The sequence below is a fragment of the Notechis scutatus genome, chromosome 1 (genome assembly GCF_049901735.1).
Source record: "Notechis scutatus isolate UNSWTSFEM ecotype Mainland chromosome 1, rNotScu1.2, whole genome shotgun sequence".
NCBI lineage: Eukaryota > Metazoa > Chordata > Lepidosauria > Squamata > Elapidae > Notechis > Notechis scutatus.
The window spans coordinates 277,330,112-277,402,200 of NC_142009.1; the positions used below are offsets into that span (position 1 = coordinate 277,330,112).

General features: G+C 40.2%; 2 protein-coding genes across 2 annotated transcripts in view; both read right to left on the bottom strand.

Moving 5' to 3' along the window:
• Positions 1-15,384: 15,384 nt before the first annotated feature.
• Positions 15,385-19,561, bottom strand: CHAC1 (ChaC glutathione specific gamma-glutamylcyclotransferase 1). Its single transcript, XM_087951691.1, has 3 exons — positions 19,149-19,561; positions 18,119-18,154; positions 15,385-17,065 (listed from the first exon to the last, which is right to left on the bottom strand). Exons 1-3 carry the CDS (start codon positions 19,401-19,403, stop codon positions 16,664-16,666), a joined length of 693 nt encoding a protein of 230 aa, XP_087807817.1. The 5' UTR covers positions 19,404-19,561; the 3' UTR covers positions 15,385-16,663.
• Positions 19,562-63,915: 44,354 nt separating this feature from the next.
• DLL4 (delta like canonical Notch ligand 4) overlaps positions 63,916-72,089 on the bottom strand; it is a 16,762-nt gene continuing 8,588 nt past the window's right edge. Inside the window, exons 7-11 of the mRNA XM_026664587.2 lie at positions 71,387-71,556; positions 69,644-69,863; positions 68,075-68,795; positions 66,435-66,543; positions 63,916-65,770 (exon numbers count right to left, since the gene is read on the bottom strand). Coding sequence (XP_026520372.2) covers positions 65,765-65,770; positions 66,435-66,543; positions 68,075-68,795; positions 69,644-69,863; positions 71,387-71,556 — 1,226 coding nt within the window. The 3' untranslated portion in view covers positions 63,916-65,764. The remainder of the gene's footprint in view (positions 65,771-66,434; positions 66,544-68,074; positions 68,796-69,643; positions 69,864-71,386; positions 71,557-72,089) is intronic.

The following is a 72,089-nucleotide window of genomic DNA, read 5'->3' on the forward strand; positions in this document are numbered from 1 at the left end:
AGGTTCCCTCTGGCTTCTACTATTCCTAGATCTAGATTTCAGAAATTAAGATGTGTCCTCTCAGATTCCTCTTTCCTATTCTCAATTTTTTTAATGTAACGTCATGAGATTTCACAGAAGCTGTTGTCTTTCAGCCTGATAAAAGCCAGTTTCATTATTCTAAGGAAGAGGCCCTCTGTAAAATGAGAAGGTGTTGAAAAAGCACACAGGAGGTTGATTAGTCTTACGACATAAATAAAATGGTTGGGAAGTTAATAGCAAAACCACATCTATTCTGGTTAACTATGTGTTATTAGCTAAGCCTATTAGACAAATAGAGATTTTGCATCAATCATCCAAGTGCTAATACATGAAGTCTATGTTTCAGTGACCTGGAAAAATGTCTATCCTTGATCCTCAGTAAAAAAACACTCCCTGCCTGACTGAAATTGCCTTTGATATGATCTCAACTTTAATTCCATCATATTTGAAAAGCCTGTTGGATAGAATTTAGGAATGTAAATGCAAACATTAAAACAATTAACAAGAAATTATTTTCTGGGAGTGCAGTGAAATAATACAAAAAGCCCCTAAGAATAATAAATCTTCAAACTGGGATCAAAGTGAAGCAAACAATCCTGGAAGAATGTGTTATTAATTTCTGAATTACTTCGACCACAGTTCTAATGGATCCGTTTTTATACAACTTAGAAAAATTGGATGGAAGTTAATTTTTAAGTATTATAAAATACTGTGTAGAATCAACTTAACCATAGTAATCTAATTGCTAGAATGCTAATTTAGAAAAAGACAGCCCCAAATTAATGTCTACCTTCAACCACAGAAACTCATTGGGTGACTTGGAAACAGTCATTATTACTCAGCACAACCTTCATCACAAGGTTTTTCTGGGGATTATTTGGAAAAGGATATATTACAAACATTATATCTCCTTAGTATGAAAACATAGAACATAAGTATAGAACAAATTTTGAAGTTGAATATTGTTAGGGAACAATGTTCAAATAAGTTATTACAGATCTCACATCACTTATTAATACTTCATTATTTAATTTTGCCTGGATCATAGCCTTCCTGAAAAGATAATCTTTAAGTAAGCATCTAATGGCTCAAGTTATCCTAAAACTGCCTTTACAGAACATTCCACTATACTTGCATTCTTATCAAAAACAAATCATTAAAATGTTTGTGTATTGTTACCTTGTACATTGTCTGCTTTTTTCTTTCATTTGTCAACACACTCAACAGCCTAGATTTGCATTATTTCCTCATTCTAGTTGTCAGCTTCAACGCAACCACTTCATATTTATCATCACTGAAATTTATAGATCACATGACTTGTCATATGCTTCTATGGTGACATTTGACAAAGTGCCTTTATTGAGTCTGTATGACTAGCATGTGTTCTTGAAAATAAACATTTGTTCGAAAAATATTGTAATTGAAAAACGTATTTCTGGTGTTGGAAGAATCTTTTTATATACACGTAAAACTTATTTCTTTTGTGCAGTTTTTCACTAATGTTTGTTCCAGGCGCCAAGAAAGTTAAGCAGTTAGTGTGTTTCCTTTCCCATTATCCAGGTCCTCCTCTGCCTGTTCAGATATCTGTTCACTATACTCTTTTTTCTTTCATTCAATCATGTCTGATTCTCAGAGACGGCCTTTGACAAGTCTTTTCAGTTTTCTTGGCACGGTTATCAGAAGTGGTTTGTCATTGTCCTCTACCTGGGGCTGAGAGGAAGTGATTGACCCCAAGGTTACCCAGCTTTGAGCCTAAGGCAGGACTAGAACTCTTGGTTCCCTGATTTCTGAATAAAAAAGGGAGAGAAACGCTATTATACAGAATTATAACATCATTTAAAAGATAATCCTATTTTCTTCCTCTTATGATTTATTCAACTTTTCATTTTCCTGATAATGTGCACTCCTTGGCTTCTATTCCATATCATTAACCACTTCTGAAAAAGCAAGGAGAGACAAATTACAGTGATGTCAGAATTCAGGGAAATTGTATTAGGCATTACTGCAGGATTGGAGGGGCTTTGGGCCTTCCAGTTGTCACTAATAAAATACAAGCTGAATAGTCAAGACCTTGTTGATGATCCAAACTCTGTCAAGGACCTTGGAGTACTCATCTCTAATGATCTAAGTGCTAGAGCCCACTGTAACTACATAGCCAAAAAGGCATTAAGAGTTGTTAACCTAATCCTACGTAGTTTTTTCTCTGGTAATATCACACTACTAACTAGAGCATACAAAACATTTGCTAGACCAATACTTGAATACAGCTCATCAGTCTGGAAACCACATTACGTAACTGATATTAACACAGTTGAGAAAGTCCAGAAATATTTCACAAGAAGAGTTCTCCACTCCTCTACTCATTGCAGAATACCTTATGCCACCAGACTTGAAAATCTAGACCTAGAAAACCTAGAACTACGCTGCCTTTGGTCCAATCTAAGTATAGTGTATAAAATCATACATTGCAATGTCCTACCTGTCAATGAATACTTCAGCTTCAACCATAACAACACAAGAGCACACAATAAATACAAACTCAAGGTTAACTGCGCCAAACTTGATTGCAGGAAATACGACTTCAGCAACAGAGTAATCAATGTCTGGAATACTCTACCTGACTGGTTTCTTCCCCAAACCCCAAAAACTTTAACCTTAGACTGTCTACTATTGATCTCACCCCTTTCCTAAAAGGTCTGTAGGGGGCGTGCATAAGCGCACAACGTGCCTACCATCCCTGTCCTATTGTTTTTTTTATTTTTCTTATATGTATCCATTTCATGTATTCATAACTATGTTTATACTTATACCTATTATCTTGTAAGAGATTGACAAATGAAATAAATAAAATAAATAAAATCATCTTCTATTACTATTTTGGTTGCTAGAACAGGGGTGTCAAATTCAAGGCCCGGGGGCCGGATGCTATCCGTGGGGTGCTCAGATCTGGCCTGCAGAGCTGCCCTGGAAACTCTGGTGCCTCTTGCCAGTGAAAACTGAGGTTGGGAGGGCTGTACGTGGACCTCTCAGGCCCTGTTTTTGGCTATGATGGCCTCCTGTAGCCCTCTGCCAGCAAAAATGAAGCTCCATTTTTTTTCTGGCAGAGGGCTGCAGGAGGTCATAGCAGCCAAAAATGGCATCGGCCCACCCGAGCTCCATTTTTGCTGGCAGAGGGTTGCAGGAGGCCGTCACAGCTGAAAATGGAGCTCAGGAGCCCAGTTTTGCTGGCAGAGTGCTCAGGCTACCACAGGCACCTCTGACACAAGTAAAGACAAGCTGGCCAGGCCCATGTCAGATCCTGAGATCAAACACAACCCTGATGCAGCCCTCAATGAAATCAAGTTTGACACCCCTGTGCTAGAAGATGAACTTACTCAAGTTCTTCTGCCTTTCTTACCAAAGGGAGGATTCAAGGAAAGGTGCTGATTTCTGCAGCAAGTTTGGGTTCTTGAAGGTATAGCTTTAGTCTTGAATGCACTGTTTTTATGCTCAGAAATTAATTCTTGAAGATTAAAAATTACCCTGAGAGGATAAAGAGATACTTGGTTTATTCTAATGTGATTTAATTAAATATAGGCTGCAATTCACAGCATACTTCCTGGAAAGTAATTTGATTTAATTAGGACATCGAATAGACATGCTTTAAAATTGCACTGTTACTTTTAGTGGCTTGGTAAAATCTCTTTACACCAGACTAGTTCCGCCTGATGCTCACTTCAAAATACTGATGTTTAAAAGATCTGTTTCTCCCATCAGGTCTAATATAATTCTATTGAGGGGGTTCCACCCCATCCTCTGTAGCTGCTGTCTTTATCAAGAACACTTGTGAAATCTGTTTGTTGTTCATTTCCTTTGTTGTTGTTTTTAAGCATAACATTGATCAACAAAGATGAATTCATTGTGTGCATGGAAAGTACTGAATTCCTTTAAACAAGGACAGATAGCTAAATCAAAGAACAAGGGGAGAAGTGCCTTGTTTTGGTGTCCCCAGGAGAGGGTGAAAATCTCAAATGCTCAGTAAACATCTCCCTGTCGCTGAGTTTGTCTGATCTTTTATTTCAGTTCTCCAAAGGTCAAGGTACTGGCAGTACATTTTAGGAACTGCAGAGCATAAACATACATCCCAGCCATTCAGTTGGCAGCATGGATGAGCAACTGGAGAGATGACAAGGTAGTGAAAGAAAGTATCCCCTCCCAACCTCAACTCCAAATTTGGGAAGCATATGTGTGTGTGTGTGTGTGTGTGTGCGCTGATAAAGGCCGCCATGGCTCACGCAGGAAAATGCTCCTGAAATCTTGATTTCTGATATGGCTTTTGCCATTGCCAAAAACAGACCCAGCATTGTCTTGCTGCAGCAAATGCAAATATTTGGCCATGCTTTCTCCTGCAACATAATGCAGTGGTGCATGCCTCTAGATCCTTCACAATAAAAGGATTCATGGTAGCAATTGAAGGAAGATATCTATTCTAGGTTTAGAGGCTACAGCATTTAATTCATCTTTTGCTTCGAAATTACATTATTTTGTAGGGTATTATATGAAGTATTGCCTACCCAAGCTAAAATACAAAAGAAATCATCTATTTTAGGCATTCGTTGCTCACCTAAAACTGTATCTGCTGCTTTCCTCAGACAGCGAGAGAGAGAGAGAGAGATCCTCCTTAAGGCCAAGGATTTTTTTGAGTATAAATTAAGAGCTTTTTAACGTTTATTTTATTTCATTTATTTTAATAACTATCAACTGTTTTGAAGAAGAATGCTTAGTTGATGACACTTCCACACAAACTCTCTGCAATCTGACTGTTGGTTGTCAGGGAAATCAAGGTGACAGTGAAAGTGAGTCACACAGCACGAAAGTTTGGTTTTTCAGTGTCAGATCAGCTGCTGGTGAAAAACATCTGTTATACAGAGTTTATTCCTGGATGAAAGTGCTGACTTGGTGTGCATTACAGAGATCTGACTGAGAGGGGAGTATGTTGATGTGCCTTGTTCACCGCATCCTAGGACTGGCAGATGGAAAAAAATGGCATGCCATTTCACTAATCAAAAGTTTGAACTAATGATGTATTGATTTTAAATATTACTGTGGCTGGGACAAAATAAAGATTCCCTTCGTGTACAATTCACTCATTACACAATTATCTGTCTTCCTGAGCTAGTCAGAATGGTGATAGGTAGACTACCCAACCTTGTCCTTTTGGACTTAAAAGCTCATTCTGAGCTTGGCCAGTCAAGAGTGGTTTAAGATGTCACATTTCTCATAAGAATCATGGACTTGCACTGACTGGTATTTTGTCCCACACACAGCAAGGTGCATACCCTGCATTAGGTATTCTGTTTAGCTAGAGGGCAAGCTCTCTATAACTCTGGTATCATAAACATTTTCTAAGTCTTGGACTGGCATCTGTTATAAACCTCTGTAGGGTTGGTTAAAAGTCAAACCCGTGTGCCTGAAGGGTTTTCTACTGCATTTCAAAAATTTTCTGGTTCATCTATTCATGATGCTACGAAAGCCCTTGCCTCAGTGAATAATCTATGCTAGAAACCAGATAGAGAAAATGTAACCCTGTTAGTTCTTCGAAACCTCATGGTGGCTTTCAGTACTATCAGCCATGATGGCCTTTTATCAGCCATGGTATTCTTCTGGTTGTCTATCAGAGATGACCTTAGGTGAACTGTTTTGCTGTGGTTTCATTCCTTTCAGTTGGAATGTATCCAGAAGGTGATGCTGGAAAACTACTGTTTAATATCTAGGTTGTTCATCTATGGTGTCCCACAAGAATCTACCTGATCCTCAGTAGTGTTTAAGTCTACCTGAACCTGCTGGGGGAGGTCATTCAGAGATCTGAAATGGAATGCCATCAGTATGCTGATGTTCAATATCATAACCCTAAGGAAGCAATTAGTACCTATAAACATTGCTAAATAATGAGCTGAAGATGAAAAACAAGCTGAAGTTAAACCCAAAATAGACAGGTTATGTTGTTGTTGTTCAGTCATTAAGCTGCTTCCAAATCTTAGTGATCCAGTGGGATATTAATTCATTAGAATTGTCTGTCATAACCACTTCTTTGAGTTATGAAAAGCTCATGCTTGTGCCATTTATCTAATACTTTAGGTATTTTGTCTGTCAATCTTTTTCAAAATTGTCCTTGTTTTTCCAGGCACAATCTTCCCCAATGACTCTGCATTATGTATACAAAATATTTAAGCTTTAGCTGCTTTATTAGTGCTTCCAATGATCACCTTTTCAGTTTATTTCATCTAATATTAAATTATTTTTCTTCTTTTGATCCAAGTTATTGTGAGAAATTTTCTCCAGCACCATAATTCAAAGACAGTATTTTTTCTTCATTCAGTCTTTCTAATGTTCCAGCTTTCAGAGCCATATGTTACAGTTGGGAAAACTATATCATTGACAATTCATATCTTTCTTGTGAGTGGGATCTCTCTGTATTTTAATAGTTTGTCTGTGTCTCTCCTAATTTTTCTCCCAAGTAGCAGACAATTCTTTATTTTATATCTATTATCACTGTGTACATTTTGGAACCTAGAAAAACAAAGTTTGTCTTTTGACTTTCAACTATTTCAATTTCTTTAACTGTTTGCATTGGGTTGGCATTGCCTGTTGACATAATCTTACTTTTAGTCACAGACCATTTTTTTACACTGTCTCATCTTCTATAAGAGGTTTCTTAGACATTGTGAATGTCAAAACTTTTTATAAAGTACAAATTAAGAGAATTACAGATGAAAAAGGAGAATATTCAGACTATGTCCCTTCAATTTATGAGAAACGTTTTAAATGATACTGAGTGGGTCCTTTGGAACATATGTGTAGCGCTCCCTGGAGTGCTACCAAAGTTTAAAATATCTGGGATCTCTATATGCTAATGAAGACATTGGCTTTAGCTCATCTCTTCAGTTGTTGGACTAGGAAGTATCTGTGTATTGCTCTCCTTATTTTAATTGTTAATAATTGTTACAATTATTAATTGTGATAAAAGGCTTCAGGGAATAGAATGGAATAGAATAGAAATGGAACGGAACGGAACAGAACAGAACAGAATAGAATAGAATAGAACAGAAGAGTTGGAAGGGACCTTGGAGGTCTTCTAATCCAACCCCCTAGGCCAAGAAACCCTATACCATTTCAGACAAATGGTTGTCCAATCTCTTCTTTAAAACTTCCAGTGTTGGAGCATTTACAACTTCTGGAGGCAAGTTGTTCCACTGGTTAATTGTTCTAACTGTCAGGTAATTTCTCCTTAGTTCCATGTTGCTTCTCTCCTTGATTAGTTTCTGCACTGCTGACCACCAAACACTGATCAGCTAATCAACATTGCTACAACAGACTCCACACCTGCTGCTAGCAGCCTCCACACCTTCAGTGTCCCTCCCCTTATTGCTTCATTGGAGTGGACAACTCTCCCTCATAATTTTCAAAAGTATATGGAAAATGTGAACATATACTTTTTATATACTTTTATATTTTTATAAAAAAATTTATTTTATATTTTTATATACATATACTGATTAACTATTGCAATCTGTCAGTAATTGAAAAGTGGTATTTTCAAATAGGATTCCAAATAAATTCTGGAATTATTTATTTATTCATATTTCTTAATTACCCATTTCCCTATTAATGATAGTGTTGTGAAATATTTAATAGGACTTAAACAGACTTGGAACCATTTGTCTTCATATCTGCATATATTCTTTTCTCCTGCTGAGACTGTAAAAACATTTAAATTTTGTAAAACTCTGGCCTGACATAACTCAAGTTCTAGAGCATTGCCAGGATACGGCTCCTTATTTCCCCAGGCTGTTTATTCTTTTAATTGCTTAATCAGATTGTGGTTCTAGAGCATTTCCTGTTATCCTAGATATATCCCCTTCACCACAGTCTTGGGTTTGCTGCTTAATTGTGGTAAATATTTATTCCCATTTTTGTTTATAGCAATATCCTGTCATTGGGAAATTTGGCACTGTAAGTGTGTGTGGCATTCCTTCCTACTCTGATGCTTGGAACAAATATTGGTGCTGTCATGTTATACCAGGATTGATCATTGATCTCCCTGTTTTTTGGAATGTTACTTATACAGTTTGTGAGGGATTCTGCAGGATTTTGAGTATTGATTAAAGGATCTTGGAGGCAACTGGATAATGACACTTCAGAAGGAATTGGGCCATGACAGGTACAAGTCTTCTCTTGAAAAACACTAATATTAGAAGGAGAAGGAAAAGAAGAAAAATCAATTAGTAAAGATGACTATAAACAACCCTCATTCAAAGCTAATTCAAATTTTGATTTCAGGCTGTTTGCTTCTGATTTTGTTAGAATTAATTCACAGTAGTAATTGATTAATCCTACTTTTCATACTTTGTTTTATGAGTGATCTGGTAAAACCCCTAGCTGTTTTGCAACAATACAGGTAGTCTTTGACTTATAGCCATTTGTTTAGCCACATTCAAAGTTACAATGGCACTGAAAAAAATGAGTTACAACCAGTCCTTGCACTTAGCATCTCATAGCATCCACAGTCATGTGATCGAAATTTGGATGATCATTGATCATTGATCTCCCTGTTTTTTGGAATGTTACTTATACAGTTTGTGAGGGATTCTGCAGGATTTTGAGTATTGATTAAAGGATCTTGGAGGCAACTGGATAATGACACTTCAGAAGGAAATTCTGCTCCCAATTGTGGTAGTAAGTCAAGGAATTGCCTATACTAGAGATCAAACTGCCTTATTTTTATTTCTTGCAAAAATGATCCTACTGCAAAACATGAAATACACACATCTACAAATAAACTCACACGATTGGATTCAGAAAAGGACAGACAGATAGATTTAAAAAGGGGGCTGCCCACTGTTCAGCGAGCAGACTGCCAAATCTTTGAACTCAGAAATCATACAGACGAATTTAACACCATCCTTGTACTCAAGTCACCTGGGTATAAGAGATGCACGAGTGAATCTTCTGTTTTCCTTTTTTGTCCATCTTCAAAAGATGTAAATGGATCTATATTGTTTTAATTCATTTGGTTTAGAATGAAAGAATGCAGCTACTTCATTTTTCTAGCAATTTCTTTCAAAGAAAGGTTTTGGGAACTTCTGTTTTAAATTAAATCCACTCAAAAATACAAGCCTTTTTTATATTTTAGAGATAGACCTCTTCTTCACATTCATATCACATGAAGTGTATCTCTTGCCAGCAATATTTTATAGATAGCAAAGGATGCAATACTAGTAATAGTTATTGGAAAACAAATTCAAGAGTGGTAGCAAAAAACAATAATTCTGAGGTAATATGAATGAATTGTTCTTGGAAAGCACTAAAACCAAATGTACTCCAATGTTCCCGTTCCAAGACATAACAAGTTTTTCTTGGAACTAGTTCTGGCACAAACAAAGAATGGAAAGTGTCTGTTCAGCAGCAGCTCTATTAGTTAAAAATAATACTTTTCAGATGACAATTAGATGTAAAACCTACCCCAACCTCTTATGCCCAAAGACCTGGTATCCAAGGTACCGTTTTCCTTCTCTTCCCAAGTTTGTTACTGTAAATGGGTTGTCAAAAAAAAGAGACGGCTTTTTGGCCACTGGAAGAGCCTGAATCTTTCCTTAACAAAAAGTGAATGGCCTTGAAAACTAGAGGCCATGGACTGGTGGGTGGGTGGGTGTCACTTAGCTTTAAGTAACCAATAAGAGCAGGGTGAGTCCCCATCTTACTTACTTCACAACAATTCACTATAGACTGACTGTTTGGGACAATTTGTGCTGGCAGAAGCTGAAAAACTTTGCAGCAAGAAAAGATGGACAGAAAGTGCCTTCACTGTGGACTGGGATGGGTTGAAGATGAAATTGGGCACTCATATTCTCAACAAATGGATACTGGGGCATTTTTACACCAGAATAAGCAGGATATGTAGATGAGTTCTTGAACTAAAATATTACTATTACAGCCAAAGTCCAGCCTGATAAAATGCTTAATAATACTGAGCAAAAAAATATAAAAACTGTGAATCTCTTATTAAAGAATATACCACCACAATCTGTATATAACAAACATTTATAGGCTAAAAGCACTCTAAAACAGGATAAAAATTAGATTGTACTTGAACAGTCCACAGACAAATGGCTGGTTCAAAAAAGTGGTTTAGATATTCTTGAGCTGGTCTCTGCATACTATCACACTGTTCTGGTTCGCCGGCAGCCAGTGCGGACAGCAGAGGTATCGGACAGTGAGGACGAAAGGGAACCAGTCAGGGAGTCTGGCTGACGACTTGGACGGCGGTCCTGCATCTGATGCAGGGATGGGGCCAGGACTATCTGAGAGCGGGGTGCTGCCTTCAGAGCCATTGGAATCTGTCAGCAGCAAAGCAGAGGACCCCAGGGAGCCTGTTCCCAGTGTGCATGTGCGCAGGGCTGCTAGGAGAGAGCAGCTGAAGCAGCAGGAGCGACTTGGGAGTAAGGCTGGGAGGTGATTGCCTCTCCCATAAGGGATAAAAACCAGCCCTCGGGTATGTGCTCTTTGCAGGAAGCAAAGAAGTTCATTAGATTCTGATTCCTGATCGCAGCCCTGCGGACTCTGGTTTGTCTTTGCTGGAACTTCTGTTGGTTTATCTGCTAATTAAGGGAACGTCTGTTTCTTGGCAGCCTTTTACAACCCTGAAAGGCGTGCTCTTATCTCAGACAATTGTTTTTAATGAGTTTTGGCTGGGAATGCAAATAATTCCCAGCGTCGCATTTAAAAAGGTTTGCTTTTACACACAGCGTGCGTTTTCTTAATTTGAACGAAGCCTGGGTCAGAATACACACACCATTTTGTGACATTATATGTAATGAAGGACTTTTTGTCTGATAATCGTAGGGAATCCTAAAACTGATTGGCCTGGAAGAAAAGATGAAATGGGGAAAGATGGAAAAGGTGTAATGTACTTTAGGTGTGCTTGTAGTTTCTATAAAATATATAATAAAATAAAACATGAACATTTTCTAGCGTTCTTCATCCAGGGAGGTTGAACATGTACAGCTAGGTCTTGATTTACAACCACAATTGAGCCCAAAATTCTATTGTTAAGCGAGACATTCATTAAGCGAATTTTGTCCTATTTTATTATCTTTCTTGTTAAGTTAGTAACATAGTTGTTAGGTGACCTTGGCTTCCTCATTGATTTGGCTTGTAAAAAGGTGGCAAAAGGTGACCACATGAACACAGGGCACTGCAATCGCCATAAGTAGGGTCAATTGCCATATGTCTGAATTTTGATCACATGACTATGGGTATGCTGTAATGGTCATAAATATGAAAAACAGTCGTGTCACTTTTTTCAGTGCCATTGTAACTTTGAATGGTCATTAAATGAACCGTTGTAAGTCAAGGACTCCAAGGACTGTATGTTCCCTATATGGGATGACTCAGAGTCTGCTCTGCACATAAATCTTATTTTGGTCTTGAATGTTTAGGAAGAAGAAGAAATGAAACATAAAGTGGTTGACAGGTTTTCCTTAGAGATCTGCTAAACTGCTGACTTCCTCTGTGAGTCCAACTCTTGTTTATGACTCTCATCCTCAATTTGCTACCTTATTTGGCTGGGTTATGATGTAAGGAAATAAAAATCCTGGGAAGAAACCAAGGAAACATATCTTGAGGGGGATGGTTTCCTTCTGCCTCAAGGACGAACCCTTAATCTAATCAGTCACTGACCAGGTTATATTCCTGATCCTTTGGTTTGGCAACATACAATCATGTTAATAGATGAAGAGACACTGTCTGAGGGAAGACAGGCCCACTTTTGCCTCCCATGAGTCCTTGTACCAGTAGACCATTAGCAATGGCCTCTTCTCCATTGGGCAGGCAGGATGCTATGTGGGTAAGCAGGAGTGTGTTAGTCCTTGTCAATGAATCTGTAATACAAATCCTGCCTCTCTTTTTCTTGGAATAGTTATTGGGAAGGAAATTCAAGGGGAGGTATGGTGAATTGGAAATAAGGAGAAACTTTCTGACAGTGAGAACAATCAACCAATGGAACAGCTTGCCCTCGGAAGTTGTGGGAGCGCCATCACTTGAGACCTTCAAGAAGAGATTGGACTGCCATTTGTCAGAAATGGTTTAGGCCAGTCTCCCGCTTGGGCGGGGGGTTGGACTAGATGACCTACAAGGTCCCTTCCAACTCTATGTTATCTGAATTCAAGATGGCCCTGAAAGTAGAGTCAATGACCAAAGAAAAAGCAAGGAACTGCTGAGTAGAACTGTTCTTTGGAGAATCTCAGAATAAAGAGAGCACAGAAGATCACTCATGGGTGCTCCAGACGGTTGCTTCTCATGAGGAGACTGCAGGACAGTGGTTTCTGTGGGTTTGAGCATTGGGAAATGGCAGAATTAGCCATCCTGCTTATAACCATGATAGAGATATTTAAAAGATACTAAGTTTGCAAACCTCACTTTCTAATCACTCTAAAATTGCTCATTAGCTACTTCTATGCTATTAGAAACATTTGGTCTGATAAGTCTGAAAATGCCAAGTGAGTCTGTCATCAATCCTAGATGAAATAACATTTTAATCATAAGCCTAAGAATTATTTCATGAAATAACCAGCTAAAAGCTAAAGCAGATTTTGAGCTTATAAAGTTATCAACAGATTAAAGGTCCAGGTAAATTTGAAATATTGAAACTTTTACAGTATGATTTTGAAATTAATTACAAAGAATAAACAACTTCTTGTGGGAAATAGCTTCTGTTTTGGTATTTACAAGACAAAACAAAGATCAGACAATACTGAATGAACCAAAGTTAAAAGGTTTATGGTTAGAAGTAAAAAGAAATATAACTTTGTTTATGTGATCAAAATTAAAACAAAATATGTTATTTCCTCTGACAGCCCTATGCACTTTCTGCTCATATCAGATCTGAGAAGCTGATGTCTTATTAATTTGTTTACAAAAAGGAGATGGGATATGGGATAATCAGAAAAATGTAGCCTGAGAGAGTGAAGAGTCATTAAATTTGTTTGTAGTCGAGATAAGGTTGGAAGTCACTTCTTTATATATTTCTTTTCCGATGATATTCTTAGTTTTTCTTCTTCCTCCTTTTTCCTGCACTTTTTACTCTGTCCTCTTTTCTTTAAGTTTAGTTTGCATGTATATGGTTTATACACACACCCCAACATACACATATATACTCTGTGTGTGTGAGAGAGGGAGAGATCCTATTCCCCAGTTTGGCAATTTTTTTCTGCTCCAGCACCTTCATGGTAAGTATTTCTTAATAGGCTGGCTAGCTGTTCATATCAGTGCTGAAGCTTGTGAATTGGGTGCTTTTAACTCTTGAAAACTTTTAAGGACCCGTTTTCTGCCTATAGACTGTAAAACGAATACAGTAATGATTTTATAGGCAGTTTGTTCTACAGGGATTTCAGTTGCTGTTTGTGGGCCCACCATTTAGAGTTTGGGAAAACAGATGTATCACTTTTCACATAAGCAGGAAGATGCACGGCAAGGCACTTCCCTCCTCCCACCCTCGTTTCTTGGAAATTCCTCATCACCCTCCTGCAAACCTTCCTTGGCATCCTTGTCAGGATAAAAGTAAGTGTTTGAACTTGACCTCTGTCCTCAAATGACCGGCTCCTGAAAGCACTTGTTGGAATCCTGCATCAGACAGTTGAGAATGCAACTATGCTATGAGGGAGACGGGCAGTCTCTAAATGTGATACCTAAATTTAAAAAAAAAACCTATGGTTACATCTGCGCTATTTCATATGGAAAAGTAAACAAAATAATTAGGAAGTCACATAAGTTTCTCTGGGCAGAGGCTCAAAGAACGCAACCTTGTGATAATTCCATTGAATTATAATTGACACAAGCAATGTGGGGAGGTAGTTTTTAAATATTTTAAGGGGGAAGTATGAAATTGCACACCAATGACCTCCTTTCTTTTAATATAAGCCAGCCTGGTTGAAGCAGGTCTGCCTTAGGGCACTTAGGGACCAGAATGAGGTAGTGAGGCAGATCCCATTATTGTGATATGGGCCTCTGAAGCATGTGGCTTCTCTAAGTTCTAACTCTCAACCTGCAAAATGCTTAGGAAAAAAAGAGAGAGAGAAGCTCCTGTCCTTGCTTCCAACATTCAAAATGCTAAAAACACTGCAAAGAAACCGAACTCTTTATTAACGCTCTAAAAGGAGAGGAGAGTTTTTTTAAAAATAGAATAAAAACAGTTATTGATGGTTCTATTTTGGGCTCCATGCCACTTCCTGCTAGTGTCAGCTCCTTTGGGTAAGATGTCCCTGGGTGACCCGTTTGCTCTTTTCTTCCGGAAGACCTCAATTGAATTTGAGCAGTGTGCCTAACCTCAGTTCCACCCCAATGTTCCACCCCAACTTCCATCATCCCTAGCCAGCATGGCCACCCGTTACCATAGCATTAAGAATGCCATAGTAATTGGAAGCCCAAATGGTACTTCAGCCACATGAAGGAGGCAGCTTTGTCTCTACTGCTTGCACATTTGGAAAGGGCAGGTGATCAACCACCAGCAGCAGCAGCACAGCCAAGAGCTTGAGGATTAGCTACGGCTCCAAGATTGAATGGCAGTAGGTGTTACTGTTGTACAGCAGCAATGTGGTTGCTTTATCCAAAGGCGATAGTGCATGTACAGGGAGTCTGTTTTCATCACTAGTTCTGATCAGTCTTCCAGGTTTCAATTTAGAAAGCTTAGATGTAGTCTAAAACATCTGGAGAGCCTGAAGTTGGCATAAGCAAGAAGTATGCATGCTACAGCAGTGCAGGCTATTGCAACAAGAGCTACACAACTCTGGGGAAACATACAGCTGTTTTAAAGTTGCAAGAAGGAGCTACTTAAGCTTGCACCCTTCAAATAATCTTCAGAGCATTGCACAGCCCTAATAGACACATTAGTGACGATGCAGCTAGAAGCAAGTTTTTTTAAAAAGCATGCTGCTTTTCAAAACTAGAATCATTTAATGCAGGGGTGTCAAACTCCCAGCCCAGGATGCATCACGTGCTGGCCCCACCCCCATCGGTTTAGCAAAGGGGGGGGGAAGTCCCGTTACATCACATGACACTGCTGTGATGACGTGAGTTTGACACCCCTGATTTAGTGTGATTCAGTTACATCCTGTTCATAAAAACTATAGGAAGTTGTAGCTAACAGATTTTAAAGCTATGACTTGGGTACTCCTGAGGCAAAGCTTTGGAAATAGTTTCATAAACATTGACAGTTACTCACTATGAAGGTAATTGCAACACCTGTTGTTAAACTAATTTCAGTTTTCTACACATTTACACGAAATTCCACAATTTTAATAATTAAAATGCAAAACCAAAGGGGAAAAATTCTGTTCAAACAATATTTCAGACTCATTTATTTACAGATAAAAGATATACAGTTCCTTTTAACAGTAGTTGTCCATTTTGTTCTAAGAGCTGTTTACAAAGTAATTCCAGGATGAAGTCTCTCCCAAAGGCTGCATCAGAAAACAATCATTCCTTATTGGCTTTACTAAATTGTCTCTTTCAGACTACAATATTCAGCACAGTTCTTTCTTTCCATGAACACATTTAATATTCTCAGAAACTTTAATTTCTTGTGGTTTTCAGGGAACCAGATATTACATGCCCACTTCATTATTTGAAATGAACAATAACATGAACTTGAGCATGGTATGCCAAGAGATATACACCCTACAGATACATAAGCTGACACAAAAGATTACTGCAGTGTAAAAGCATCTATACTGTGTGTAAGTAGCACAACAGTTCTGTTTATCAAAAGCTGTCTCGAACAAGTAACCTTGTAAGCAGCTGCCCTGATCTAAAGCTCCCCTCTAAGAGAAAAAGAAATATCTAAAACCAGAAGACCCAATCTCCCCTGCCAACTTTCAAGCTAGCAATCTGCCCCGCTCTGCAGGACATTTGGACACTTCTCTCCATGAAATATACATCTTCATTACAATAAATACATTTCCAAGTTATAAAAAAATAGTACAATAAGGAGGTTTGGCCCCAACGAAGTCTAAAATCAAGTTCATTTTCCACTAAAAGCCCAGCCTATGAGGAAACACGAAGATACTATGACTAAGGCTGGAGGAACTTTTGAAAACCTTTACATGGGCAGCATCAACTTGTGAGGTAGAGCAAAGCTCATAGTATTGTAGTCATGGCCTCGCTTTGGATGAAACATGCAAAGAAAAACCTATTTTATCTTCATTTCCCTTCAACAATTCAAAGAACACTGTTAATTGGGCTAAAAGTGCAAATAGCAGCAGCCCCACTTGCCTAAACTCTAAAGTAAGCCCTATTAAATTTAGTAGGACTTAAATCTCTGGAGTGTACAAATGAGACTAGGAAATATTTTTCAACCAGCTTTGAATCGCCAGCAGGTGGTAGAATAGCAATGGGTCTCTCTCCAATTTCTACTCAAGGCTAGAAATGTGGCTGGAATCCAATGCTACTTAAACTGTAGTTATATTACCGTTGCTCCACTACTTTTCTCTCCCAAGGTCTACATCTACAGGTTTTTAAACCTGAATTCAGTTGCTCATGTAGTCATGCATGTCATCCTTGGTTAAAAAGTGTTCATCCAATTCATTTTTGGTGAATACTGTCAAATTCATTATTGCACCAAGGGTTCCTCAGCAGGATATATACAGGGCAGGATAGAGATCAGAGCTTCTTCAATCGAGAACAGATGTTCATCCTCTACTTGAGGGCAACGGTAGCGCATGAAGTCTGCCAGCCGCAGAAGGTACTCAATGTTGTGGCCGGCCCGCCCACTGGAGACAATGATTTGAGCAGCAATATCCTCTTCAGATGCCGGCCCCAAATAGGAAGGATTCTGGGGGGTTGCAATGTAAACAAGAGCTAGAACAGGTTCGTCTGCCTCTTCTTCCTGAGGATAAAACTTCACCAGCTTGGTGTCATAGCCTCCAAGCACGGCTTCCCGTATGTTCAAATACTTCAGGACAGCAGCAATTTGAAGCCCATGAAGTTCATAGCCAACACCCCACGTGCATCCCTGCAATCAGAAATCAAATTACAAGTTATTCACAAATGTCTGCGTCATTAAATAATTACTTATCTCCATAACCTATACAAATAAGCAAATGCAAAACTTAAAAAAAAATGTTTTCTGCCATGTTTCATCACATTTCTAAACAGTATCCGGTCAGTTAGGTTAAAGGTCAGGCTTGTGATGAGAAAGAGTTCTGAAATAGCTACTCGTTCCTTCCAAATGAGTTGTCCACACACGGAGCGATCGATACTGTTCACTTTTGCAAAAGGGCCAGCATGATCCACATCATAGCCACGTGCCAAATTCTTTTCAGCAGTTGCTACCTTAGCATCTCCAAAATTGTCAAGATCTGAGTTTTGTCATTTCAATTATATTCACAAATATTGGCTAGTCTCCTAGATAAGCACTGCTCTACTGACCAAATAACCACTCATCCAAATGATAATTGGATAATTACAATTGAATTGCAATTGCTGCAGGTCAAGTAACAGAACCTCTAGTTGCAACTATACAATTCACTCTCCATCTTTCCCCTACAGCTAAACAAGGTGGGTAGTTTAAAATAAAGGTAGTGCTCGGCTTACAACAGTTTGCTTAGTGACCGTTCAAAGTTACGACACTGAAAAAAGTGACTTATAACCATTTTTCACAGAACCATTGTAGCATCCCCATGGTCACATGATTTACACTTGGATACTTGACAACCGACTCACATTTATGACGGTTGCAGTGTCCAGGGGGTCTTTGCAACCTTCTGACAAATCAACTCAATGGGGAAACCAGATTCACTTAAGCGCCATATTACTAATTTATCAATTGCAGTGATTCACTTAACAAATGTGATAAAAAAGGTCATAAAATGGCGGCAAAACTGACAACACATTTCTCACTTAGCAACATAAATGTTTGGCTCAATTGTGGTCATAAATTGAGGACTCCCTGTAATTGCTTGGTTTTTTTAAGCCTTCTCCCCTCCCTCTAAAAAGGAACTTCGATTAGGCTTAGGCTATTGATATGCATGCCAACTGCTTAAGAATGCAGGCACAAAATACTCACATTATAATCTTCCTGAAGGGTGGCCACTCTTCCAGGCTAAGGGGAGGGAGAGAAAGAGGCAGTTTTAATATGTAATACTGTACTCTTTTGCAGACCAACATCAGAAGCACCAACTTCTACCATCTCAAGGAAGCAGCACTGGTGTGCACAGTCCAGAAGTTCCCTACGCCCTGGGCATTAAAAACTAATGTGGGAGGCTCTCCAAATTCTGCACAACAGTGTCAAGCCAAGGGTAATCAATAGACTCCACATCTGTGGAGCCACATCAGTTGAACCTACAATTTATTTTATTTTATTTTATTTTGTCAAGCAATTATAAGATAACAGGTATAAGTATAAACATGGTAATAAACACATGAAATGTATACAAACAAAAGAAACAATAGGACAGGTAGGCATGTTGGTGCGCTTATGCACTCCCCCTACAGACCTCTTAGGAAAGGGGTGAGGTCAATAGTAGACAGTCTAAGGTTAAAGGGTTTGGGGTAGAAACCACAGAGTCAGGTAGAGTATTCCAGACATTGACCACTCTGTTGCTGAAGTCGTATTTCCTGCAATCAAGTTTGGTGCGGTTAACCTTGAGTTTGTATCTATTGTGTGGTCTTGTGTTGTTATTGTTGCAGCTGAAGTATTCATTGACAGGTAGGACATTGCAATAGATAATTTTATGTACCATACTTACCAGGAACACAACAAATTCTTGGTTTCTCTGTTATTTTCCCCCGGCCCCACAGCCCATCCCACCATCCCTTTCCACTGGATGGAAGGGATCTCTCATCCCAGGAGAAGCATCTCATCTCTTAAAACAGGGGTCTCCACCTTGGCGACTTTAAGCCTGGAGGACTTCAACTCCCAGAATTCCCCAGCCTGCTGGCTGGGGAATTCTGGGAGTTGAAGTCCACCAGGCTTAAAGTCGCCAAGGTTGGAGACCCCTGTCTTAAAAGACACACATACATATAAAATCCCCTCAGGATCAGCCTCTGTCCTCAGCCCCACCCACTTCGTCCCACCTGGAAAGAAAAGCGCCTACCGTTTTCTCGTTACCCCGGTGGAAGGTGTCTCCTTGCCAGAAGCGTCGGCTGTAGCCCCGGATGTAGCCCACTTTGCGGGAAGTGAATTCGAAATCGGGTCTCCAAACCAGCGACCCGTAACCGAAGACCCAGAGGGGAGACTTGGGCGACCCTTCCTCTGTACCGGGGGGCTCCTCCTCTTCCTCGTCCTTCTGAAGCCTGGACGGATGCTCCGTTCCGCTGGAAAGGTGCCGAGGATGCGGATCCCCCTTCATGACTCCGCAGGAGGAGAGGTGCGCTGGTGGCTCTGATCTCCGGGAATGGGCTTGAACCGAAGGATAAAGCTCGGCTAGCCTGGGGTTTGGCACAAGAGACGGCCGGCCGACCCCTCCCACACAAAGCAGGACCAAAAACTGCACCGCTCCCGAGGTCTCCATCGTTTAAATACCAGCTTGCCGGTAAGACCCCGCCCAGTTGTCACGGTCTCTCGGTTCCCGCCGTCTCTTGTCCAATCAGCGCTTTCAGAAGCAAATAGTCCTGCCTGGAGAACAGCTTACCAAGACCGGATTGGCCAAGGCAGTCTGTCACATATGAGCAAAGCGCGCCCGCCGATTGGTTGTTACTCTTCTTCCACTGTCTCAAAACCAGATGATGCAACTCGCCTCGGAGCTTTCGAGGGAAACAGAGGGAGCGGATTGCGTCAGGCAGCTCTCGCTTCGGGCGCAGCTTGGTGGGGAAGAAGAGGGAAGGGTTCGGTTGGAGGAAACGGGCTTTGTGGGTCGGGCCTGCAAAGATGTTTATATTGGCTCCGTCGGGCATTTCGAGAGTTATGAGTTCCTTCAGCTTCCTAAAAGTGTGAATGCAAATAAGATATTACATGTCTTATATGTAATCTATGTGTGTAGTGTGCATGCTGAAGTGAATTCCTTCCTGATCATGAAAACAGGACTGGAGAAAGGAAAAAAACTCATATCAAAATATTCATTTAAAACCCCAGAGGTGAAAATGGGTCTTATCAATGAAGATAGAAATAATATGCTTGTGCAGGCAGCAATGGCCCCCACTATGTCTAAGGAGATTCTCAGTCATCCAGGTCATGGTTGTCCCAAAGATGCTTTTTCCAGAGGCAACTGGACTTTCTGGTTTTTCTTTGAAGACGTTTCACTTCTCATCCAAGAAGCTTCTTCAGCTCTGAAAAGTCCAGTTGCCTCTTGAAAAAGTACCTATGGGACAATGGTCCCTCTACCCACTTGTCCACATGCTTTTCTCAGACTTAGGCAAAAGATCTGGCCCATTTCATCAGGCCCCACCTGCCAAGACATTAAAGACAAATGAAGGGGTTAAAGGATCCTGAAGAAGTAGGTTCTACTTCCATCCATCCAGCCTGCCCACCAGGGGTGGGATTCAAATTTTTTAACAACCGGTTCTGTAGGTGTGGCTTAGCTGGTGGGCATGGCTTGGTGGTCATGCTTATTGGCTGGGAGTGGCCAACTCAATATCACTCACATTGAGGCACGCATCTCCTCGCCTGGCCTCATGACTGTGGGGATGCTGCAACAGTCGTAAGTGTGAAAAATGGTCATAAGTCACTTTTTTCAGTGCCATTGTAACTTTGAATGGTCACGCCACACAAGCAAAGTACCAGCAAAGGAGGGGGGAAAAACTCCAGAGAAGTTCCTGAGACAGGAAGTCTAGTCCTGCCAAGAATGTAATAAGGGTTAACGGAGAGGCAGTTTCTGTAAGCAACACCAGAATGTTTCCTTCCTGCCTTCGTTACAGGATTAGGCCAGTAATTTCTTCTAACAACTGGTTCTCCGAACTGCTTAGAATGTTAACAACCACTTCTAGCGAATAGGTGCGAACCTGTAGAATCCCACCCCTGCTGCCCACTAATGCGGTCAAGGAGATTGAACTAGAGGGAAAGAAACGAAGTATATCCATCATCAGCTATCATTTCTCTTTTCTTTCCCATATTTTTTTCTTCTATTGGTACACCACCCAGAGCATCTTGTCTGTCAAATGGGCATCCATATAAATATGACAAAATAAATAAATCCTGTCTCAGGATACCTTAGTGATGTGCTTAGGGCTTCTTGGGAATGGTGAGGTTAAAAAAATACTGTGTTTCTCATATAATAAGGCCGGGTCTTATTTTTTTTTGAGCCCTGAAAAAATGGCTAGGCTGTCTTTTCGGGGGTGACTTAATTCCCTCCCCCTTGCATCTTTGGGCGGGCGGGCAGTGACAGCTTGGATGTTGACCTCGGCGTTGGTGGGGCACTTTGTATCGGGGTCAATGCAGGCAGCACCATATCCGGCTGTGCAACAAAAGTACTTCCTAACAGCAAGCCCCCCAGCCATTTCCACCCCCATTTTGCATGTTTTAATATAGGCCTTAATTTGGGGGGAGGGGCTTAATTTCATTTCATGCCTATAAAACATGCTGAGACTTCCTATTGGGGGAGGCCGTATTGTTGGAGAAACAGGGTAGATGCCTAGGAGGAAGGGCCCTTTAGCCTAGAACCAGCCTATCCCTAAAGTATCAACTTCTGCCTTGTACCACCCTTCTTACTTTTCCATTTCAGCTTTACAAGGTGCAATTAGTAGGGTGCCAGTTTGGTGTTAGTGGTTAAGACACCAATCTAGAAACCAAGGACTAGTCCCTCTTTAGGCACATAGCAGCTGGGCTACCAATCGCTCTCTCTTCGCCCTAGGAAGGAGGTGCTGGTCAACCGCTTCTGAAAAACCTTGCCAAGAAAATTACATGGACTTGTCAAGGCAGTTGCAAGGAGTCAAAAACTGACCCGAACACATTAACAAAAAGTTGCATTGGTGAGAACTGTACAGTAATGTTAAATTCAATGTCAAGCTCTGATCCTGCTAGTAGTGGAATTTCTTGCATATTGCTATTGAGAGACACTTTTCTCACCTGGGGGGAAGGGTAGTGATCGGTGAAACTTGCTTGATGGATTGAACAAAATGTTTACAATAAACCATGCTTACAGACTGCTGCACTGTCAAAGAATTGATAAAGACCCATTGGCACACATTCAGCGTAGGAGTGCATTTAAATTTAGAAGGGACTGCTGGGGTCCACGCACCCAAATTCATCAAAAATTATAGTTCTGTACCAGAGTGAGATTAAATCATGGCAAGACTGGGATGTTTCATGCATAGTTCTTGACAAAGTTATTCAGGTAATCTTTGACTTATGACCACAGCTGAGTCCAAAATTTCTGTTGGTAAGCGTGACAGTTAATGGAGTTTTCCCCCATTTTACGACCTTTCTTGCCACAGTTGTTAGGTGACATCACTGTGGCTGTTAAGTGAATCAGGCTTCTCCATTAATTTTACTTATCAGAAGGTCACAAAAGGTGATCTACTTAATCCCAGAATGCTGCGACCATCATAAATACATGCCAGTTGCCAAGCGCCCAAATTTTGATGATAGGGATGCTACAGAGGTCATAAGTGGGGAAAAACGATCATGTAACTTTTCTCAGTGCAGTTGTAACTTTGAATGGTCAGTAAATGAATGATTGTAAGTCATGGATTATCTGTACTTCCCTCTATGGAGCCCATACAGTTGAAGCTTCTTCTGGACTCCCATCATTCCTGGTAGAGTCTATGGCCAAGAGAGTCTTTGATAGCTTTGGCCTTTCCTGGACCAGGAGGTGTTGACAACAGTGATTCATGCCTTTGTAATCACCCCCTGGCTAGACGACTGGAATTTAGTTATATGAAATTGCTCCTAGAGGTCATCTGAAAATTGCATCTGATGCAAAATACAACTGTCTACCTGTGGAAGATAGAATAACCTCTCCTGACCTGCCATTAGGCTTCTGGGTCCAATTTGAGGTGCTGGTTATCACTATGAAGACCTTTATGGCTCAGGTTGCCATTGTCTGAATGTTCATACCCAATACATATTACCTGAGAGGGAGGCAATACTGTAGATTAGCTTTGTTTCCACATGTATTTGGACTACAACTATCACAATCTCTTGTCACTGGTCATGCTATCTAACATTGATAGAAGTTACAATCTAAAATCTCAAGGGTACCAGTTTACCAACCCCTTTATTCAACTTTCCTAATCTAATTACTCAAAATGTTATCCTTAAGAATTGTATCTCAAGGAGCTCAAGCTTTGCTCACCAAAACAGATGTAACAAGGATGTCACATATGTTTCACATCATTTAGAGTCCATAAAATCAAATGAGTTCTGAATCATTTTTAAATGCGTCATTAAAAAAAAAAGTTATGAGCTTAATTTATGAGCCATTTAACCGTTGTTTAATTAAAATTACAACCAAGATGATTTCAGAAGTTATATTTCCCTTTCAAATTGGACTAAGTGTTTAATTTGGAAATTGCAGAGTTACTGGTATATACCCCAACGGTTCTAGCGTGGTTTGGGGAGAAATCACTCACTCTCTCTCTGTGATTAATTACCTTAGAGATGTTTACGAAGAACTAAAGTTGAATATGTAAAGTTCCTGAACCAATTAAGTAAAGAGGGAACCTTTAAGGCACATTAAAACTGTATCCTGGGCAGGTACCGTATATACTCGAGTATAAGTCGACCCGAATATAAGCCGAGGCACCTAATTTTACACAAAAAAACTGGGAAAACTTATTGACTCGAGTATAAGCCGAGGGTGGGAAATGCAGCAGCTACTGGTAAATTTCAAAAATAAAAATAATTAATTTGGGAAACGATCTCACTATCATGAAAGGTTTAATTGATTCACTAACCCAAAAGAAGAAGATGATGATGACAGTGGGAGGCAGGAGTCACTCTCTTCCCCTCCCTCGGAGGCCCCCTGAGTCAGGAGTCACTACCGCCAGCGCGGCCCCAGTCCCGCCGCCTCGGGAAGGAAAGGCAAAGCGCTTTTGCCTTTCCCTTCCCGGCTGGGGCTGTTGGGAGTCGCTGCCGCCGGAGGCCGCGACTCCACACCATTTTTTTCAGAGGGAATCTGACTCGAGTATAAGCCGAGGGGGTTTTTCAGCACAAAAATGGGCTGAAAAACTAGGCTTATACTCGAGTATATACAGTAATTAAAGGAGAGATATGGTCTCATTTGTTCCCTTTTCCCAGCTGTGATTGTCATGTGGAATTCAGCACATTGACTTCTTGTATCTCATCTGCTTATATCATGCAAGGTGGGCAGTTCTGGTGTGTTCCAAATTTTTGGTATGCTGAGAAGCACCAGCAGCACCTTCAGGCTCCTGCCAAGCTCTTCTGCCCAAATTGAAGACTAATTGAATAATTGAATAATAATAATTATTATTTCTCCTCCACCAACTTTCTTTAAGTTAAGCAGGCAAAATAGCTGTGAGGTGGAGCTGTATTCCTTGATTCTATTTGGGCTCAAAGACAGAATCACAAACGGCAGTGGAAAAAATCCTGTCAGAAAAGAGCTTCTGCAAGTCTATAGTGGGAATGGCTAAAACGCTCAGACATGTCAGCGATGTATTTTACCAGTCAACCTACAGCAGTTGTAGTATAAAACATATTGGTTTTCATACCACTTCGAGTTTTGTTTATTCTTCCCCCAAATCTGAAGCACTGCATGGGGGCAATCAGGGTGCAAGAAATTCCCTGGTCTCGCGCTGGACTAGGGTCTCCACATTTCTTCAGAAGAACTAATTATTTAACCAGCTTATTGTGTGTGGAATTATACTTTGTCATTTCTCTTCCATGACAAACTCTCTGTCCATCCTCAAAATACATCATGGAGAGTTAAGTGTTTTAGAATAAATGTGGAGGGAGAGCTTGTTAAGATGTAAAAGAGGACCAGAAATTCTTGTTCCATAAGCAGAAGTTTTTCCTTACACAGTTTGGTAGGTTCAAAATATTAATCTCTCTACCTCTCTTTCTGTTTCACTGAGCTTTGGAATGATAGAAACATCATTTTTACAGTTTTTCCATCCCACCTTTCCTATTACATCTGATTTAATTCATTTGAAGGTCAGACACTTAGAACGAAGGAGCTAAAGATTACAGGTAAAGGAGAGTAATACTTAAATTTGATTTCACTAATAACAGAATGGAGAAAAATATTTTAACATTGTACATAGATATTTTGGAACAATTAATACAAAAGTTAATTTTAAGAATGTGTTCCTCTATAGATAGACTATTTTAAAATGATATAGAAAAGGAAATTGTTTTACTGGACAAGATAAACTGGATTTAAAAATGACAAACTACAAGAATGATGTGAAAAGGATGCAAAACAGGTCATACAAAAGAAACCAGCTGATGTGTTAATAATTAAAAGGAGTATACAAACAACAAACCAAGACAACGGCCTGGAAATTTTTTCCTATATTGGATTTACGAAAGAGTCTTGTTAAAGCTTTGGAGAATTTTGTGAGAAGGGCAAAGAAAAACTGAAAGGAAATGAAGCTCTAGTCTAGAACATTATTTGAAGGGATTAAAAGATCAAGATTGTAGTAAAAAAGCAATATAAAGTAGGTTTATTTGATCAAGGTTGAAGTAGATATGTTGCTATTTTTGGTAACCCTTAATGAACTTTTGCTGATCAGGACACGGTTATCAACTTCCAGAATTTTCAACCACCATGATAGCTGGTGATTGGTGATAACCAACATCTTGAATTGGACCTGGAAGCCAAATGGTAACCAGTACAGCATGCATAGCAGTGGTGTCACGTGGGCAGAGTGTCCAACATTAGTTGTATCATTGCGTTCTGCACCAACAATAGCCTCCAAATGAGTACAAGAGTCCATCCTGAAGTGAGTAGGGCATGAGTGAGGTACCTTGTAAATAAGGGGCCACAGATTTGATTTCTTCCTCCTTGTCAACACCAACTGGAACCAGCTGAGAAGAAGGAAGGAAAATCACCACCAAACAATGCCTCCACTCCCAGTCCCCACAGCTGCTTTGGAAGGTTACCATGATCAATGGTATCCAAAGCTACCAAGACAGCAAGGAGCATGAGGTTGGCTAATCTTAGGCTGTTACATGCAAGTGTGTGCTATTAAGGCAGCCCTCTGAGACTGTAACCAAACAGCTATTTTTAAAACCAGAACGCTTCTTTAATACTTCAAATGGCAGGAGTGCATCTTTCATTTGCTGATATGTTCTCAGATCATCATCATATTCAGATTGGGGAAAATATTTTAAATTGAAATGGCTGTACAGTTACTGTTCTGTACAAGTCAATTAACATACTCGTAGCCCGCGTCGCGATTGGTTAAGGCGCGCGGCGACCGGGATTGGTCGAGCGAGCCGCACTGATTGGTCCGCTGCGAATCCCCGCGATTGGTGGAAACTAATCGCGGGAGATTCAGCGGTGTCATTAACCGACCGCCGCGCTCGAGAATAAAAAGCCGCAGTTTTTCCCTTCAAGCCTAAGCTGTATTCAGGAGCCAATAAAGAGCTGAAACCAAGTCACTGTCTCGAGCTTCCTTTCTCGCGGACACGACGACACTGGCGGCGAAGGTGGGATCAAAGAATAACCACCGAGCACGTGTCGAGGAAGACAAAGGACCGACGAGATGGCCAGCATGACCCCACCAGCACCCTTCAACCCCGCTACCGAGGACTGGGAATCGTACACGGATAGATTCCTGATGTTCCTCGAAAGTAGCAATTTGAAGGATGCGACGGGCAGAAGAAAAGGGCCGTCTTCCTCACACACTGCGGGCCCGCAGTGTTTAAGATGGCCAAAGCCCTCGCGAAGCCAGAGGGCGTGAAGGCGATGGACTGGGCCGATCTCGAGCCACTCCTTCGGGAACCACTACGCCCCGCTGTGCCCATTCTCATCCGGCGGGATGAGTTCTATCAGCGAAACCAGCGGCAAGGCGAAGCATTAGCGACTTTATAGCCGCCTTGCGAGACCTGGGGGGATGTGCGAGTTCAGGGACCTGGACGATGTCCTCCGAGACCGCGTGGTCCTAGGCCTCAGGGATCAGGCACTAAAAAGTCGACTGATGGCGGCAACATCGACCTCGGGACGCCCTGGCGAAGCTTCCGCGGCGAAGCCACCCGGAAGTCAGCAGCCAGACTTCGGAGGGCAGACAACGGGGACCACACTGAAACCCCGAGACAAGCCAACGAGAAACCACCACACACCACGGGGACCTGGACTCCGCCTCCGATACCATGGACGAGGAGGAAGACGTCCACCGACTACAAACAGGACGGGACCGGCGAGATCAACGGGTCGTAAGTCGGGAACCAGTGCGCCGGGTGCGGGGAAACCACTTTCGATCCGAGTGCCGTTTATCGACGCGATCTGCCGGCAGTGCAACAAGAAGGGCCACATCGCCCGAGTCTGCCGACTCAAAAAGACACACAGCCCCGCCGGCGAGAACCAAACAACCGGGACGAGGCGACACCCCCGAGAATCAGAGATCGCCAAGCCGACTATCGCTGGAACCGAGACAACCGAGGACGACGGAGCGGGAAGGCCGACAGAGAGAAGAAACCCACCAGACGGTCACCATCGGCCATGCCGAAACCACGGATGCCCGGAAGGTCTACGTGGAGGTGAGCATCGAGGGCGAACCATGCCGGATGGAGGTAGACTCCGGATCCTACCTCTCCATGGTCGCCTGGAAAGAACTCAAGCGCCTGGTGCCAAACATCCAGAAAAGAGGACTGGAGAACCAGAAACTGATCATCAAGGACTATCAGGGGAACCGCATCCCGTCATTGGGACCGGACAGTTCGTGGTGACTTTCAAAAACCGCACCGCGAAACTTCCCCTGACTATCGTGGACGGAACCGACCCAGCCTTTTAGGACTCCAATGGTTCGCGCCACTCGGGATCGAGGTCACGGGAGTAAACCACACCACAGAGGCCGACTGGGAGCAGCAGCTGGCGAGGACTTCCAAGAAGTATTCGACGGCACCCTAGGCAAGTACAAAGGGCCCCTATCTCTTTTAGCCTAGACCCAAATGTCGCCCCCATACGCCTAAAACCCAGACGGGTGCCTTTTGCACTCCGGAAGAAAATAGCGAGCAGATTGACAAACTCGTCAAACAGGGGGTTTTGCAGCCAATCGACCACGCCCGGTGGGAGACCCCTATAGTCACCCAGTCAAACCAGATGGGTCAGTAAGGATCTGCGGGGACTATAAGGCCACCCTCAATTGCGCCCTGCAACAAAGCGCCTACCCGTCCCAGTAGTGCAACACCTATTACACTCGCTGGGGGGCAAGGTCTTTGCGAAGCTCGACCTGGCGCAAGCCTATCAGCAACTGCCGGTCGATGAAGAAACCGCCGGCGCAAACAATAGTCACCCACCGGGAGCGTTTCGTTGTAACCGACTCCAGTTTGGAGTCAGCGTAGCCCCAGGAATCTTCCAGAGCCTCATGGAGAGACTGCTGCGAGGAATCAAGGGGTGGTTCCCTATTTTGACGATGTATTGGTGTCAGCAGCCAACCAGGAGGAACTAGAGGGTCGCCTAAGGGAGGTGCTAGAAAAATTCAAAGGGGCCGGGCTAAAGGTGAAGAAAGAGAAATGCCAGCTATACACAGAGCAAGTCGAGTTTCTGGGGTACCTCCTAGACCGACATGGCATCCACCCAACCGGAAGCAAGGTCAAAGCCATAAAGGAAGCCCCCACACCCAAGAACAAAACAGAGCTGCAGGCATTTCTGGGACTGCTAAATTTTTACAATGTGTTCTTGCCCCAAAGGCGACCGCGGCGGAGCCTTTGCATAGGCTCCTGGACAGGACGGCCAAATGGACCTGGGGGAAACGGGAGGACACCGCATTCAAGAATACCAAAGACCTGCTCACCTCGGATGCCGTTCTCATTCAGTATAATGAGACCCTACCCATCGCCGTCACATGCGACGCCTCACCATTTGGCGTCGGCGCTGTCCTCAGCCATACACTCCCAGACGGAAAAGAAGCACCCATCGCTTTCTTTTCAAGAACACTCAGCAAACCCGAAAGAAACTACAGCCAATTAGATAAGGAGGCACTGGCCATCGTCGCAGCAGTAAAAAAGTTCCACGAGTACCTCTACGGCCGCCGATTCACCCTCATCACGGACCACAAGCCGCTGCTAGGCATCCTGGCGGGGAACAAGGCCACCCCGAACATCCTATCCCCCAGGATGACAAGGTGGTCTGAGTTCCTCGCCGCCTACGACTACCGGCTCACACACAGACCGGGTAAGGCGATCTCCCATGCAGACGCGTTGAGCCGCTCGCCGCTTCCCGACCTAGACGACGATCCAGCTCCCACGACGACCACCCTCAGCATAGAGACATTGCCGGACCTACCCATAACCGCGTCAGACATTGCCCGAGAGACTAATAAAGACAAGCGTCTGGCGCGGGTATTACATTGGGTAGCAAAGGGATGGCCAGAGAAAGACAGCGATGATGCATTCAGGACATTCGAAACCGGCAAACAGAAATGTCACTACAGAAAGGTTGTTTGTTATGGGGGACAGGGTGGTCATACCGGAAAAACTGCAAGGGAAGGTATTACAATTATTACACGAAGGGCACCGGGGATTGTGAGGACTAAAGCTTTAGCCAGAAGCTATGCTTGGTGGCCAGGTATGGACAAGGAGATCGAGGCCTGGGTAGCCAAGTGCTCGCGCTGCCAAGAAACCAGACCAAATCCCCCGCAGCACCAATTTTAGAATGGGAAACGCCCAGGGGACCATGGTCGAGACTCCATATAGACTTTGCCGGGCCCACAAAAGGGAACACATTCCTCATCACGGTGGATGCTTACTCCAACTGGCTGGAGGTAAGCAACATGAAGACCACCACAACAGATGCAGTAACCAAGGTCTTAAACAAACTCTTCGCAACCCACGGTCTCCCGGATGTCATCGTGTCAGACAACGGACCCCAGTTCACCTCGCTGGAATTCGAAAGATTCCTAGCGGGCGAGGCATACGACACGCACTGACAGCGGCAGGCGCATCCGGCCAATGGTAGGGCAGAACGGATGGTTCAATTTACAAAAAGAACCCTCCAAAAGATCGAACAGGGGACATACAAGAAAAATAAATAAAATGCTCCTAATACAACATATCACCCCTAACACAACGACTAACAAAAGCCCGGCAGAATTACTAATGGGGAGAAAACTAAGGTCACCACTCGACAGACTACACCCCACATACAACCCGGAAAAACCCCCGGACTCATCTAGCAAGCACGGGTTTTGCACCAGGCGACGCAGTCTATGCAAAAAACCTTACCGGAGACCCACTATGGGTACCGGCAACTATAACCCAACTGACAGGACCCCACTCCTACCGGCTACAGACAACCGACGGACAAACATGGAAACGCCACATCGATCAAATAAGATCAAGAACAAAAACACAACCGACACGCAACCAAACACAGACGACACCGATAACACAAACCAAGAGGGAGGGAAGACACAGAGGATCAAATAGGAAATAACCAGCAATACTCACCAGTCAACAGCCAGCCCGAAGTCTCACCAGGAAGGAACAGCCAGGCCAGCTCAACCAGCCCGGAAAGACCAGGCAGGAGCGGCGAAAGTCGCAGCTCGACCAACCGGGTAGACCAGGAGGGAGCTGCAACAAGAGGCCCAGCGACACCTTCCAGGGGTTCCATCGACAGGGCCAAGAGAAACAGAAGTCCCGACCGAACCGGCGGGAGCAAACAACAACTAAGCTGCGCAAGTCAAGTAGACAAGTCTGACCCCGCCTACCTACGGGACTACGTTCGTGGACCGAACCAGAGGGGGTGTGTTCTGTACAAGTCAATTAACATACTCGTAGCCCGCGTCGCGATTGGTTTGCGGCGCGACGACCGGGATTGGTCGAGGCGAGCCGCACTGACAGTCCGCTGCGAAATCCCCGCGATTGGTGGAAACTAATCGCGGGAGATTCGAAAGCGGTGTCGTAACGCGACATGCCGGCTCGAGAACTAAAAGCCGCAGTTTTTCCCTTCAAGCCTAAGCTGTATTCAGGAGCCAATAAAGAGCTGAAACCAAGTCACTGTCTCCGAGCTTCCTTTCTCGACGGACACGACAGTTACAGTCTAGGCATCCTCAACAGGTGGGGATGACCAGCATCAGGGGACAGTACTGAGGTGTCACTGTAGTGTCACTAGCTTTTGTTTTTTAAGCAAAATGAGATTATCCATCCTAGTGCTCCTGCCCAGAATTCAGCTTTGCAACATTCAAACTATAAAATATGTCATAAATTTTTTTCTAAATGTAACATATTACAAGTTTCTGAAATAAAATGTATTATAGATAAAGAGCCTTGGAGGGAGGCATAAGAAAGAATGATTTTGTCTAGGCAGAAATTGTATGGACAAATAATGCCACCACACCTGCTTAGTAAACAAGTGATCCTTCCAGGGTGAATATATTGTCTGTTAGTCTCAGATGACCAGAGCATATGCACAGGTATGGTTTCTTTCAGTGATGAGTCACAGTCAAGCTAGAAGGTCAATTGCAAAGCAAAGGTGATACATAAGAACAGATTGTATTAAAGGCAATGATCTCATTTCAAATTCTGCTGTCTTGTTAACTATACAAGCTGGAAAAGATGTCTTCTGTCTTGGAAATTGCTGTAGCCAAAGGACTGTAGGGATAAAAATAAAATAAAATAAACAAAATCTCTGAAACAACACACCACATGCTGAATTCTCGGAAAGGTGCAGTGCCAGCTAAACTCAAAATGGCTTGCTTGTCTTGTACCAGTTTTCAGTGAGATGTTCAATCCTTTTTAAGAAACTATCCAGATAAATACTTTGCTTGAAAATTACTTTGCTAAAATTCCATTTTTTAGGTTGGTGTTGTTTGGACAATAGCATAAAACTTTCTGGAGCCAGTCTAAATGAAGTCCAGGAAGCCTCATTATTTCAGAAGTTGTTGTTGTGACAGCAGTGTTAGCAGTGTTTATAAAACTTCACTTCTGAGAACAGTGTGTGTATGCGTGTGTGTACGCACATGCTATTTGCAAGCTAGTCAGGATTATAGCAGGTTCACATAGGCCATTTTCATGGAAGGCTTCCACAGATGCCCAAAACATGCCCCCATCATGGATACTCCAAGGAATTATTGCAATTTGGAAAATTATCTCATACATTCAGACTCACTGGGGCTAGCTCTGATAACGTAGCAATGAGGCAAAATATTGTATCTCTCATCAGAGTTACTATCTTCCTCCGACATTAAAAACAGAGCTCTTGGACTGAATCCTGCCTCATATTAGTTTTTGTCCATACCTGTTAGGTTCTGCCATGAAGAATGAAAACTGTTTCCCCAGGAGCAACACTCATACATGCATTGCATTGTACCAACTAAGCAACGCAAAAGAGCTATTGGCGTCTCACATTTGCTTCAATTGTATCGCCTGAGTGACTCTATGTCTGTTGAACTGAATGACTAAAACATTTGCTGTTTGTTCGCTAATCTGCATATACAGGAACGAAGAAATCCCGTTGCAGATTTTGGAAAAAGACAAAGAAAAGGAGTATGATGAAAAGGCAAAGTTCAACAAGATTCATCTTGGAATGGTATATAATCTACTAAAACCTGGATGACCACAGTATGACTTTCTCTGTTTCTTTTCCTGCATCAAGAAGTCATTTGGTTGTTTTTTTTTTACAACTTAGATGTGGTAGACCTAAACTCAGGTTTGGCCAAATGTAAATTGTGATGGAAAAGAGTTTTTTTATTGCCTGAGTAAACATCATCATAATTAGAGTGATTAATGCAAACTCCTAAAATCTTTGTAGAAATTGTGCCTTTGACAAGGGTAAGATTGTCATATTTTCAATTTTTTTTTTTAAAAAAGGCAATGCTTTGGAGAAGGAGATGGATAATATACAGGTGAAACTCGAAAAATTAGAATATCGTGCAAAAGTTCATTTATTTCAGTAATGCAACTTAAAAGGTGAAACTAATATATGAGATAGACTCATTACATGCAAAGCAAGATAGTTCTTTGGCTTACAGCTCATGAAAACCCCAAATCCACAATCTCAGCAAATTAGAATATTGTGAAAAGGTTCAATATTCTAGGCTCAAAATGTCCCGCTCTAATCAGCTAATTAAGCCATAACACCTGCAAAGGGTTCCTGAGCCTTTAAATGGTCTCTCAGTCTGGTTCAGTAGGAATCACAATCATGGGAAAGACTGCTGACCTGACAGTTGTGCAGAAAACCATCATTGACACCCTCCATAAGGAGGGAAAGCCTCAAAAGGTAATTGCAAAAGAAGTTGGATGTTCCCAAAGTGCTGTATCAAAGCACATTAATAGAAAGTTATGTGGAAGGGAAAAGTGTGGAAGAAAAGGGTGCCGAAGCAGCAGGGGTGACCGCAGCCTGGAGAGGATTGTCAGGAAAAGGCCATTCAAAAGTGTTGGAGACTTTCACAAGGAGTGGACTGAGGCTGGAGTCTACATCAAGAGCCACCACACACAGACGGATCCTGGACATGGGCTTCAAATGTCGTATTCCTCTTGTCAAGCCGCTCCTGAATAACAAACGTCAGAAGTGTCTTTAACCTGGGCTAAAAAAAACCCAGAACTGGTCTGTTGCTCAGCGGTCCAAAGTCCTCTTTTCTGATGAGAGCAACTTTTGCATCTCATTTGGAAACCAAGGACCCAGAGTCTGGAGGAAGAATGGAGAGGCACACACTGCAAGATGCTTGAAGTCCAGTGTGAAGTTTCCACAGTCTGTGTTGATTTGGGGAGCCATGTCATCTGCTGGTGTTGGTCCACTGTGCTTCATTAAGTCCAGGGTCAATGCAGCCGTCTACCAGGTGATTTTGAAGCACTTCATGCTTCCTTCCACAGATGAGCTTTATGGGGATGCTGACTTCATTTTCCAGCAGGATTTGGCACCTGCCCACACTGCCAAAAGCACCAAAACCTGGTTCAATGACTGTGGGATTACTATGCTTGATTGGCCAGCAAACTCGCCTGACCTGAACCCCATAGAGAATCTATGGGGCATTGCCAAGAGAAAGATGAGAGACATGAGACCGAACAATGCAGAAGAGCTGAAGGCCGCTCTTGAAGCATCCTGGTCTTCCATAACACCTCAGCAGTGCCACAGGCTGATAGCTTCCATGTCATGCTGCATTAAGGCAGTAATTGCTGCAAAAGGGGTCCAAACTAAGTACTGAGTACATATGTATGGTTATACTTTTCAGAGGTCCAATATTGTTCTATGTACAATCCTTGTTTTATTGATTGCATGTAATATTCTAATTTTCAATGGATTTGGGGTTTTCATGAGCTGTAAGCCATAATCATCACAATTATGACAAATCACAGCTTGAACTATCTTGCTTTGCATGTAATGAGTCTATCTCATATATTAGTTTCACCTTTTAAGTTGCATTACTGAAATAAATGAACTTTTGCACGATATTCTAATTTTTCACCTGTATAGCTGAATCCTTCCTTTGAGGAAGAAGTCTCAAGAAAAAGGCACTGGAGGGGATTCTGGGAATGCTCTTTATTGTTGTAGAGTAAAATAATATCATCTTGAAAGCTTATCAGAGTTTCTCTCCGCCCCATCTGACTTACACTAAATCAAGTCAGTTCTCTTCCTTTAGGACTGAGTTTTCTTTCTCACAGTTTGTTCATTCCTTCCCCATTCCTGAGGTCACATCTACATTGCTTCACAATAACACACAAACATCATCTTCTATTTACTTTTGTCCCTTCCTGTTTCATGGAAACTGCAAATGACTGATTAATCTCTGGCAATTTAATCAGTCTTTGCAATGTCAAATCACTAATCTCTCTAAATGAAGCCTTTTTTTTGTGGTGTGAAATCACAAACTTCTTTCACTAAAGCAATAAGATTGGTACTTGAAATTATAACTCTGCTAGTTAAACAATGTCTGGCACTGAAACGAATATTTATCTCTCAAATAAAATAAGAAGCAGCGGCCATATATTACCCTAAATCTCAGATCATGCCTTCTGATTCCTACTGGCCAGCAGCAATTTATTCATGTGCTGACATGTCATTGATATGGTATTTTAGGGAAATTTTGCCCTGAAAGGAGATTTTTGAGACTCGGAAAAACTCTTCATCACTTTTTCATCAATTGGTTCAACTTTTGAATATTGTAGGGCTAAGCCGCGGTATTGTGAATAAAAATTTATTCATAATTTGTACTTGGCAATTATAATTTAATCATAATGTAATCAATTGTTAAATAAAACATATTTGTCTGGAATTGCACCTTGTGCTAAGGCTTTAGTTTATAGTTCACAGTGGCTGGGTTCAGACATTACTAAGACATTACTACATTCACTAAGCAAAAAAGCAAGCAACCATACTTTAGCTTAATGTGGTATATTAATGAGTTGCCTATAGTTGAGATGGGCAGCACATTAAATAAATAAAAACAAACAAACAAACAAACAAACAAATAAAAACTCTTTTTCTTTTGCCTTTGGAGACTGTACATTGTAAATATATTTGATTTGATTTGTTACAATATATAGTGGCATTATTTTCCTTTCAAAGAACCAGAATGTTACAGCTTGTTGCATTTTTTTCCTTTTGATGGTGTTTGTGGTATCCTGCCAGTTTGCCAACCATTTTCTGAACAGATGATTATTACTAGGATGAATCATATTTTCTAAGGCTGTCCTGTGGCATCTAAACCACAGTATTGGAAACAACAGAGCTTGCAATGAGAAACATTTCACTTCTCTGCAAAACACTGCAAATATTGGAACACATTCAGAACCTTTCCCTTGACGTCTAATTGATGGAAAGGATTCATTTTAAAGTCAAAGTTTGGGCTACATAATGGATCTGATAAATTTATGTGAAGCACTTGTAATATAAATTTCCAGGCATCTTCTCAATTTTTTTTTTAAAAATGTATCTATCGTGCCTTTATTGTTATGCTGTTAAATTTTAAAATGTAATACAAATGTAAGATTTGTTATTTTACCATTATTTTGTTGTCATTGTTATTTCTTGATCTATTTTTTCTTTAAAAATAATGGGATGATCTTGCATAGGCACAAAAGCATAGGCCATTGCATAACAAGAATGGGAGTTATTGTTCTGGCATGTCACGTGGCTCATTTTCATATGTGTCACAAGTAACATGAATGACTTAGAGGTTGCATCAGTCTGAAAAACATGGGCCCAGCTCTTAAACAGCGAGAGACGTTGGATTAAAGGCATAAAGTACAGCTGAACAAGCTCTGTTGGCATATACTCCTCTATGAGACAGGAGAACAGCATATCAAGGAAATACTACTTCCATTATGAGGAAATAGTTTTGAATGTATTGTTAACCGGAGGAGGCCAGAAAATTGGCTATATCTTCTGTTAAGGTCTGCTTACACCAGGAAAAGGCCTCCCCAATGTGGATGTGATATCACAAGAGATGGCCCACCAACTTGGATAGCTTTGAAAGAGCAAGTTCATGAGGAAGAAGGTTGGTGATAGTTCTAACCTTAGTGGTGCTACCAAACATAAGAAGCTGAGTCCTGTTCCTCAGCTTCTCATAAAGATCTGGTTGGCTTCTGATGTAAAAAATGGAGGCCAAGAAAAAAATCTTTGGCTGGATCCAGCGGGGCTGTTCTGATGTTCTCATGACAAGGATTGCAACAAACAACCAAATTCGAAGAACGCCAAAAACTCAACTGTTGGAAGAAAAAATAGTCAGCTCTTGCTAAGGCTCACTAATGTTGACATATTTTCTTTTTTATTAATTCAGTTTATGGTGAGCCTGTTTTCAGCCATAGCTTTCTGCTGGCTGTTCACATATTGATGCATCATGCAGACACCCAAACAAATCAGGTTGCCTTTGTTTTACTGATAAGAAATTGAGAGTAAGTGTTAGTCTAGAGCAGAGGTATCAAACTTCTTTGTAGGGCTGGATCTGCATTGCAGTTCTCTGCAGGTGGCCCGGGGGTGTGTGTGAAACAGGATGGACACCTCCTAGAGCACTTCGCCAGCCAAAATGGGGGGGTGGGATCGCACGTGCCCCCCTGAACCCCATTTTGGCTAGCAGATTGCTGCAGGAGGCTGTCCAGGCAAAAAACAGAGTATGGGGAGCCTGTGTGCCCCCCCTGTGCCCCATTTTGGCTGCTAGGGCACCGTGGGCCAGTCCTTTGCAGGCAGGCCTCATGGGCCAGATTTAAGCACCCCACGGGCCGGATGCAGCCTGCAGGCCTTGAGTTTGACACCCCTGGTCTAGCGACTCTGATAGGAAATGGTTCTCACAAAAGCAGTAGGGGACTGGAAATATCAAAAGGTTACCTGCCCACCAAGAAGGATTTTGGGAAGAAGCAGCATTGACAAAGAGATGATAAATAGTAGCTAACATGGCTTACATGTACTAATAAAGAAGAATAATTGTAGCTCAGGGTTGACATGAGGGGTCCTTGGTGCTCTCTGAGCCTGATTGTTTTCTTGCCGATGCTTCATTAATAGCACTAGCACCAGCATTGATGATGTTACCTAGTTTGGGTAATGAAATGTCTGCAAGAAAACAAGCAAACTCAGAGAGCACCAAGGATTGCTCTTGGCTTACATGTACTTGGCTTTAGTGGTTGTTGAAGGTGGACTAATGGTTTCGGTCCAGAGCAAGGATGGCTAGTCATTCTAATATGGGTTATGTAATGTTTGTGCTGCTAACGGCTGGTTAGTGGCCTGAAGTCTGCAAAGTATTCAAGGGCATTGTCTATGGGAAGAGTACTGAAAGGGAAGAGGATTGGGAAGGGCGGTACTGTTGTTTGCAGGAGCTTTCTGCTTTTATCAGAATGCTGGAAGCAGCATTGTGTAGTTAAATCACAAGCTCTGCCCCCTTTGTGCATGGGTGTTACTTTGCAAGACATAGAAATGGGGTCGCAACATTATGGTGCTGCTTTCACCAGGCTAACTTTCTTTCCTCTCTCTATGGAAACATGGAGTGGAACCTAAATTACTCATTGCAGAAAACGTCTGGTGGGGTTAACGATGGCGGAAGAGAGAAGAGAGGGGGGTTTTGCTGCTAAAATATCATCACTAAATCAATCTGGAAGTTCAGAAAATCTTGCAGTTAATTCATCCACCCCCTTCCTTAACTCTAGAATGAATATTCGGCTACAATTAGGCACAGATATGTTAACCTTCTATATACTGTAATTTTTATAACTATAATTTGCTAGAGTTGATTAAATCAACTCTAGTTGAAGTTCAGAAAAAAAAGTGCTCTCAATTTTACTTTAGAAATTTTACTTTAGGAGAGAGGCTTCTGCTTACCTGGGTACATGGAACAATTAGAAGTTGTAAATTGTACTTTCAGAGCTTTGCTGGAAATGAAATGTCTGCTATTAAGTCCGGAGTCTAAAATTGTCTAACTGGATGGCATCAGTGAATTCAGTGATTAATTGATTGATTATATGTCAGCAAGTAATTTTTATCCCTAGCAATCACATTGTTTTGTGGGGGGAAAAGAAAAGGAAGAAGGTGTCTTGGATATATTCTCTGGGGCTTGAGATATTTCTAAAAATAATAAAGGCAGGATACAAACAAACAAGTAAATATAGATTTTCTCCATAATGATCTATCCCTAACCTGCCTTTTTAGGATTCCCAATGGTGCACATAGCCACTGCAACCTGAGCCCATCCATCTTGCTGCTGGCTGTCCTCTTCTTTGCTTTCATCAGTGATATTACACCTGAAGTCCTGAAGCTAGTGTCCCTTGTATGCAGTGGATTATACTGTGGTTCACAATCCCCAGCCCAAACAGGCAGGGGGATTTGTTTCTACTAGGGATTATAGGCATCTTGGTAGTTTAAAAGAAGTAGATAGGAAAAGATTGCCTAAATGGTCACATATAATCTCTCCTTTGGGTGTTAAATTCTGCGAAGAGTTCTGAGATTCTCTCCTGTGTTTATAGAATAGTGTTCAATTCTAGACTGAGGATCAATGATCACTGCTTCTGCTTCTAAAAAGAAAGAGGGGAAAACACAAATCAATGAGATGAATAAAACAATAATAATAATACGCCATTTATGTTGGTATCGCCTAGTTACTTAGTTTACTTTATTGTCATTGCACCTCATACAACGAAATTAAATACCATCTTCATTATTACCTTTATTGTCAGAGTACAGCATGTGTACAATGAGATTGGCTGAGCCTCCCTCCATGTCCCCAGCCCCCCAATACAACTCACAGTGAGGACAGAAGTCCCTAACCCAGTCCCAATCTTATTACACTATGTCACCTTGTTGCACAATGCACCGGCTCTGCAAGTCTATCATACTATGTTGGCATCAAGTTATTTTCCGTTCAGAAGTCTGACAGCCTACGGGTAGAAACGGTTCTTCAGCCTATTGGTGCGGCTGGCTATGCTTCTATATCTCCTACCCAATGGTAGGAGAGTGAAGAAGCGCTGACTTCAGTGTACATTATGACTGAAAATAAACACAAACACACTTCCTTCACATTCTATACATTGAATTGAAAACCCCTGATATTGCTTTAATATTGCACTATGACCTGGGATAGAAGCTGTTTTTCAGCCTATTTGTCCTTGTTTTTATTATCCTGTACCGTCTGCCAGATGGTAATAGTTCAAAAAAGGGTGCCCAGGATGAGATGGATCTTTGAGAATGTTTTGAACTTTCTTAAGGCAGCTGGAGCTATAAAGCTCTTCCAAAGAGGGGAGAATGCAACCAATGATCTGGGCAATAACATTAATCCCCTTCTATATAATTCTATATAATAATCTATAATTCTTCAAAATTATAGAAGAAACGTGTTAGAAATGTGTTTCATCTCTGAGTGGCAGTGGAGGTATAGAGTGGGAGATAGAGTCAAGCTAAAGAAGGAGAAAGCCCAAAATTATTACAATCCAAGGAGTTGGAATCTTCATGTTTGACTGTGCTCACCTATAACAATCCAGAAATACTGTATATACATTCTGACCATCAGTGCACATTCCAGAATTATATAAAGTCCCAATTGTTTTAGTGTCATGGAGCCTTCTCTTAGCTAAAACTAGGCCATCTAATTTCTTTGTTCATTTACTGAAAGAGGAAACTCTTAGGGAGACACTACAGCTTTTGCTGTGCCATCTTCCCAACATTTACACATACACATATATACATACATTGAATTGTTGCCATAGTTAAAGTGCTGGGTGGGAAAGGTCAAATTGTGATTTCTCTCTACCTGTTCAGAGTACCTGTGGAATGATCCCAGGCTAATCTTACAGTGAGGTGTGAATTTAACATCTACAGCAAACTTAGATTAGACTTTAGCTTCAACCTAGAGCAAAAGATAAGCTCTGACATCCATCAAGCCATTTAAAGTTTTGTTAATGTTTGACTTGAGACCATGTGCTACTTATGCGTCATGAAAATTAACCCTCTTTTTCTTCTGGGATTACTCAAGAAAGTGGCCTCTGTGGTGGGAGTCTTAGTTTCCCAATTGCCTATATTTTCTCAGTGAATAAAACTGCATTTAAATAAATCAGAGCTATGTTTGTTCCTCTTTTCTTTCCAAGTGGTTGAGTGGGGCAACTAGAGCAATAAGAATAACTCAGATGTTTCATTCTTGGGTGGATGCTCCTCTATTTCGTTTCACCATATGATAAGATTGGACAGTAGCTCTGAAAAGTCTGAAGGCCCACTGTGCCAAGGTCCGCTTTAAGCTTGTTGACCTACTCTGCTGACAGTAAGAGAAATATTACAAAGGGTGTCCTGTTACTGAAAGACAGGCTTCCCTTCTATTTTAACTTCATCCTTAGCTGAACCACGGCCACTGCTTTCTAGGGAGACTAAGGCAAAAGTGAATGCAGTATTATAATATTACAAAGATTAGCATAGAAGGAAACCAAAGGATTAATGAAAAGATATACATACATGAAGTTTTGTTTTTCTGAATATCTCTTACCATGTAGCCCTTGGCTTTGAAGTCTGGGCATCATTCTTCAAATCCAGCGTCCTCAGCTTCGAATGACCTCTTGCCAAGGAATTCAGCTGACTGGGTTGTGTGCAGAAGAAAACAAGGGTCACAAAGTTAGTATGATGGGCTTTCTAAGCTTAGCAGGGTTGATCCAGGAGAAAAGAAGAATGTAGACATGATGCCAACTAGTTGTGTACAAAAGTGTAAAAAGATTGCATAGAATGCATGGCCTGTAAAAATACAGAATAAAGTATCTTGTATCATAGACTATCGTAGACCATCCTTGCCATTCCCTACTGTCACCCCAGCATTTTGTTAACTTGCATGCACTAGGACGGTGAAGTTTAGTTATATACAGAATAGTAAATAACGTAATATGGGAAGCAAGTTAGCAGGTATACAGTAGATCAGTTAGCTGTCCCACTTATTGGAAGAGCCTGTTTTGAATTTGAGGGCAGGTGGTGGTAAGCAGTAGCATTTTCTCTTGTAGTGGTAGGCAAAACACAAAGATTTAGCTCTATTTTGGAGGCAGGATGGTGAGGAATAAAAGTAAGCTGTGTAGCTTTTCAATTCTTACTAGCAAAGAAAACAAATATTGCCTAGGATGGGGGTCTTCATATTCTTCAGCTCTTTGACTCCCCTTTAGATATTTTCAGATAGTTCATCAACCCCCTCCCAACATTTATTATATGAAAATAATTTAATATTATTTTAAATAATTGTACAATGAATAAAATAATAACAACATTGACTCTTGGATAGTCCCACTGACCATTGGGGGGATCAATATTGATCATTTTGGAGAACCTTGGTCTAGAACAGACCTGAGCATTTTACAGCCCCAAACCACATCTGACCCTTGGATTGTCCAAGCATGCGTGAGGTCATTTGGAAATTAGAAATCAAATGTAAATAAGCACACCCCAGGGGGTGGGAGAAGCAGCCGAGTTGAGTCCAACTCTGCACTGGGGGCCACCAGCGGGCAAGGAGAGTAAGTTCTTTTCTGCACCTGTTCAGCGCCCACCTCTCACCTGGAGCAGCCTGAGGAGGTAGAAGTGGCTCTACGCTCCCTTCTCCCTCAACATGTCTTCACTGGTGGCCAATGAGACAAAGAAGGAGCTCAATTCCAACCACGACGGGGCTGAGATTTCTGACAAAAAGCAACAGGAAGCAGTTTAACATATTGATGAAGTATAGAATGAAATAAACAGACTGTTACTTTTTGTATAAAGTCAATTAATTGCTGGTCGTTAGCATACTGCAAAACATATACATTTTCAGAATTGTTTTTGTGAAGGTTAAAACTGTGTTAAAAATGAAATGAAACACTGATAGGATGATTGGCATTTTTACTATTTTTTTTATTGCTATGTTTGACCTTTTCCATATTGTCATAGTTATATTGTAAATAGGCATTCTTACCAGTAGCATATAATTCTTACCAAAAGCATATAATTTACTGGTTATTATAAAGTGATAAAATTAACATTGAGCAGAATTAAGTTCAACCTATTGGTTCGGCCCTCAACAACAGTCCCAGTTTCTTATGTGGCCTCTTGGGGAAATTAATTGCCCACCTCCCAGGGACAAAGATCGCCTCCCCTATTCCACAGCCAGTGAATGCATGGTGTTTTGGAAACACAGCTGGATTCCTGCCTGTCTCCTACATTCTACATTGTAAAAAAAAAAAAAAAACATCACTTGCGGTTTTGCATGTTAATGAACCTTTAAGAAACCAAATGTCATCTGTCCATCCTTATTTCTTTCCTTCCTTGCAATCTTACTGTTACTCCACCAACATTTTAGCAGGAAGATAATGATTTAAAGTGACAGGACACTTTAAACTTTGCATATGCTCATAATGGACTATCAGTCACAACACAAACAAACAGCAAGCATAGCATTACATAACAGCAATCTTGGAATGTGTTGCCTGAGCATATGGATGATTGTCCTGCTTGCTGGGCCCAGGTGACACAATAGAGTCAGAATTGCATCATGTTATGATCCTAGATAGTCTCCCAAAGGTACCTTAGCCTGGGGCAAGCATTGAATCCAGCTGAGGTAATCTTTTGCTCGAGAGTAGCTTTACTATATATGCACAGTTCTTCCAGGACTCAAATTTACAGGTCAGCAAAAAGAGATGTTCTCCTCTCAGTCTATTGGGAATCAATTCCAGCCTTCAATTATACCAAATGTAATCTTAACTTACTGAATCCTGTGGCAACTCAATACCTCATTTTAGTTTGATGAGGAATACTGATATGGACTAACTGAGTACAATTCCAAGCCAGCTATGTATGCATTGTAAGAGGACATCCATGTTAATGTATGGTAGACAGCGCATCTGATGAAATGAACTGTAGCTTGCAAAAGTGATGTCTTTAAAAAAGAGTTATAAGTCAGAAAAAAGTGCTCATTCTGATTTTGGCTATGTGTCAATTTAATTGTTTAGCCACCCAAATCACAATGTTATGGAGGTATTTTGCCATTGCTATGCTGAAATCAAGATGTATTAGGTCCATGACATTTCTACGATCTACTTAAGGAAATTATATATTGAAAGAACGATAATCTCCAAGCTTGTTCTGCTGATATTTGAAATCTGTTATTTAATTTGAGGTGCGTTTACATTAATAACTCTAGAATTTCCCATGTATCAGGCTGATGGGGAAAAACTAATTTAGAACAATTCAGTGAAGTGATTAATACTCTCATTGTGAAATGACAGCAACAGTCGTGGGCAAGATAGTTTTTATGTTTATCTAACTTCAGGACCACCCAACTCCATGTTTTTCCTCATGACATGATTTAGACAATGTTGTTCTGCTCTTTTCCTCACCACAAAATACTAACCACCACAAAATTGCAGAGGACAGTGAAGGCAGTAAGGACAATTACACATTATGCTGGTAACCGAGATCCAAGTTCCTCTGAAGTTTGTTTCTGTGGAAAAGTTCAAGAGCTGAGACTGAGGCAGTTGAGATTTTCATGGCTATGATTATATTTTAATTAATGCTTCTATCTTCCTGCAGCTGCTTCTTCTAAATATTCTACAAGTTCTGAGTTACAATTACAGCTCCCAGAAGTTTACAGGTGCTTTCCAGGGGTGGGATTCAAATTTTTTAACAACCTGTTCTGTGGGCGTGGCTTAGCTGATGGGTGTGGCTTGGTGGTCATGTGACTGGGTGGATGTGGCTTGGTGGTCATGTTATTGGCTGGGCGTGGCCAACTCAATATCACTCACATTGAGGCACGCAGCTCCTCGCCTGGCCTCTCATGACTGTGGGGATGTTGCAACAGTCATAAGTGTGAAAAATGGTCATAAGTCACTTTTTTCAGTGCCATTGTAACTTTGAATGGTCACTCCGCACAAGCAAAGTACCAGCAAAGGAGGGGGGAAAAACTCCAGAGAGGTTCCTGAGACAGGAAGTCTAGTCCTGCCAAGAATGTAATAAGGGTTAATGGAGAGGCAGTTTCTGTAAGCAACACCAGAATGTTTCCTTCCTGCCTTCCTTACAGGATTGGGCCAGTAATTTCTTCTAACAACTGGTTCTCCGAACTGCTTAGAATGTTAATAACCGGTTCTAGCGAATAGGTATGAACAGGTAGAATCCCACCCCTGGTGCTTTCCTTCCCTTTTAATTTCAGCACTTAAAGTCTGAATGTGTATTAGGACAGCGGTTGCCAACTAGTGGGCCGTGGTCCACTGGTGGGCCTTGAGAAAATTTTGGTGGAAGTGTGTTCCAACTTTTTTACTGCATTTTTGTGTTCATCTAGGCGGGTACTTATTCTTCTATTGGTCTGTCCAATGTATGTGGCAGGGCATGATGCACAGACCAATAGAAGAATAAGTACCCACCTGGATGAACACAAAAATGCAGTAAAAAAGCTGGAACACACTTCCTCACTAGTCCAACACATGAAAGCCACAGGTCATAGCATCGACTTCAATGGCACCAAAACCCTAGCCACTATAGAAAACCCCAGCTACAGAAATATCAGAGAAGCCATAGAGATTGAAAAAAGACCTGAAAGCATGAATAGAAGAGATGATTCCACCAGACTGTCAATTATCTGGAAGCCTGCATTCACAAACAAAAAAAATCTCCACACCACAAGCCAGCCAAACACCTGGGCACAAACAGATCTCCCCTCATACCTCCAGCTCAAACACACCCCAACCAGGCACCCAGATGAAACCTAGCTTCCTAATAAATGATAGCCGTCCATTTACTCGGAGCCAAGCTGCACTAAAAGCCTCCAATACAGGAAACACAATGTTGCCAGCCAATCAAGACAAAAAAAGCCACAAAACAGACAGAAGATATTAGAAACACCAATCAAGCAGAACACAGCAAACTCCAAGACCAATAAACACAGACCAAGACTCCCAACCAATCAGGATGATGAAAAAACCATTCTGGCACAGCAGTAGGCTAGCCCCAAATTTAAAACTGAAATGGCTGTGAAAGTCTGACTCACAGACGAACACAATACAGAAGCGTGATGATGGCAGATGAGATTCTGCCGAAACGTCACTACAACTTTAAAAGCACAACTATAATGACGTGGGAAAATACCCAAACAAAGCTGAATACCATACATGTAAGTACCCGCGAAAACTTAAGAAAACAAATATTTATAATGTTTACATACAAGCCATGCCAGCCAGTCACATTACCACCAAGCCACACCCACAAATTAGGCCATGCCCACAGAACCGGTTAGTGGTCCCTGGGATCTAAAATTAGGAGATTGGTGGTCCCTGAGGTCCAAAAGGTTGGCGACCCCTGTATTAGGATCTTCTAAGTCAGTGGGCCAACGGTTGGTGACCGCTGTTCTAAGTAATTGTCTGATTTATGCATTGTCAGATTTTGAGCAAGATGCTGTTTTATTACCAAGAATGCATGAATTTTCTTCACAGTATTGATAGACTCAACCCTCTACTGAATACATTCAGCTGTACTCTCTGTTCTCAGAGCTGGTATTATGCCTGCTGACACCTTTCTTAGGGCATCAAATTCCCCCATCCATATTGATCAGATTCTTCTATCTGAAGCACGAATGTGAAGTTAGCTAATTGGAAAGCAAAGTATTTGCCTTGGCATAATCTCCATTTGCAGCAATGCCCCATGGTTCATACAGATTCCATAGCTATCCTTATTGTTCTTTGAAAATAAATGGTGGGTAGCCATAACTCAGGACTTTGTGTCTGAAACTGCTTAGAGAATAGAGAAGATGGGGAAAACTAAGAGGAGGCAGGGCACAAGATAAGTAGCTCCTTTGCTATTTGTCCTTCCCATCATTTCATATGTGAATGTGACCATAGTTTGATCGAAATGCCCAATATGCCTACTGACCCACGAACTATGATATTAACATACAAAAAGGGCACACTGGAAATGGTTTCAGCCAATTGAGAGCCTATATTAGTATGGTTTTAGCAGTCAAGGTTAAAACTCAGAAGTAGCTGCTCTGAAAGAAAAATGAGAGCTCGTGTTCTGAATTTGGAATATTTCTCCTTATTATATGATATATTGCCTGAGAAAAAGGGGGAATTTTTTTTTATGATCACCTCAGAAACAGGCTCCCCTTTAACATCTACTGCAGGGGTGTCAAACTTTCATCGTCACGTTGTCGCCACGTGACATATTGTGATTTCCCTCCCCCTTAGCTAAACTGGGGGTGGGCGTGGCTAATACGTGACGCATCCGGCCTGTGGACTGTGAGTTTGACACCCCACCCTGGTCTACCGACAAGTAAGCTCCATGGAGTTCCTACTGCTTACTACAAAGAAAGTAGATTCAAGATTATCATGTCGATTTCATTAGGAGAAACTTTATAATAATAAGAGCAGTTGAAGCATCATTTTTCAACTGGAAGAGAAACAGCAGTTATGAACACAATCATTTTGGCAAAGTAATGCATGGCAGGGTGTTTTCAGGAGCAAAGCAAAACATTATTCCCTTGGACAAGTCCATGAGTTATTGTTCCATAGGATATTTTAACTTTGGATGTCAAACATCAGTTTCACATCAGCAAACTTATGCAATGTAAGTTTATGTACTCACAAATAAACCTCCTTGTGTTCAGTAAAGTTTAATAAGGAATATGTATCCCTTCAAGAGGGAGGACAACTATGAGAAGCTATCAAAAGATTCAGCAATGTCTGAAGAACTAACTACTCTAACAGAAGAAGAAAAATATCATTTTTCTTTGCAGCCACAGAAAGCAGAATTAGATATAAAGGGCTTAAATGGCTAACAAGGTAATCCTATACACATCTACTGAGAAGTAAGCTCTGTGGAGTCCCTATTGGTTAGTGCAAAGAAGGTAGATACGAGATTATCATGTAGATTTCATTAGGAGAATCTTTTTGATAATAAGAGCAACTGAGTAATGCAACAGGATTACATTACTGGGACAGGTGACCTAAGAGGTGCATGAGATCTTGCTTGAGGTTTTCAGGGATTGATTGAATCATAGTTTGTTTTCGATTTCCTGGAGATTAAATCAAGGCTCCTCCAACTCTATGAGTCTAATGGCACATAAAACAGTGCAACCTTTTGAGATAAATCTCAGTTTATAAACAAGAGTTATGGAGAAGAAATCCTTAAAGTTTGTCCTTATTGTTTGACCTTACAAAAATTATCATGACTGAACTAAGACAGACTACATCTTTAGGGCAGTAATACTTTGGGGAAGTTTTCCAGCCAGAATGATGAGCCTAGGATCCTTCAAATATTATTTGTATAACTTCTGTTGGCCCTGATTGTTTTTCATGCTGACTAGGGCCGATGGGAGTTGAAGTTGAAGGAGCTTTATAGTGGATTATAGAAGGAACAGATCAGACATCCAGCCCTTGCTTATCAATGGAGACCGAGTGGAGCAAGTGGCCAGTTTTAAATTTCTGGCTGTTACCATAAAAGAGGACCTGACCTGGGGTGTCCACATTGCAGCCCTGGTCAAAAGGGCCCAACAGAGGTTATACTACTTGAGACTTCTAGAAAACAACAACTGAATGAAAAACTGCTGGTGACCTTCTACCGCTGCACCATAGAGAGCATTTTAACCTACTGCACCTCTGTATGGTTTGCCAATTGCACAGTGGCAGATAGGAAAGCACTCCAGGGGTTAATGTCATTGCCCAGAAGATCATTGGTTGCCCTCTCCCCTCTTTGGAAGAGCCATATAGCTTCTGCTGCCTTAAGAAAGTTCAAAACATTCTCAAAGATCCATCTCACCCTGGGAATCCTTTTTTTGAACTATTACCATCTGGCAGACGGTACAGAATAATAAAAACAAGGACAAACAGGCTGAAAAACAGCTTTTATCCCAGGGCAGTAGCTCTTTTGAATTCTGCTGTATAGTGCAGTATTGGTGCAGTGTTGGGGGTTTTCGGTTCAATGTGTGGAGGGTGAAGGATGTGTGTTTGTGTTTATTTTCATGGTCATGATGTGCACTGAAGATGGTGTTTGATTTCATTGTACGAGGTGCAGTGACAATAAAGTAAACTAAACTAAAGTTCAACAATATCTGAAGAATCTGGGATTCTGCAGGTGCTGCTTTAAGATACAAGTACAGTATCTCTACTCTTTGAGAAAGGGTCAGTAAAATGACTTTACAGTTTCTTGCTTAAATTAGCCCTCTCCAACCTTTGTCCATGTTCGCTGGGGAATTGTAGTCCAAAGACATCTGTAAGCCACCCGATTGGGAAAAGCTGGCTCAGTTTCAGATGTATCTGGCAGTAGTCCAGCGATTTATAACAACCTGCAATTAGAGCTAAAGCAATACTGATGGAAGGATAAGGCCTGGAGGATAGGGACAATAGGAAGCTGACAAATTAGGTCAAGTAATACCTTTTTTTGATTCTGGGGCTTGATTGCCTTTTGTTTGTGATGGAATGTGTTGAAGAAGCATCTGTGGCAGCCAACACAATTCTGCTTTGAGGGCTAGAAGAGTTTCTTCTCCCTTCTAAAAATAAGGACATGAATATAAACCGCTCTGCTAGTTGCAGGATGCTTTTTGGTAATGAAGAAAGAGGGAGGCCACTCAGCAGATTTGTCTGGATTTCTTACCTATCAAAGGCTCCCTTCAGGCCCAATCAGTTAGAGTACCTCATGATAGATTTTTTTATTTTTTTTTATTTTTGTCAAGTATGTATCAGATAGATATAATTAGAACATGATTATGATTATATAAAATGGGTACGAATAAAAGGGGACATTAGGACAGGGACAGTAGGCGTGCTGGTGTGCTTATGCACGCCCCTTACAGACCTCTTAGGAATGGGGTGAGATCAACAGTAGACAGTCTAAGGCAGGGGTCTCCAACCTTGGCAACTTTAAGCCTGGCGGACTTCAACTCCCAGAATTCCCCAGCCAGCTTTGCTGGCTGGGGAATTCTGGGAGTTGAAGTCCGCCAGGCTTAAAGTTGCCAAGGTTGGAGACCCCTGGTCTAAGGGGTTTGGGGAAGAAACCACAGAGTCAGGTAGTGCATTCCAGGCATTGACCACTCTGTTGCTGAAGTTGTATTTTCTGCAATCGAGTTTGGAGTGGTTTACCTTGAGTTTGTATCTATTGTGTGCTCCTGTATTGCTGAATACACAATGCGCTGAAGCAAAGGAATGGGAACGGCCACATCCAAATGTGAATGGGGACGCTTTTTAGTTCTATGAGCCCCCTTCATTTTCTCTTCCAACACGTCTTCTCAATTCCCGAAGCCACCAGCATGGAGAAAAGAATAGGAATCTGAACTGATCTCTTGCGGTCTGAGGGTAATGGGCAGCCATGGGCTCATTCATTTTTAGAATGATGGAGACAGAAAGGGAGGGAGGGACATGGTTTCTACTTGGATGCAGTACAGGACAGTAAAAATGCACTTTTTCCCCCTTTTCCATCCATTTTCTCTCTCTTGCCTGTTTCATAGTGTGTCAAGATAACCTTTGGGACAACCATGACCTGGATGACTGAAACTCTTCATAGACATCAAGGTAACTTAAGAGATTCCAGCCTATAAGAATGAACTGTATGTGAACCAAATGATTGATTATTATTATTGATTAATATAGAAAGAACCTAGTTGGAATCCAACTAGCTGTGGTATGCAAGAACCAATTAACTGTATTTGATAAAAACCCTGGGGACTGCGTTGTAGGGTAAGACAGAGAAGGTTTCCTCTTGCCCAAATTGGAAAATGCAAACAATTGGCATTATTAGTGCTTCATGAGTGCCACAAGTGGGTCTGGAGTGCCCTCTACTGGTTCAAGGTTGCAGTATAAGTTGCTTCTTGGGCCTGGAGAGACTGTAAGGTCAAACTAGATGTTGTTTGTGTGTTAGAAATCAAATCAACCTGGAGTCCAGCTTGAAATCCTATATCCTTCTAACCACAGGTCACCCTCCACATTCCTGGATATTTATGAAAACTGGCATGGCACAACTAAATATGTCAGAGGGTAAATGCAACAGTACAAATGAATATTTCCTGTGCTCTGCATAATGTTGCTTTGCCCCCAAAGTATATATAGGATTATTGATTAATATAGAAAGGCAATCAACAGCTGCAGTGAAGGTTTTTATTGGAATCCAACTAGCTGTGGTATGCAAGAACCAAATAGTTTTTCAGAGTTATTTTTTTTTTCAAAACAACCAAGTACCCTTTTCAAACTGGATGCAAACCACAACATTCAAGCAGAGATTTTTTTTCCATTTTGAGGGGAAAAAAGATGCAGGTACCCAGGTGACCTCATGTGTTCCCCCCCCCCAAAAAAATAGATTTAGGATATCAATTTCAGGATATCCTAAATGGAAAAGCACCTTACAACAATTCTAGCCCTCTTTTCAGCACTTGTCATCATTCAAAAAAAAAAAAATGTGGAACGTGGACCTTTTTTTTAAGTTGTTCTGCATATGGACGTGCATTCAGAAGACATATGGAAAGCTGGTATCATCAAATCAAAACATCAGTATGCCTAAATTTGTTTCTCCTTCAGCCTTGCTCATTTATTATGTTGATCTTGTCAATCTCGCATCACCTTTGTAGGAACGATGGTTCCTTGGTCTTTGCTCAATATGCTTTCATGGAGGCTCGTTCAGTTCACCATATCACCCGAGACGTCCCTTGAAATTAACTCTCTGTGTATTACAGGACCACTACTCTTTCATAAAAGCTAAAACCATCTTTGTTTAAGATGGACTAATTCTTCCAAAAATACCAGTCACACCTTATACAGGTAGGTGTGGTTGCGGAAGCCAGGAAATATTATCAGTAACATCATTGATAAAAGTATCCTAGATCCTGTTCACAACAAGACTTGTAGCTGGAGAACAGAATTTTTTTTTTTTTTTTTTGTAAATTTCATTTGAGTTTTCACAAAAAAAAATACGAATAAAACATCTTTTTTGAAAGTAGCGTAATCCCGGGTTACATTTCTTCGTACAGACACAAATTCAATTTCATGCTCATTTTTATGTTCTATTCCATATCTTATTACTGTTTTACATTTTCTGCATAGCTTCTCCCCTCTTTTAATTTTTTCAATTTTATTTTAATTATCTCGTCTCAATTCAAATCATTATATTTATACTTTTTGTCTGTCCTGTTTCAATTATCTATTATCTTTTCTCATTAAACAAAGTTTCTCCTGTAGTTACTGATTGGAGTATGACGCCTTTATATCTTTTAAGTTTATCCATTTGACTCTTATTTAGGCTTCAATATATACCCTAAAGTTATAACATTCAATATAATACATAACTTCCATTCGGATTCTGCTTGGTACATTCTTAAAATACACACTATATTCTTAAAAATAATAATAATAATAAATATATGTAATTAAAACAACACATTCCATTCCAATTCAATTCTATCATTAATATTAATATTCATTAAAATCTTAACTTCTTTAACATTACTTTTCAATTAAATATCATACTTCTATGGGAACAGTTATAAGCTTTCCATAATTAATCCCCCCCTTCACTTACATTTTATAAAACATTAACTAATTAAAATGTTCCCGTCCCTTCCTAATTCAATTTTCTCATTTTATTTCACTTATTTTATTAACAAACATTTCACTAAATTACACTAACTATTTTATCCCTCATTTTAATCATATATTGTTTCCAATTTTCTAAAGTTATTTCTATTACTAATATAACAATACAATCTTATGTACCTTTACAGAATCCCTTTTTCAGTTAAATTTTCACCCATTATCTCTAAATAGGTCCTGTTTCTCTATATCTTGTTCAGGTTCTTTGTAACTTCTTTTCCTTTCCTTTTTCCCTCTCTTCTTCTCTCCCCCTTTTACCCCCTTGTCTCTCAACCTCTATTTCTCTCTTCTGTATTCCTCACTTCTGTTGCTTTCCAGTATTATACTTATTTTTCGAATTATTTTTCTTTTCTTTGGTTGTTTTTTTAAGTCTTAAATTCTCCATTCTCTTTCCCCCCTTTCCTTTTTCTTCCCCACATAGAATTACTTGTTCATTAAAGATGGCTTCTTCTTTGTCCCAGTCTCCTTGTTTTGTAGACGTTTCTTGTTGTTTCTCATAGTTCCAAATCTCCATTTCTAAGAATTGAAAAATGAAGCCAAAAGAAGCCCTCCCTTCTTGTGCATCTTCTTTATACTTTTTAAGTTCCATTTTCAATTCATCCAGAAGTAGTGCCATTGTATAAATTTTTAAACAACCACCCGATTAATTTTAGTCATTCAAATGCAATAACCAAGAATCCAAAGATCACCAAGTAATCCAAATAACCGTAAGCTGTTTCTTTTTGCTCTTTTTTTTCACTTTCTCTTCCTGGGGTTCTACTGTTTAGTTACAAAGTTTCAGTTAAAATGTATCTTTTGGAAGTCTTGTTGAAGTTTTACTGTAGATTCTTTTTAATTCCAGGCAGTCTCCTCCCTCTTTCCAGATCCTGCTCTTTTATTCTTTTTCTCTCCCTTCCTGCTTATGAAAAAAATTGTCCAGTGTCCAGAAATCTTTATTATCCCTTTGACATTTTGTTTTATTTTCAGCTTGATTGCCTGTTGATGTCAAAGCAGATTTTTCCGATTTCTTATTTAAGTCTCTTAGTTGTCAATATAGGGAAAGGGAGAGAAGAAGAAAAAAAACCATACCTTTCCCTTTTCACTTTCCTTCGCTGCTTCCGACTCTTCTTTGGGAGCGATGTTATTTTTTTGTAAGTTTAAATTCCAGGGTACCTTAGTTGTTGCTTTTGCAATTTAACCCGGTCAGCCAAAACTTTCACTTCTTATCTTCCTCCTGCACATTCTTTTCCAGTCGAGTTCTTCTTTGAGGTGGCCATTTCTGACCACCGCTGCAACCGCCTTTGGGAAAGGGAGTAATGGCCAGCTGAGGAGGAGAGATGCGGCTCTCCTCAACCCTGCTGGCAGTCTCCCCCCTCTTCACCACCTCTACGGGGTGGCTTGGCCCCTAAACCAGCCAGCTCGGGGCGCTCCAGCGGCGAGCCCGGACCAAAACCACGCACGATCACGGATTTCTGTCTGTTGCCGAAGGAACTCAAACCGGAAGAGAACAGAATTTTAAGGACTACAGTGGGTAGTTTTATAGTCCTTCCTAGATTGAGGGCTGCATAGAAAAACCTGGGGACTGCCTTAAAAAAAGTCTTAAGTTGCATGCTTTTGATATAGATCTTGCTGACAGTATCCTTTCTAGTTACATCCACAACTGGAAAGACATTTAAAAATACCCTATTGTACGAATATATCTATAAACCAAATTTCCAATTAAAGAAGCAATTTTTTAAAAAATATTACATTTTGTTTTCCTGTTCAGAATTTTAATTGAAATATGTTTTATAGCACGTTATGTTCACTAAAACATGTAATGAATAGGAAATAGTGTAACAATATTGAGTTAATGTTGGCAATTGAGTAGTTAATTGAGGAAGTTGCATTTTTCTTTTGTCAGAATCTCCAGCTACAAATATATTTATTATAGTATTTTTGTTTAACAAGTAAGGGGGAGGGAGAGTGGGAAGTTGGTTAATGCTTGAGAAAAACAGTTGGCAGGGATTTAATCAGACAGGAAACAGGAAATGATGTCATTAGGTAACAAACAGGAAACAATGATTATAACACAATGAGATCTCTTTGCTTTCAGTTGGAACTTAAAGGGAAAAAAATTATTCCTTACCATAAATACAGAAAGAGGGAGCAATATTTATTGCTTTCTGGAAAACAGATTTCAGTTTACTGTGGTATACTTGATTAAAGTGTATAACATAGGCTTGTTTGTTACAGAATATGAGCATGGCATGACATGGCATAGCATAGGCATGGCATGGCATAGCATAGGATGAGCCAGTAGTTAGGGTGCTAAATTAAACTTTTAGAGACTAAATTCTGTTCCTGATTTAAGTTTGGAAGCCCAATGTGTGACTTCATACCAGTCATGTCCTCCAAGCCCTGGAACAAGGAACTGCCAAAGCCATTCTTCATAGCAACAGCACAGATATATTGCATCACAGTGCTTTACAGCCGTCTCTAAGCAGTTTACAGAGTCAGCAAATTGCCCCCAACAATCTGGCTCCTCAGTTTACCGACCATAGAAGGATGGAAGGCTGAGTCAACCTTCAGCTGGTGAGAATCGAACTTCTGACAAGTGGCAATCAACAGAAGTAGCCTGAAGTACTGCATTCTAACCACTGCACCACCACAGCTCTTCAAATGTCACCAGAAGCACTGCAAAGATTTGCTGCTGTAGCCACCAGGACTTGGGATTACTAGGGAGGACAAAGGAGAGGGGGAAAATGTATTTGTAGGGGATTGTTCATGCATAATGACATTTTTTCAATAATTTACTGCACCTGCACATTAGCATTCTACACAAAGGTGGTATTCAGCAGGTTCTGACCAGTTCTGGAGAACCAGTAGTGGAAATTTCGAGTAGCTTGGAGAACTGGCAAATCCCACCTCTGACTGGCCCCACCCCCATCTATTCTGTCTCCCGAATCCCAGCTGATCGGCTGGGTCTTCTTTCGTTGCTGTGCACAGAGCAGGGGCAACAGAGGCCAACGGAGCTGGAAAGCAGTTTAATGGTGTGGGGAGGGAATGGGATTTTGCAGTAACCTTCCCCTGCCACGCCCACCATGCCACACCCATGAAGCCACACCCACAGAACTGGTAGTAAAAATGTTTGAATCACACCACTGATTCTACAGTATTATGAGTCGGAAAATGATGATATCGTGGTGCATTGCCAGAATTTTAAAGAGCAGTTTGCAAAGAATTTTTACAGTTTTGCTATAAAATTCTCAGAAACAAATTCCCAGATTTCAATATTGTTTCAGGTAGTCCTCAACTTGCAACAGTTAATTTAGTGATCATTTGAAGTTACAACGGTACTGAAATAAACATGACTTATGACCGTTTTTCACACTTACAACCATTGCAACTTCCCCGTGGTCACATGATCAAAATCCAGATGCCTGGCAAATGACTCACATTTACGACGGTTGCAACGTCCCAGGATCACGTGATCAGGTTTTCGGACAAGCAAAGGCAACGGGGAAGCCACATTCAATAAGCCATGTTACTTATTTAACAACTTTAGTGATTCATTTAACAAAGGTGGCAAGAAAAGTCATAAAATGGGGCAAAATTCACTTAGCAAATTTCTCACAACAACATAAATTTTGGGCTCAATTGTCAAGTTCCCTGTACAAAAACAGTACCAAAAATTGTACAATTAAGTTCCTTTGCCTCATTATGAAAATTATTCTTAAAGAATGGTGCAAACCTTGGGGGAAAGACCACGGTTTGTTTATTTAATCGATGCATATGGCCACCCAACTCAGATTTGTGACTCTGGCCAGGGGCTAGAAAAAGAAAATACATACAGTAATCACTAAAGGAGCAGTAAAAAATAAACGTATGTACCACAGTTTATTGAACGAGGTTCAAGATGACAAAAACGCATCCTGACGTCATACCCAGAGGAGCTAAATAAATTTGATTAAGAAATAAAATAAAAGCCCAGAGGAACATCCAGGTCTTGAATGCTTTGCATGTTACAAATAATATATAATGTATACATAGTTGTGAATAATGAAATGGGTACATATAAGAAAAAAAGGGAAGCTAGGACGCTAGGCACTTGTAGGCGCTTTTATGAAACCCCCCCGACCTCTTAGGAAAGGGGTGAAGTGAGTTAAGGTAAAGTTTTTGGGTTTAGAAACTACAGAGGGCGGATCAGAAGACACACGATCGTACTTTCTGCGTTTGGTCCTGCCAGATGGCATGGTTAAGTCTAAGTATTCAATGGGTAGGACTGGAGCATGCCCACTCAAGGTTTGCTAGATTGTCTGGTGGAGGCAGGCAGGATTAACCCTCTTGATTTGGACTTGTCAGTTGGTCTAATCAATTAATGTCACCGATGACCTGTATGCCATATTGGTCTCAAATTTTTGATGCTCTGTTGTAGGTGATATTACCAGGACGCTTGATTAGGTTAACAACCCTCCTCCTTATTTTGCTTGTTGCGGCTCTGCACTTTAGAAGAGAGTTGAATGTTGAATGGAACCCGGAAGTCTACTGGGAGCCAATGCAGCCTGGGGAATGGTGGTAGGGAAAAACACCTTTCGAGCTGCCGAAGTGACAGATCAGAGGCACAAGGAAGCAGGCAAGCGGTGCCAGGAAATCTCCCTTCTGTTTCATTCACCCCCATGCCCATCTTGACCCATGAAGGGAAAAGCGAGGAGTGATGAAAAAGTGAAATGACAAGAGAGGCAGCGTCTGGGCATAGTCCTGGAAGCATCTGGACATGGTGCCTGGAAGAGGCACAATGGCAGAGGTGCACCAAAATTAGACCCAAAATTCGCCTAATTTCAGAGGTGGTATTCAGCAGGTTCTGACCACTTCTGGAGAACCGGTAGCGGAAATTTTGAGTAGTTCAGAGAACCGGCAAATACCACTTCTGACTGGAGATTTTACAGTATCCTTCCCCTGCCACGCCCACCAAGCCACGCCCACTGAACCGGTAGTAAAAAAAAATTGAATCCCACCACTACCTAAGTTGGTTGTTTTTTGCCAGCTTGCCAGCACCATACAGCTGGAACTGGAAGTTAGCATTTAGAAGGCCAACCTCCTATTTATGGACCTGGAAGAAAACAGCCACAGAAAACTTATTGGAAAAACAGTCGTGTATTGATGGCTTGAACTAGTAAAATGCATCCAGAAGAACCTGTCTTCCTTTCCTGGTTCAAACTGAACTTATATGCTCCATAGGATTCTCCAGAAAATGCTAGATGTTGTTTTGAACACAAATCTAGCATACTTAGTGCTGATTCTAAGGGCCTTGAAGATCTTTCAAAACGCTGTTAAATCTAATATATAAAGAGCCTGGCTAACGTGGGACCTGCCCTTCCTGAACCATCAGCCAGGCATTATATGTTCAGCCATTCCTAGACAGGCCAGCTATTTCCCGCAGCCCAAATCACAACAGTCACATGGAATGGGACCCAACTACTGGAGGAGGTGGAATGTTTCTGCAGCACCCTAAAAATATGGAGTGACATGACAGCAGTGTTCCAATATCTCAGGGGCTGCCATAAGGAAAAGGGAGTCAAGCTATTCTCCAAAGCACCTGAGGGCAGGACAAGAAGAAATGGGTGGAAACTAATCAAGGAGAGAGGCAACTTAGAACTAAGGAGAAATTTCCTGACAGAGCAATTAACCAGTGGAACAACTTGCCTCCAGAAATTGTAAATGCTCCAACGCTGGAAGTTTTTAAGAAGAGATTGGATAACCATTTGTCTGAAATGGTATAGGACAGTGGTGGCTAACCTTTTCGGAAACCGGAAGAGCACCAGAAACTGGAAGCTTAGCTTCCTGGCATGCACATGCGCACCGGGCACCTGGTCTTCTGGTTTCTAAAACACATATGTGCGTGAAGACCAGCATTCATTATCTCAATAAGGCAAACACTGAGTAACATTGAATATTTCTACTGGGAAAAGCTATAGCATACAAATGAAATTGTAATTTAGATAAAGCAAATGGCATTATTTTTCCTCCCCATCCCTCATAAGGACAACAAAAAGACGGGTGCCAGACTTGTGGCATTACATTGCCGTCACGCAACAATACAAGAGCACACAACAGATACAAACTCAATGTTAACTGCTCCAAACTTGATTGCAGAAACTACGACTTTAGCAACAGAGTGGTCAATGATTGGACTGCACTACCTGACTCTGTAGTTACAGCCACAACCCCCCCCCACTCCTTTACCCTCAAACTATCCCACTATTGACCTCACCCATTCCTAAGAGGTCTGTAAGGGACGTGCATAAGTGCACCATCGTGCCTCCCATCCCTGTCTTATTGTCCCCATTTAATTGTACCTATTTTCTGTATTCTTACTCATGTTTATACCTATGCCTATTATTTTGTAAGCGATTGACAAATCAAATAAATAAATAAAATAAATAAATGTTTTTCCCCTTTGCAGAGCTGGAGTGGGCATGGCTTGTGCATGACACATCCGGCCGTGGGCTGCCAGTTTGTCATCCCTGACATAAGCCACCTTTTTTTCCTTAGTTTGACTATAGGCTTTCCCAAGCTGGATCCTTCCGGATGTGGAAGATGGAAAATTTAGACATTTGCAAAACCAACAGACCTGAGCTGACAAACTGGGTTCGAGACCCCAGCTCCACACAATGGGGTAAGCTCCCATTACTGTGCTCCCATTACCCCTTTGCTCCCATAGCAGATTGCCTTTTTACTTTTGGGAATAATCTTTGAGGAAGATTCCTGCCCCTTCCCCCAATCTTTAACAACAACAACAACAAAAAACTGCCAATAGATAAATGAAGATAACTTAAATGTTTCTAGACTGAAGTGAAATGTAGCCATTTGGATATATTTTTCACCTAACCCAAGAATGACTCAGGAAAGTGTACAGATTAATTTTGAATTATGTTTTATGTAGCTATATACAGTTATGGTAGCCAGAAGCAGAAATAAATCAATGTTTTAGAAAACAAACTCTGATCCTCCCCACCCTGAACTTTACACTACATAGCCAAGAACAAAAATAAAAAAATACAGATCAGGAAGAAATGAAGCAATGATCCATATTGTAAAGCAAGTCAGTTTGGAGTAAACTAAAAGATATATAGACTTCATCATGAAAAAAGAGCCAGAAAATAGAATTTTTACCATCCTTCTTTACAAATGGTTTTGGCTTAATAAACTAAGTACTCTTTGGGAAACAGCAAAATGTTTTGAGGGAAATATACTGCCCTTCACCTGATTTTCTGAAGAAACTAAAAAAATTGCAGCTAGGGGAAAAATGTGTGTGACAAGGAAGTACAATGACAAGGCATCTTGAAGTCTTGAATTACCTGAGAAGTACCTTTATGAGTTCTAATATAACATTCTAACAGATAATCAGAGTTGGAAGGAACCTTGTAGGTCATCTTCTAGTCCAACCCCCTGCCCAAGCAGGAGACCCTACACCATTTCTGACGAATGGCAGTCCAATCTCTTCTTGAAAGTCTAAAGCTTGCCCTCGGAAGTTGCTCCCACAACTTCCGAGGGCAAGCTGTTCCATTGGTTGATTGTTCTCACTGTCAGAAAGTTTCTCCTTATTTCAAGGTTAAATCTCTCCTTGTTCAGTTTCCATCCATTATTCCTTGTCTGGCCTACAGGCACTTTAGAAAATAGCTTGACCCCTTCCTCTCTATGGCAGCCCCTCAAATATTGGAAGACCGCTATCATGTCTCCCCTGGTCCTTCTCTTTACTAGACTAGCCAAGCCCAGTTCCTGCAACCATTTGTTGTATGTTTTAGCCTCCAGTCCTCTAATCATCCTGGTTGCTCTTCTCTGTACTTTTTCTAGAGTCTCAACATCTTTTTTATAATGTGGTGACCAAAACTGGATGCAGTACTCTAGGTATGGTCTTACTAAGGCTTTATAGAGTGGTATTAGTACTTCCCTTGATCTTGATTGTTTCCCTCTGTTAATACAACTTAGGATTGCATTAGCTTTTTTGGCTGCTGCTGCACACTGCTGGCTCATATTTAGCTGGTTTTCCACTACGACTCCGAGATCCCTCTCACAGTTACTGCTATTGAGCCTGGTTTCACCCAGTCTATATGTGTACTTTTGGTTTTTCTTGCCTAAGTGTAGGACTTTACTTTTCTCTACATTGAATTTCATTTTGTTAGATACGGCCCAGTGTTCAAGTCTGTCAAGATCCATCTGGATCTTGAGCCTATCTTCTTGGGTGTTAGCTATTTCTACCAGCTTAGTATCATTTGCAAATTAGAAGGGGAACTTACCAAATTTGCAAATGATACTTTCTGCAAGTTTCTCACTCAAAATATAAGCTGTGTAGAAATAATATTTTAAATAGTATTTTTAATTGATCATCGGTCTGCTTCTTAAAACAAGATATATGGCAGATATCTTGTTTTAAGAAGCAGACCGATGTTTAATTAAAAATACTATTTCAAATATTATTTCTACACAGCTCATATTTTGAGTGAGAAACTTACAGAAACTTGTATTATTGACATCAATTATTTTGAAGATTTTAATGGTCTAGTCAGAAAGTCCAAAATATATTTTATCATACAGTATAAGTTATCTCACAGGAAGTATATAAGTTTCATAATTAAGGGGTTTATTCATGAGTTCAGATATAATGGGGTCGATGTGTACGCTATTCAGCCTGTATCTGAATCTTTTCTTATACAGTTTTTAAAAAAATATTTTCTGTATATGATTCATCATTTCTAAAATTTTGTGACTATATATCACTCATTTGAATACTGGTACTATAATAATTCAGAAATTACCTTTTTCACCCTTAAAGGACTACTATAAAATCCCCCAAACAGTGTGTCATTTGAGGTTTTGCTTCCTTGGCACTTGGGAGCAGAGACTGAATATATTTCAGAATCAAATTTGTACATCCAAATTCCAATTCTCATATGATCCTCTTGGAAACCAATGCTATCTGGAGCTTGTTTAATTATTTATTTCCCCCTTTTAAATAGTGTACTACAATATTATGAAAACTGGGGATGGTTCACAAATGTAATAAAACAACATTCAAATCCCCGAATATAACCATTTAAAAATAAAGATTAAATTTTGGAATACAGCGGGTTGAAATTGCTAATGAAAAGGATAGGGTATCCAGTTTCTGAAAGATGGCTGGAAAAGCCAAGTTGTAATGGTTTCTCAACTTTCTCTGAGGAATGGTAAGCGTAAATGCATCTGGGTCTCAGGGGAATTGTTTAATCATGAGGGCCAGGAGTGCCTCATGGAAGCTCTGCTTTGCAGGATCCACTGTCTCACCTCCAAGGCCAAAGTACCAACTACCGTACATCTCCTCTCAAATTGATAGAATAAGCCAGTGAGAATCTACTTGGAGGAAATGAGACACTCTGAGCCCAGATTTAAGTAATCTTGAATTTTTTACTGTATATAGTTCTTAATGTGTATGTATGCTTTTCAATTTTTTTGGAGAACCATGCATGAAAGCATGTTTAAGAATATAACTACCCGCAAATAATTTTTGCAGGCTTTGGCGCATGTAGATTTCAGAGTTCGTGTTTCCTATCATTCTTTCTCCTGAAACTCCAAAGCCATGTTTAAATCCCACTATTGTCTTTTTGAAGCTGTGGGAAGATTTCTCCGACTCTTTTCCTGTTTGTCTTGTTTTTTTGTTTGAAGAACAACTCTGCATTTATGTGCTTGTACATGTGTATAATCCATGAGTTCAATTAAGAGAAGCATCTGTTGAGTTTATTTCTCATTGCCAAGAAAAAGCTGCAAATCAGGGGCATCTGCTCTGCTTTTTGTCAATGGTTTTTCATAATTTGTTCTACAAGACAAATGTTTAGGGACAGGAGGGTTCTATTTATTTCTGAGTTCCATCTTGATGATTGTTTGCCTCAAATGGTTGTCAAGGAGACCGATTAGGATTTTCAAATGATTTTCTTAAGAAAAGAATTAAACAGGAAAGCACACATGCGTAATGTTTTAAAAGGTAAACAAAATTGCATATAATTAAAACAAGAGCAAGCTAAACAGGTCCTTTGCAATTTTGTTATTACGGCTGCCATTAAAAAGACAAACCAAGAAAAATTGCATTATTGCCTTAAAAATAGAGTTCATAAATTAGTTACACTAATTCCATGGGCTTAGATCTATATATTCCTGATAACTGGGCAGCAGTTCAAGCTGCCCAGTTATCTTTCTTCAGTTCCATAATTTTAAAACTGAATGTTTTAACAAGCTTAGCAAATCTAAGTCACATTTATAGACTGACATTTGAACTTTTTAACTTGACAGAACTTTGCCATGGCAAACAGGTCAACATTTTCTGCTGTCAAAATAAATGCCCCAATATTGTAGCATGCCTGGATACAATAGAGCAAACCTAGCAATGGCAACACCAAAACCTCTAATCTCTTTTATTATGTCCACTGGCAAACAGGAGTCTGGTGACTCTTTTTAAAAACCAATCTGACGCCATGAACTGTTGTAGATGTTGTCCTTGTTGCTGTCAGAGACAAATATGGCTATTTTCTGGAATTGTAATTTCTGCCAATATGCTATTTGTGTTGGTGGAAACAGCAGTCTGGAAACACTCTCAGATAAACAGCAACCAGATGTACAGAATCAATGTAGAAAAATAATTATGTTTCTTATTCTTTCTACACATATTCTACACATCGTTCTACACATATAGACTGGGTGAAACCAAGCTCAATAGCAGTAACTGTGAGAGGGATCTTGGAGTCTTTAGTGGACAACCAGCTAAATATGAGCCAGCAGTGTGCAGCCGCTGCCAAAAAAGCTAATGCAATCCTAAATTGTATTAACAGAGGGATACAGTCGAGATCAAGGGAAGTACTAATACCACTCTATAAAGCCTTAGTAAGACCACACCTAGAGTACTGCATCCAGTTTTGGTCACCACATTATAAAAAATATGTTGAGACTCTAGAAAAAGTACAGAGAAGAGCAACCAGGATGATTAGGGGACTGGAGGCTAAAACATACAACGAACGGTTGCAGGAACTGGGCTTGGCTAGTCTAGTAAAGAGAAGGACCAGGGGAGACATGATAGAGGTCTTTCAATATTTGAGGGGCTGCCATAGAGAGGAAGGGGTCAAGCTATTTTCTAATGTGCCTGTAGGCCAGACAAGGAATAATGGATGGAAACTGAACAAGGAGAGATTTAACCTGGAAATAAGGAGAAACTTTCTGACAGTGAGAACAATCAACCAATGGAACAACTTGCCCTCAGAAGTTGTGGGAGCGCCATCACTTGAGACTTTCAAGAAGAGATTGGACTGCCATTTGTCAGAAATGGTGTAGGGTCTCCCGCTTGGGCGGGGGGGTTGGACTAGATGACCTACAAGGTCCCTTCCAACTCTGATTATCTGTTATCTGTTATTATCTTATACAAATGACTCCGTTACTTGCTCCCCCACATTAAATCTTTTTCAGAACAGATGTTAACACAAGTACACCATGATTTCCAGTTACAGTGGAGAAAAGCAAGGAAATCACTTAAAGAAGTTGCATTTGTTAATAGAATATAAATTTGAGGTGTGTTTTTATTAACAATTTGGAGAACTTTCCCGTTACTATTTCTATCAAAAACTATATATGGGAAGATTTTACTCATCTTGTAAGGTCTTATTTTTTAAAATCTATTATGGTTACAGGTTAAATTTGATATCAAATGGAACGTTCTGTAACTCAAATCACACATTGAGTCCATTTACTGAAATACTAATTTTAGCAATAATAAATTTATATTATCATGCAAGCTTTGTTATCTGTAAAAACTGCAAGATCATGAATCTAAATTGTAACACAAGAAACCACACTAAAAGTTTGCAGTAGCAAGAAGGTATCTTCATTATTTGAAAAAAAAATAAAATTCAAACTTTGTCATCACATAAAAACATGACATATGTAATAAACATATTTACACTTCTGTTTCTGATTATAAATATACATTATATACAAAATAATGTTACAAAATGTAGAAAGTTCAGTGCTTCTGATTTTTACTTTAAATTATTGAAATGCTAGGCTTCAAAATAAACTACAGACAGACACTAATATAAACCATATTATTGATTTCTGAAGCTCCTCTTCACAATGGTCTTGTGTGGTCAGACCAAAATGTCAGTAGTGAACATGCCAAGCAAGAATTTGATTGCACAGTTCAAGGCTGGAGATGGATTAATCCAGCCTGGGATTTTCAAGGTCAGGAACATTGCTCTTCCATCACAAAAAACACGATCCCAACTTCCTTGAATGAAAATTTGCTTCCTCTCTCTGCTTCCGCCATATTCTCTTTCCCACAGTACTTGTTTATCGCTATGAACAGCACTTCCTATCTGAAATGTCTATTATTATTGCTGTAAATGTACAAGAGAGTCTATATCAATTCTGAATTTCCAGTTCAGAACTGCTCCTTTGGATTCAAAAACTTAAGGATATTCCTTTCTTTGTAGCAAAGTGAAGAAAGAAACAGAGCAAACTAAGGGCTTTAAAGTTCCCCCTTGCCACGTAATGGATTTCACCACCACCATCACCAAAGTCCCCTTTGTAGCTTAGTCTCTGTTAGGTGTTTAGAAAAAAAAATATCAACTTAATCAGTGTGGGAGTTTCTGCAGCAAGTAATAGAAAGACAGGATCATAAACGTTTGCCTGGTACAATCTTCCAGATTATCTACAGTCGAAAGGTGGCACCAGATGGAGATCTCCAAGAGAAAAATCCTCTCCTTATACATGTAACACAGAAAAACACACTTCTGTTTATGGTGACTAGTAGTGCAAAGGTCATGAAAACAGCTGATTGATTTTAAACGCACTTATAAGGCTTTCAGGGAGCTCTGGGTTTCAGTTTCCTCTTATGAAAGAGAAAAGTCATCATTCTCTCTCGGGTCAGATTATGTCTGGGGAAATCGCTGTGATTCACAAAAAGAACAAATCCCAGTTACTGCTCAGTTCACCAAACCAGTATCCAAGGAGGCAAAATGCCAATTCAGTAGCCTTGTTCCTTAAGTTGTCTGTGAGTAATAAATGGTGAGGGGGGAAAGAAGGGGTTAAATACAGGCGCAACAAGAGTGGCTGAAAGCCACTCCTGGACAATACTGCTTGGGTGCTGGAGGGGGAAAGGCTGATGAGTCTTGATTTGGGTTCTCTAGATTCTCAGATACACATTTAGGCACTTCCAAATCCAGAAAAAAAAAATGTGACATTTATTCTGTATCCTTTTTCTGCATAGAAAAATATGTTTCTTCATTCTTCTCACAGTGATGTTGATTAACTCTGTGATAATGTCAAGGGCCTTTATGCTGACAGGCACCTTTCAAGACTTAAGTTCTGGAAAGTCATACAACTGTCCATGAGCAACTGGCATGTCCTTTCAAAGTTTACTACGAGACGTCTTCGTCTCTCCCCTGCTAGTAGTCAGTTACATTCCTCCTATTAGACTTCAAAATAAGGAAACAGGGGGCAAAAAGGTATATTGCATCTTTTAAATTCACAGTCTGTCCAGTTCACCCACTTTCATCCACTCTTCCTCTTGAGAGCAGCAAATTGCATATAATAAAAAAAAAAAAAACCACCAAGTCCAATCCAATTTTGAATTGTAAACAATGTAGTAAAATGTCCACTTCGTGGCATCTCTAGAACTCTAGAACTGAGGTGAAAACAGAACAGCCTTCACTTTTATACCTGCCACAAACATAGGTGAGAGAGAAACAGATTTCAATTAATCCAATATAAAAGTAAAATTAAACATAATAGATATAATACAATCATTAACCTAAATAGTTTGAATGTACTATTTTAATAACAGAGGGAGGATCTTTATGATCTGTAAGTTCAATTTCACCTGTGTAACTCTTTAAGTCAAATCTTAGAGTCAATGCTTTAATTTGTTGAATTCTTGTGTCCTTATTACCTATGCTCTGATTTAGAACCTTAAATTCAAAGATGGTGTTGTGTAACAGTGTTATTTCTGATCACACAAGGTTTCCTGGTTTCCCCTAATTTCCTCTTTCTGCTTTGACCTTCTTGGGTCACATCCCTTGCAATTCTGAAGATCCCCCCAATTACCATCCTCAACTTTTCATGGGTTACAGGATCCCACACAGGAGCATGGAAAAAATTATTCCATGATCACAGAATTTGAATTTAATACTTTGTTGAATAATTTATTGGGGTGATAGCAATATTTTAAATTTTCTATTTTTGTAACCTTCTATGTAATTTGTCACATGTATATGCCTGTCTACGTTAAAAACACCAAGTTGCATTGCTCATTTTTCGTTCTGAATGTCACATTTCTGAACATTATTCAGAGCAAAGATCACATTTCTGTAGGCAATGTACGTACCTCTGTAGCTATAATACATTCATTCCTCTCTTCTGTTATTACAAAAACAGACTGGTACATTGAATCCCTTGGAGAGCATATTGCTGATATTCTACATTCTGGCTTTTCACTGTTGAAAAATAAAATACATGTTGAAAATTCAGAACCAATGTCAAAGCTTTATATTGCAAGATGTGAAAAAAGGATATTTTAGGAAAGTTGTGGTTGAAAGAAAAAAAGGCACTGGCATGAGAGACAGCAGATAATAAGAGCAACCAGTTCCCAGGCACTTATGGTTTCTATCAATACCCCTTGTTATATTTGACAAATCAACAGCTGTGAACTTAGACACACTTAAGACTAAAACTTGTTTCTCTTTTCAAAACACAAGATCAATAAGAATAAGGAGTAGGTGTACTCATCATTGAATGTCCTTGAGTTTACCTTTCATATACAAAAAAGTGACTGCAAAGGACTAATTAAAAGGAAAACACTTATTTTTTTTAAATAAAAAGACTGTCTAAACATGTGATATACTGTAGCCCAGCTCAAATTACAGGAATTTCTTGAAGGAGTAACATTGTAGAATGTAGACTTTGGGAACTTTTGTAATATGGAAAACTCCTATTTAAACCTACACATAATCAAAATGATGAGATTAGAACAATAGTAAGAAAAACTAGAGACAGCAGTTCAGATTATTACTCTGGAAAATAGATTAACCTCCCTTCAGTGTTAAAAAGAGGATAGAATTTCACCAAATTTGGTTTACAGATAGTCCTTGACTTATGGAAGTTGGCTTAATGCCTGTTTGAAGTTATAATAGACTTCAGAAACCTACTTACACCCCACCCTCAAAGTTACAATTGTTGTGCATAACCCTGTAATCGCTTTACTCACATTTTGGGCACTTGGCACTTAGGTCACATTTATGACCAATTTTAAGATCTTACAGTCATGTGACTTTGATTCGCAACATTTTTTGCCATTTTTCAGCAGAAAACAGCAAAAAATACCCAGTGGATATACAGGATTTGCTTAACGACCACATGATCCGCTTAATGATCAAATGATTTTCTGAAGGATCACAGTGACTCACTTTATGATCATAAAAACAATCATAAAATCAAGTCCATCCACTTTTCTGCAATGAAGGACAGGGAAGGGAGAGGTTTTTGTGAAATGAATACATCATCCCTTGTTTTATTCTAGTTCTGCTATGATCCAGGGAAGTAGTGAGTTTCTATTCACAGCAGTATCGTTTCCAAACTAAGATGGGCTATAGTATAGTAATGCCATTATGTTAGCTTAAACAGAGATGGGATGAGGACCTAGAGAAAGAAGTACCAATAAAATGGTATTTAAAAACCAATATATTGGATTCAAGCTTATACAGAATATTTTCTCATGTCGGGATTATTTCTTGTTCTAATTAGAAAAATAAAGTATTTTCAAAACATGGCCAATTAGTTTTCTTGTAATAATGAAGAATTAGTATAATAATTAGCATACAAAAATTAAAAATATCAAAGACAGATATTTTCATCAATATTTTCAGACTCATTTGCTCCTATCTGAGACTTTTACACTAAAACACAACTTTTATTCTTCATAGTATTAACATTGCAAATAAATTCATCTTCTAAAGGAAATTTTCATACCTGCATAGCCAGAAAGGTGATTTCTCTCCTATACACTTCTCACTTTTAAGGTATTTATCTTCCTGAGGTCCTCTATTTGTCAGTTCTTTCACTAGGTTATAATCCAATGTATGGTTTTTAAGTTTGTAGTTTGATTTTTCCAGTACGCAATCAATTTCAAGGTCTTTATTTTTATTGGTGTTTTTAAGTTGAGAAGCTGGAATGAGATTTTCCTTCTGAAAGTCAGACACGTTGTTCATAGTTTCTGAATTTTGCTCTGGGTGTCTCTGCATCTGTCGGATAACAATGGCTATCATGCAGCACAGGATGAGGAGAGCTACTAACCCAACTCCCATGGATATAGCCACCCAGGGAATTGGCTTAGGAAGTGGTGGAAGGTTGCTTGGAAAGGGATTCATTGCAAATTCACAGTGGATACCAAAGAAGCCAGAGGGACAGTGGCAAGCAAAGCTTTTAGTATAAAGCCCAATGTAGCATGTCCCCCCATTTTGGCATGGTCCAGAAGAACAATCATCTCTAGTTCTAATTTCACAATTTTTGCCAGTGAAGCCTGGCAAGCAAGTACATTTGTAATCATGGGTAGCATCAAGATCTTGACATGATCCTCCATGGGAACAGGGATTTCTTGAACATCTGCTGGTGTATATCTCACACGTCTGACCAGAGAAGCCTGGACGGCAGCGACATACATGCTGTTGGCCCATTACAAAACACTGCCCACCTACAGAAGGGAAAAATCCTTTTTAGTGCTCACAAAGCATTGGAATGATTACAATAGTGCAGAGTAGGAATGTCCAGCTACAAACTAACACCAAGCTAGAATACTCAACTTTGGAAATAACTATTTAAAACAAACCAGAATCCCCTTCCTGTTCCGTCTTAAACTTCTCTCCTCTTTGCATTTTTAAACAAAATCTTCAAAAAATGAGTACACATATAATTTGGTCCTACAGATTTGCTTCTATGATGTTTCTGTGTGTCCTGTGTATATTGTCTTGGTTTCAATAATCTGTTACTGAGCCTGCTTCCTATCCTACACAATTAAAATGAACAAAGGCTCTCATGAGATGTAACTGTATTGCCTAAGGACTTTTTGGAGAGTTAAACTTAGTTTAGGGGAAAATAGGATAAGTGGCAGATCTATGATAGAATACAAAGTTGAGGGATATTTTATTCTAAACATCTTTCCTTGAAGTTCTTCAGTGAGGGTGGAATTAGAAATGAACATCCCGTTTCATTTAAAGACATGTTTATTTTAAAAAACCCACTTGTCCAAATTTAACAAAACTGTACATATGTTTTATTTGTTCCTTGACATGGCTACTATAGCCTAATAAATGAGAATTTTATATATGTACAAAGTTACAAACTACTCCTTTACCCCTGTTAATTATCTGTTAATTAAAAATATCTAAAAACATCCATGGAAGGTAAGGATTAGCATTTTGTCAACTTAGAAAATTCATAAGGAATGAAAATAAAACTGGTGTGCTATAAATTAAATTAGAAGCAAACTAAGGTTTCTTTCATGACCATCCTCAAAAATTAAGTCCTCTTCTTATGGCTTACCATTAGCACAGGGATTGTTGCTGCACCTGTCTACTTTTTTCTCACAATTGGATCCAGTAAATCCCATGGGGCAAAGGCATGCATAGCTAGTTCCTTTTTCTTTTTCCAGGCATGTTCCACCATTAAAACATGGAGACTCAAGACAAGTCAAGGTAGTATGCTCACAGTTAATGCCATCATATCCTGGGAGACATGTACATTTGTATTCGTTTCCTAAATCCTATAGGAGTAAGCAAACAATATATATAAATTTTAGTTTTATGAAACAGCAGTTGTTTTCAGACTACAGCTATTTTTGCATCTAAGTCAAAGCAAACAGAGACACATGAAGCTGGATTGCATGGGCACATATAACAGTTTAAAATAATTAATATACAAAAAACTGCCTAACAATGATATACTTATGGAGATCCAGAAACCAGTTATTAATGACTCCAATGATTCACACTTAAAAATAATCCTATGAAAAATAATTCATTGTATTTTATTTATATTAAGATTTGATTGTGATTTGATGACGGGTACATTATATTGTGTGCATTATATTGTTTGCTATGAATGTAAAGGTAAAAATTCTAAGGTTCTGTTAATCAGAAAAATGGATACCTTAATGTTACATGACAGTACTTAACACTAAATTCCTATCAATGTGAACTGCAGGAGAGAAATGTTTTTATGCTCAGTTTATCCTTGACAATTGCTATAAATTATATATTTAGCTAATATTAAATATTCAAAATGAATACTGCTGTAAGAATAGTAAATTGGGTACTCAGAATAACCTCTATTGTCCTTTCAAATACAAATTATTGGTGATAACATCCTTCAGGTGTTGGGGTGTCACTATTCCCTCTATTAATTCTATGCTGCACAACAGAATCACAGTATATGCAGGAACTGTTGATTTAAAAAAAAAATCTGCAGGTTTTCAAACTAGTGAAATAAAATTGGACTAAAATATGACTGACATAAAATATGAAAGATCCCATGTAGACTGAAGGAGGTGCACACAAAGACAGAGTTATTGTCACGGTAGTAGCACCTTTCTGAGTGCGAGGAAAATAGTTGTAATAGGAACTGTGGTTTGTGTGTACAGCTCCCAAGGCTTTCTGCAACACAACAAGAATGCCTTCATTTTTGCACCATTTAAATTTGCAATACTTTTTGCAGGCCAGAGTATTTCTTTGCCATTTTCCTTCCCCAATAATTAGGAAGAAACTCCAAGATGGTTCACATCACTAAGTCTTTGGCATGAAGCTTTGGGGTAAGCAATGGCTGTTGGAGAGACTCCTATTTCATCCTATCTCCTGGCTTCTGGGATTTTTCTCTCTCCAGAGGTCATCTTGAAACTATCTGCACAATGGCAATTTGTATTTTTCCCCCCTTGTGGCAAAACAAAACAGGTGAGGAAATGAAGAAAATTTGGAAAGCATTAGCGAAAGTGGCAACTGTGCTCTGCCACTGCCCAATTCTGCAAAATGGAGACTATTCCATACAGCTCTGGAAGATCCTTGGCAGCCAGAAAATGAAGACAGTAATGGAGTTGTATGAGTGGATTGGGAAGGCTTGAGGGCAAGCACAGTGGCTGTGGGGGATATGTCAATTTGACAGTATATTGTTATCAATATATATTAACATAACTTCATGGGTGCAATCCTGCTATCCTTGAAAAGGGAACTGGATAAAATAATAACGCCATTTTTACTTTTATAAATTAACTATTAGCATATAATTTGTCCTTACTTTGCAACTACCCCCATTTTTGCAGGGGCTGCTATCACATTCACTAATATTCCTTTCGCAGTCCTTGCCAGTGAATCCCTCTTTGCAAGAGCAAGTGTAGCTTCCTTGACCAGTGTTCATGCAAGTGGCTCCATTTTTGCAAGGTCTGTGATGGGTACAATAATTCAGATCTGACAAGAAACAAAGCACAGAAGAAAACTATCAGTCAATGAGACAGAGAAGACACTGCAAAGAAGAAACATGAAAAGCACAGTAAGACATAATGAGTTGGGTCAAAATATATTTGCCTGATAGTTTGTTGTTTAGCTGTATATGCCTTCACTACTGTTTACTGGGACTACAGAAAATGACTAAAATAAACAAACTTGTCCAAGGTTATTACTTCAGTTATTTTTACTCTTTTATTCTTCACCTTGCCAACAAGGGAAATGTGAACATTTTCCAATCATAGATAAGTAAATTAAATAATTAAACAAAAGACACATGAACAAATAAAGCAAGCAGGCACGCACGCATAAGGAACAGTTTAGTTTTGAAGTCTTCATTTTTGCCCTAGATCAAATCCCAATATATAAAGAGACAAGGAAATAGAGAGACAAACAGCAGTTAGTGCAATTAGCATATCCAAGGTGAGATGGCATCTGGATGGTGCCTTTAATAATGAAAACAGACAAGAAGCATTCCATCTGCTGGAGCAAATCTT

Excerpts from the sequence above, each read along its gene's own strand:
- CHAC1 (XM_087951691.1), bottom strand. The coding sequence starts at position 19,403 with ATGAAGGGGGATCCGCATCCTCGGCACCTTTCCAGCGGAACGGAGCAT. Across the intron at positions 18,155-19,148 it reads ACCGGGGTAACGAGAAAACG|CCTGGAAGAGTGGCCACCCT; the intron begins GTAGGCGCTTTT and ends CCCTCCCCTTAG. Across the intron at positions 17,066-18,118 it reads CCCTTCAGGAAGATTATAAT|GGATGCACGTGGGGTGTTGG; the intron begins GTGAGTATTTTG and ends TTCTGATTGCAG.